The sequence below is a fragment of the Primulina eburnea genome, chromosome 7, assembly GCF_022965805.1.
Source record: "Primulina eburnea isolate SZY01 chromosome 7, ASM2296580v1, whole genome shotgun sequence".
Classification (NCBI taxonomy): Eukaryota; Viridiplantae; Streptophyta; class Magnoliopsida; order Lamiales; family Gesneriaceae; genus Primulina; species Primulina eburnea.
Genome location: NC_133107.1, coordinates 10,866,652 through 10,938,740, shown reverse-complemented (window position 1 = coordinate 10,938,740; position 72,089 = coordinate 10,866,652). Strand labels below are relative to the sequence as shown.

General features: G+C 34.9%; 2 protein-coding genes and 1 non-coding gene across 4 annotated transcripts; all 3 read left to right on the top strand.

The window, feature by feature from the left end:
• Nucleotides 1-8,766: 8,766 nt before the first annotated feature.
• Nucleotides 8,767-13,332, top strand: LOC140837226 (cysteine--tRNA ligase 2, cytoplasmic). Of its 2 annotated transcripts, none has more exons than XM_073203305.1 (10): nucleotides 8,767-8,983; nucleotides 9,255-9,429; nucleotides 10,173-10,236; nucleotides 10,317-10,478; nucleotides 10,952-11,122; nucleotides 11,208-11,489; nucleotides 11,582-11,707; nucleotides 12,168-12,386; nucleotides 12,489-12,605; nucleotides 12,705-13,332. In XM_073203305.1, exons 2-10 carry the CDS (start codon nucleotides 9,257-9,259, stop codon nucleotides 13,047-13,049), a joined length of 1,659 nt encoding a protein of 552 aa, XP_073059406.1. In that variant the 5' UTR covers nucleotides 8,767-8,983; nucleotides 9,255-9,256; the 3' UTR covers nucleotides 13,050-13,332. The 2 variants fall into 2 exon arrangements, with proteins under 2 accessions (XP_073059406.1, XP_073059405.1); XM_073203304.1 differs by having other exon boundaries at nucleotides 8,767-9,009.
• A 9,143-nt stretch (nucleotides 13,333-22,475) lies between these two features.
• LOC140837224 (receptor-like protein EIX2) lies at nucleotides 22,476-25,483 on the top strand. Its single transcript, XM_073203303.1, is given in 2 exon segments — nucleotides 22,476-24,118; nucleotides 24,120-25,483. Coding segments are annotated over 2 exon segments (2,820 nt in total). The 5' UTR covers nucleotides 22,476-22,618; the 3' UTR covers nucleotides 25,440-25,483.
• Nucleotides 25,484-51,248: 25,765 nt separating this feature from the next.
• LOC140837593 (small nucleolar RNA snoR114) lies at nucleotides 51,249-51,335 on the top strand. The gene has a single exon (XR_012119421.1). It is a non-coding gene; the product is annotated as a small nucleolar RNA snoR114 (small nucleolar RNA).
• Nucleotides 51,336-72,089: the final 20,754 nt, after the last annotated feature.

Sequence of the window (72,089 nt, the reverse complement as noted above, 5' to 3'; positions counted from 1 at the left end):
CTATTTTCTTAATGGGGGAGAGAGATAGTGAAAGTGATAACGCGATATCTGGGGACCATGACCCATATTTATAGATAATATTTATCAATATCTTCTGATATTTTTGTTTTAGCCCATCATAAAAACAGAAATTACATTTATGTCTCTACACATTAAAGGCCCATAGTCCATTAGATACATTAAAGCCCAATAACCCGAAACATTAATTGATCAATTTATTTTGGGCTTAACTTAATAGACAACCCACAACACATAATTATTCACATATAAGCACATATAGCCCTTATTCTTAAGAACACTAAAGCCTCGCTATTAAGTTTTTTCAGTACAGAGGATGATCAGCTCACACTTTGCTCTCATGTCCTTGACCCAAACTCACACCATGAATCTAAAAGTGGTTCTTGTAAATGCAATAATTTGTCTCGCTGGTTCACGGTATGACATGTAGAAGGTTGTTTTGCACAACACTTATTTTCTATGTTTGTAACCATATTTATTTTCATTATGTCATGATCGAGCCCAGGTAAAATGTGACTATACCGTTGACTACAGTAGTAATTATTTCATATCCATACTAACTTCACGGAAAAAAATTAACTTAGGTTGCAACGTAAATCAATTGTATCAACATATTTACCGACTCAATCATAATTTTCTAATACTGTAATGCATGTGGAATAAGAGACATCACATTTTAAATAAACTTCATGTTTGCGGGAGAGGGAATCTTTTATCAAGCCATGTTGTGACGATTTTCATGATAATTGACTCTCTTTTATAATTTAAGGATTTACGTTAAGGTATTTTAGCCAAGCCAATTTCACGCTTTAGTCTAAAATTCATAATTCACTATAGAATAAAGGTAAAAATTAGCCTAAAATCTCAGTCATACTTATATTTGGCAAAAAATAGTGTGAGACGTTCTACACGGGTTATATTTTGTGAGACTGATCTCTATTTGAGTCATCCATAAAAAAATATTACTTTTTTTGCTAAGAGCGTTATTTTTTATTGTGAATATCAGTAGGGTTGACCAGTCTCACAGATAAAAATTCGTGAAACCGTCTCACAAAAGACATACTCCTTATATTTTATGAATCGGTCCCCACGTCAGATTTTCATATCAAAAGCTCCATCATGTCAAAAATTTTACATTCTAGCTACCCATTGCAATTAAAATGTACATTAAGCCTTTATTGTAATTTTTTTTGTATTAACCCTTTAATCAGGTAAGAACCCTTCCCCTTTTTTCTTTCCACCACGCCATCAATGTTTTTCTTCTCCCTCCATCGAATCTAATAAAATTTAATAAAATTCTATTTATTACTTGAACAAAAAATAAAAATAATCAAGTGTTCTTGACTAATAAGCAAGATGAAATTATGAATATAAACTTCAATATGAATTTAACAAAGTTGATAACAAAATGAATTCGAACATCTATATTCGTTCTCTTATAGGATTCTCATTTAATATTTGCATAATTTTAATTTGATTTTTTTTATTAATTGATCCAAACTCATATTTGAATTTTTAGACACTATAAACGTTATTCTAATTATAGTATTTGATATAGTCTAAATAATTCATTTATTGTGATTACGATACTTCACTCATCATATATTAAATTTTGATATTGGTACTTGCGAGCTAAAATCATCCAATAATCCTAAAGCAAAAATATTGTTGATTCAACAATGTCAATTTTTTTTTTGCCATTTATTATTCTCTTTGTAAATCTATTGTTCTATATCACTAATGACTAAGGGTGGGCATTCAGTTAACACCTAAAAAACAGATCGGATAAAAAATTTCGGATTAAATGGTTCGGTTTTTCCTATTTGTTTTTTTAAAAAAAATTCTGTTTTTTGTTCGGTTTTTCGAAAAACGGAACTCATCGAAACTATTTAATTAAATGCTAAAAACTATATTTTTATGGAATATGGGCCATATATTTGGCCTTTAATAATTTATTCATATTTTATGAATTATGAATATACCTTCGAGCCTTGGATATTTTTTTCTCATATTTTTTATATTTAGTAATAACAAGTTATCTTGTTCAATTCTCGAAATGACTTTTTGATATTTGAACAATTTATATTTTATTGTCATTGAGTCTATATTTTGTGATATATCATATTAATATTAGTTCTTAACAAAATTTTAGTATTGATTTTTTTTTATATATTTTTTTTCATTTCAGATGTAAAATTATAAATGTTTTAATCTAGTGTTATTTTTTGCCTCTAAAAATAATATTCGCAGGTGAAGTGAATCAGTTCAATTAGTCACCTTCAACCTATTTGATTCAATTGAGAGATAAACCTAATAAAATGTATATAACCGACAAAAAAAATCGAACTGTATTACAAAAAATCGATACCAACCGTACTAAAACAGTTCGATTTCGGACTAAATATTTTCAAAATAAAAAAAAAAGAACATTAGTAGAGCAAAACTAGACTGAACCGACGCCACACCTAGTATTGACCATTTGCGTACTTATAGAATTGAAATATTTATCTAAACATGATAATTTTTGTTATTTTGAAATGAATGTTATTTTCATATTTTTATTCAGTTTTATTCAATAACGACTATGCCTCAAGAACTACTCTCATTTTTTTAAGCGTGAGTACGTAAATTAAAATCAGAAGAAATTTTTAAAAAATAAATTAGTAGAAGAAAATGTAATATTATACGAAAATATATATTTTTGTTGAAAAATATATTTAAAATGTGTGTATTGAATATTTGAATGTTGAAAATAAGAGTTGTAAATATTGAAAATTAGTGTGTGATGATGTAGGTAATGATGTATTTTATTTTTGGATTATTTATAAAGATTTCCTATAAATAGATCTCTTATTTGTGAAGAAAATCACAATTGAGTAGAGAGAAAAATATTATAAAGTGTGTAGTTTGGTAAATTTTGAGAGTTTGAGATTTTTACTTTTTACCATAAATTTTTACTTTTTCACAACACGTTATCAGCACGAAACTCTAAAAGTCCTTCATACTTTTCCAAGCTCCGAACAGAAGAAAAAGGTAACAAAAGTAATAATTTTTATTTTACTGTTATTTATTTATTGTGTATATATTTAATATATAATATAATGTTATTATTAATAATAAAAATAAATTTTTCAAAAACTTGTTATAAATCCTGGGAGGATGTTAAGACGACATCCCACACTCCCGGTAAGGGATACGACAAGTATAAAAGCCTGTAAGATTTTTTAAACAAAATAAATTATGACACTTCATTATAATAATGTGATATGATATACATAATTATTTAAACATGTCTAATATTATATACATCATATTATTACCATAAAATTATACAAATACATACATTTATTTTTTTGTACACCAACGATCATAAACGGCAACAAATGGCTAGTTTTTGCCCTATAAATATCATCTCACAAACACATTCAATCACTCCAACTTTCTCTTCTTCTCTAAAAATTAAATATCATCAAATTTTTCGAAGAAAAAAGAAGATGGCTTTCTCAAGGTTATTTTTAATTATTTTGGTTATCATACTCACGAGTCTTGTATTTATCGGAGAATATCCTCCTCGTGTGTTTTCTTTATTTTTACAAATGCTTGTAGTTGTTGTTTATCCATTACTTTGTATTGCAATATTCATTAACTAATAAAATGTATCGTAATTTTTTTTAGTACCACCATGTCAAATTTAAAAAAGCTCGAATTTGTTGCGCTCGACATCACGGGAAAGAATTATATACCATGGACTCTAGATGTAGAAATGCATCTTGAGTCATTGGGTCTAAGCGAGACCATTAAAGAAAATGGTATATCTTCGTCACAAGAAAAAGCAAAAGCTATAATATTTTTACGTCGACATCTCGATGAAGGATTAAAATGTGAATATCTCATCGAAAAAGATCCCATGACTTTGTGGAAAGGATTGAAAGAAAGATTTGAACATATAAGGGAAGTTATACTTCCGACCGCCCGTGATGAATGGAATATGTTAAGATTCCAAGATTTTAAGAAAGTCAGTGATTATAATTCAGCGATGTATCGAATAATCTCGCAGCTAAAATTTTGTGGACATGAGGTCACAGAATCTGAGATGCTTGAAAAAACATTTTCCACGTTTCATGCATCAAATATTACTCTACATCAACAATATAGAGTACGTGGATTCGCGAGATATTCTGAACTCATCGCCTGTCATCTTGTGGCGGAAAAGAACAACGAGCTATTAATGAGAAATCATCAGTCCCGACCCACTGGATCAACAGCATTTCCAGAAGTAAATGCTGTAAGTAAAAATGAATTTAAACCTCGAAACCAAAATCAAATTCAAAGACAAGATTTTGGTCGAGGTCGAGGTCGTGGACGTGGACGTGGACGTGGAATTGGCCGTGGTCGTGGTCGAGGCCGTGGTTTTGAAAACAATAGAGATAGTTATTTTTATAACTCATCTCAAAAGAGCGTCCCAAACCATCCACTGAAAAGGCATCATGAGAATACAAGTGTTAATGAGAATCACTCAAAAAGATATGAAAGTTCTTGTTTCAGATGTGGTACTCCAGGACATTGGTCCCGTATTTGTCGAGCCCCTAAGCATCTTTGCAAACTTTATAAAGAATCATTAAAGGGGAAAGAAAAGGAGACCAACTTCACTGAACGCAGTGACCGTTTGAGTGATTCAACTCATTTTGATGCTGGTGATTTTATGAATGATTTCTCTGAAAATGATCAACATGTTGGTGGGATAGAAATGAACAATTTTGATGCTACAGCTTTTCTCAATGATTTTTCTGAAAATGAACAATATAGTGGTAGAATATAAATGTACAATAATTTGTTTTTCATGTATTCATATAATAATGTTTTATTGTACAATTATGATATGTGTTATATTTATATATGTATTTTCAGTAATTTTATTTCATTGCATATTTTTTTGAAGTTCAAATATAGAAAATGCTATGAGCAAAGCTGAAGTTTGTATACCCGATAGTGGTACAACGCACACTATCCTCCGAGATAAAAGATATTTCTTGGCACTAATTAAACCAACAAAAACAACGGTGAATACAATATCAGGTCCTGTAGACTTGATTAAAGGATGTGGTAAAGCACAATTTTTGTTACCTAATGGTACAAAATTTTTGATCAATGATGCTTTATATTCACCACAATCGAAAAGAAATTTGTTGAGTTTTAATGATATATATTCCCATGGGTTTGATACTCAAACAATGAATGAAGGGAATGAGAAATATATGTGTCTTATCACATATAAATCAGGAAAGAAATATGTGATTGAAAAACTACCAATGCTCCTTACTGGATTGTATTATACACATATAAGTCTCATTGAATCAAACATGGTAGTTGATAATTTTTCAATATTAATAAATTGGCATGACCGATTGGGACATCCTGGTTCAACAATGATGCGAAGAATCATAGAAAATACACATGGTCATCCACTGAAAGACCAGAAGATCTTTCAGAATAATAAGTTTCAATGTAAAGCATGTTCTCTTGAAAAACTTATTATAAGAGCATCACCAGTCAAAATCCAAACTGAATCACCAATGTTTCTTGAACGTATTTAGGGTGATATTTGTGGACCAATCCATCCACCATGTGGACCATTCAGATACTTTATGGTATTGATTGATGCCTCCAGCAGATGGTCAGATGTATGTTTATTGTCAACTCGAAATGTTGCATTTGCAAGATTACTTGCTCAAATAATAAAATTGAGGAATCAATTTCCCGATTATACAATCAAGAAAATTAGACTTGATAATGCTGTTGAATTTACTTCCCAGACTTTCAATGATTATTGTATGTCTATGGGAATCATTGTTGAGCATCCTGTTGCTCATGTACATACACAGAATGGATTGGCTGAATCATTGATTAAACGTCTGCAAATGATTCTATTTCTATATGGGGACATGCAATTTTACATGCTGCTTCATTAATTCGCATCAGACCAAGTGCATATCATAAATACTCCCCATTGCAGCTTGCATTTGGTAAAGAACCAGACATTTCTCATTTGATAATTTTTGGATGTATGGTGTATGTGCCTATTGCACCACCGCAACGAAAGAAAATGGGACCTCAAAGAAAGGTTGGAATTTATATCGGTTATGATAGTCCATCAATCATTCGATATCTTGAACCTCAGACAGGCGACGTGTTCACAGCACGTTTTGCTGATTGTCATTTTAATGAGGAAATATTCCCAATGTTAGGGGGAGAACAGAAACGTACCGAAAAGGAAATTACATGGTATGTATCATCATTGTTACATCTGGATCCAAGAACACAGCAATGTGAAAAAGATGTACAGCAAATTGTGCACTTGCAAAAAATAGCAAATCAAAGTGGAAGGCCAGTCGGTTCCAAGGATAAAAATCCTCGAAAAAGAAAATTCATAGAGAAACACGATGATCAAAAAATAGAGAATGATATTCCTGAAGAAACACATGATGATCACAAAATAGAGAATGGTGTTCCTGAAGAAACACATGATGATGAAAATGTTCTGTCAGAACCACAAACTGACGAAAATCATGAAATCTCTATCAATTATATTAATACTGGAAAAATATGGAACCGAAAAGATATAGAAGAAATCGACGATATATTTTCTTATAATGTGGCAATCGACATCATAAATAATAATGAAGATCATGAACCAAAATCTTTTGGTGAATGTAAAAATCGGTAAGATTGGATAAAATGGAAAGAAGCCATCCAGGTTGAATTGGATTCGCTAAATAAACGTAATGTTTTTGGACATATAGTCCTTACACCAGAATGTGTAAAACCGGTTGGATACAAATGGGTTTTTATTCGAAAGCGAAATGAGAAAAATGAAATAGTAAGATATAAAGCTCGACTTGTTGCACAAGGTTTTTCTCAAAGACCTGGAATTGATTATGAAGAAACGTATTCTCCCGTGATGGATGTCATTACGTTTCGGTATTTGATTAGCTTGGCAGTATCTGAAAATTTAGAAATGCGTCTTATGGATGTTGTTACAGCTTACTTATATGGATCACTTGATAGTAATATATATATGAAAATCCCTGAAGGATTTAAGATGCCTGAAGCACAAAGTTCAAAACCCAGAGAATGTTATTCTGTGAAATTACAAAGATCATTATATGGGTTAAAGCAATACGGTCGAATGTGGTACAATCGACTAAGTGACACTTGATGAAAAAGGGATATGTAAATAATTCAATATGCCCTTGTGTTTTATTAAGAAAACAACATCCGGATGCGTAATTGTTGCTATATATGTTGATGATTTAAACATTATTGGAACGAATAAGGAAATTCAAGAAGTTGTGTCATACTTGAAGTAAGAATTTGAAATGAAGGATCTTGGAAAAACCAAGTATTGTCTGGGTTTACAAATTGAACAAAAAGAATGTGGAATGTTTGTTCACCAGAAAAATTATACAGAAAAGATCCTTAAACGTTTTAATATGGATAAATCAAATCCTTTAAGTACTCCAATGGTTGTTAGATCATTAAACATAGAAAAGAATCTATTCCGACCATGTGAAGAAGATGAAGATATTCTTGGTCCAGAAGTACCATATCTAAGTGCTATCGATGCCCTTATGTATCTTACAAATTGTACAAGGCCTGATATATCTTTTGCCGTAAATTTGTTGGCAAGATTTAGCACATATCCAACAAAGAGATACTGGAACGGAATTAAACATATATTCCGTTATCTACGAGGAACGACAGACTTGGGACTTTTGTATTCAAAAGATGCTAATCCAAGTATAATTGGTTATGCCGATGCTGGATACTTATCTGATCCACACAAGGCACGTTCCCAAACTGGATATGTTTTTACTCATGGAGGCACTGCAATTTCTTGGCGTTCACAGAAACAAACGCTCGTAACAACTTCATCAAATCATGCCGAGATTATTGCACTACATGAAGCAAGTCGTGAATGTGTGTGGTTAAAATCAATGACCCAACATATTCAAATCTCATGCGGATTATCATTCGACGAGAAGCCTGTGATACTATATGAAGATAATGCTGCATGTGTTGCTCAAATGAAAGAGGGATACATAAAAAGCGACAGAACTAAACATATTCCTCCTAAGTTCTTCGCATTCACCAAGGAGCTAGAGAAGAATAAATGTATTGATGTTCGTCACATTCAATCAAGTGAAAACTCATCAGATCTCTTCACAAAGGCACTTCCTACGACAATATTCAGAAAGCACATATATAATATTGGGATGCGCAATCTACGAAATTTGTGAAGAATTGTTCATGTCAACATCAGGGGGAGTTTACGTGACTGCACTCTTTTCCCTTACTATGGTTTTTATCCCAATGGGTTTTTCCTAGTAAGGTTTTTAACGAGGCAGTATAAAAACACGTAATGAAGACAAGCATTATGATCATCATCACAAGGGGGAGTATTGAAAAATATATTTAAAATGTGTGTATTGAATATTTGAATGTTGAATATTTGAATATTGAAAATAAGAGTTGTAAATATTGAAAATTAGTGTGTGATGATGTAGGTAATGATGTATTTTATTTTTGGATTATTTATAAAAATTTCTTATAAATAGATCTCTCATTTGTGAAAAAAATCACAATTAAGTAGAGAGAAAAATATTATAAAATATGTAATTTGATAATTTTTGAGAGTTTGAAATTTTTACTTTTTCACCACAATTTTTACTTTGTTTACATTTTGGGGGCAATTCTCACTTCCGATTCGTATACACCACGCGATTAGGGTTTTGTTTATGAGGTTTTCATAAATTCGTAAAGTGGCTGACCCAATTTCACATGGTCGATTTCCTTCTCCCCTAATTGTCGGCTGACCAAAATCGAAGCCCTCAATCGACGAAACTGGAAGAGACAATTGCATTCCGATCGAAGACTCGTAGCTAAGCCAACCTCTCCGATTCTCTGTGTGACGAAGATTTTCTCCACCGGAAGGTATTTTTTTTTTCGAAAAATATTTGGATATGCTCGATGTTAAGTAGTCATACAGGGGGAAAAGTTTACGATTTTGTTAAAGCCGGCTGTGGTTTTGATTACAGATTCTAGTAAAGGTAGCCTAGTTGTGGATTTGATTACAGATTCTGATATATATTATATCTCAGTTCTCATCTCTTTAAATTCTTTCGACTTGGTTTATGATATCTTGCCTTAACTTCCTTTTCGTCTACAATTGTGTGCAGAAATGGCCAAAAAAAGCCCAACGTTCCAATTGTACAATACAATGTCAAAACAGAAGGAGGTTTTCAAGCCTAGAATTGAGGGCAAAGTTGGGATGTACGTCTGTGGTGTCACCTCTTACGATCTCAGCCATATTGGTCATGCGCGTGCTTATGTTGCGTTCGATGTACTCTACAGGTTAATTACAACTTTTTTTTATTTTGTTTTTAGGCGTAAATTTAAATTTATGGGAATGTGATTTTTTTTTTGTTGTGGTGTGATGAGAGATTTCATATATGTATTTATGCAGTTGTCCGATTTCTTGTATGACTAGATGGGTGAGAATTATAAATCTTTTTTTTTTATTGCTTTAACTTTACATTGGTACTTTTATACGGGTGATTGTTTTTGTTTCTGTGTTGAAGTTTTTATAGTGGTAATTTGTTTCTGATTAACAAAAGGAAGCTTCTGAGGCAGAATGTGGTGCTACTTAATGAAAAAGATCAGTTTATCCACAAGATGTAGAGTGTGAATGGTTAGACGTCCAAATTGGCTTAAGATGGAGATGGATTTTGGTTTCCTGAGATATACTTTCCTATAAATGCATGCTGAGTTAGCTCCATTTTGGTGGGTCATGGTTAAATGTGCATTATACACTTAGAATCATGATTATTTGTTCTAACACTCCAAAATGCTACATTTGCGTTGTTCGTTATGGAAAATAGTGCTAAATGATTCTTGGGAAGACAGTCCCTTGCATTGTATGGATCCATTCTTGCCTTTTATTATGTTATTTTTCTGAAAAGGATATGGGTTTTGGGAGGAGAATTTTCCACGACTGATGTATTTTGTGTGAAATCTGTGTGCTAATATCATCTTGTGCCTGTTATTCCATCCTGGTAATGAGTCTCGACCGTATTCATTGAATTTTAATGCTGTAGGTATCTGAAATATTTGGGCTATGATGTTACATATGTACGCAATTTCACCGATGTCGATGACAAGGTATGCAATTTTTCTTACTAGACATGTACATCTGTGTTGGATTCATTCATGTTACTGTTCACGTGGTAAATATTTTGCAGATTATACGTAGAGCAAATGAGGTTGGGGAGGATCCAAAGGCGTTGAGTGGTCGTTTTTGCGATGAGTTTCTTAATGACATGGCGGATCTTCATTGCCTTGTTCCCACCAATCAACCACGGGTTACCGAACATATGCAGCAAATCAAGGACATGATTGCTCAGGTTCATTGCTTACCCTTTTGTTTGTATTTAATTTTTCATAGAAGATTCAATAGCTATCATGGCCATTTTCAAATCTCAGTGTAAGACTGAGCTTCAGCATTTCTTGAACATTCAGGCACAAGTTGGTACAAAACTATAGTTTACTTGTATTTTTGCTTTGGTTTTATAATCTCCTGTCAGTTCCCTCATTGGAGTAAAAAAATTTGTTTTTCCCTCAACTTTCCCATGTTGGGAATCGTCCTAAAATTTGTTTTTAACTGAAAAGATCACATTTAGGCATATTAACTGCTTTTTTAATGTGATTCTATCATTCTATGACACATTTGTGAGAATTTTATGGTTACCCACTTTTGTTTAATCATGGTAACGAGTACAATTGTTTTTGTGACCCTCTTGCTGCGTATGGAGAATTTTTTTTTAATGATATCACATGCATTCCTTTACACATATAAATTCTGGTCTCAATTTTGCAGATTATCAGCAATGATTGTGCATATTCTGTTGATGGTGATGTTTACTTCTCTGTCGATAATTTCCCAAATTATGGTCTTCTATCCGGACGAAAGCTAGAAGATAACAGGGCCGGGGAGCGAGTTGCTGTTGATGAGAGAAAGCGGAATCCTGCTGATTTTGCTTTATGGAAGGTGAAAACTTCTTCAGCCATTGGACTGACATAATTATCTGCCCCTTGTACTCTTGAATGAAGAAGTCCAACCTTTTTTTGGTCAGGCTGCAAAACCTGGTGAGCCATTTTGGGACAGCCCCTGGGGTCCTGGGAGACCTGGATGGCACATTGAATGCAGTGCCATGAGTGCTCAATACTTGACACACACATTTGACATTCATGGTGGTGGGATGGATTTGATCTTCCCTCATCATGAAAATGAGATTGCTCAAAGTTGTGCTGCTTCCTCTGAGAGCAAAGTTAATTATTGGGTACATAATGGTTTTGTGACAGCTAATGATGAGAAAATGTCTAAATCACTTGGAAACTTCTTCACCATTCGTGAGGTAAAAGATACTACGAGTTTTATTTTCCATTCGATACCTTTGGATATGCTCATAAGCTCACGGCTATTTTTAATTAATATATTCTTTTGTAGGTTACCAATCTATACCATCCTCTTGCACTGCGATATTTCTTGTTGGGAACTCATTATCGTTCCCCTGTTAATTATTCAATTTTTCAGATAGAAATTGCATCCGAAGCTATTTTCTATTTGTATCAGGTGAACAATTCTCTCTTCCATAGAATGTTCATTAAATCATGTTTGCTCTTTGGGCAATTGAGTATTAAATGGGTGCCACAGGGCTCGAGTCTGTCTTTGTGTTGGTTTTTTGTTGTGGTCCATATCACTAGATCTACGCAGCTGAAGAGCTGGTGTTATTTGGTTACTTCAGTTCTTTGAATTGTTATTTATTCGTCCTTTTGGATTTGCAGAACCAATAATTGTTTTTTAGATGATTTTCTGCTACATATTAATTCTCCGTCTATAAATATATTGGTGCTCGCGATGTTGTCCAACCTTCCAATGTTCTTGGTTAATGCATTTTTTTGTATGCACACCAAGTTTTATGGTTGATCTTCCCATGATTGTAAATTGATGCCGTAGCATGCAGATATACATTGCATGCAAGATTATGTTATTGTTTCTGTTAAGTAATGGGTTTTTTTTTAAATCTCTACAGACTTTGCTAGACTGCAAAAATGCTTTACTGTCTCTGAGTGATGATACCCAAGCGGATGTTAAAACATCCCGTATTAGTGCTGCTGCCCTAGAAGGCATTAATAAGCTGCATACGGAGTTTGAGACCAAAATGTCAGATGATCTGCATACACCGACCATATTAAATTCCTCTCTTCAAGAAGCTTTGAGATACATGAATAGCTCAGTAAACATGCTCAAGGCAGGGATTTGTAATCGATAATGCACTGTATTTTGTTCATGAGTATGCTTCTATCTATATGCTTGATGTAAAAGTTCTCTTTGTTCCTTTAATATATTCCAGAAGAAGCAGTCAAAGAAACAACAATTATCAACAATGAAGTCCTTGGTCGATTTGGAGGAAAAGGTTAAAATAGTCTTGGATGTTCTTGGATTACTCTCCAATTCGAGTTACACCGAGGTGCTAATGAAATCTACTCCCCCTTACATTTTTTATATCATGATTTACACACTTGATCACTCTTACCTTTTCATCTCCCACATTGTGCACCATATATAGGTTCTGCAGCAACTTAAAGATAAAGCTTTGAAAAGGGCCTTGCTGACTGAAGAAGACGTCATGCATTCAATTGAAGAAAGGATGATAGCCCGGGAAAACAAAGAGTTCTCGAAAAGCGATCAGATTAGACACGACTTAGCTGCCAAGGGAATTGCACTGATGGACATAGGGAAGGAAACAGTTTGGAGGCCATGTGTTCCCATGCAACAAGATCAGTCAGATGTGTCTGCTCAATCAGAAGAGGCCATCCTCCCTGTTCGACCAACGAACCCTCGTCCTGCAGAAAATGCTCCAACAAACCCTCCAGCGGAAAATGCTCATTCAGTTTCACCGGCTGAGAAGTAGCAGGAGGCGGCGTGTATCCAACCCATTAACTATGTAAGTTACGGATCAAATCATTTATTTATAGTACCTGTAACTTTTGATTTTTTAAGTTCTCGAGCTGTTGACCCCTTTGTGTCGGGTTTTACACACCAATATTTTCTTGTCGAGAAGTGGCTAAAACTGCCTCTAATTTAGATGAATTTTGTTGTCAGTAGAGTGCCCAAAGCTTGTACAAGGATGCTGTTGGGAACAAATTAATTTTATTACTACGAGGATGTTATTACCAAAAGTTATAATTGCCAAACCGCAAAAAGCTCGTGGGGTGCATAAACTTTTAAATGGAAGTCTTTTATTTTTATATATTTTTTCAATATTTACAATTGTAGATGTATTTAAAATTAATGTAGCTTATAAGTTTTCATACTCTTAAAACCTTTTCCCATCGAATTGCAACAATTTATTTTCTTAGATAATTTCACTAACACTTCAAAATTTAATTGAACACTGAAGTGCTCAAGGGACGAGTCATACATATCACGAATTCTTACCTGTACACAACACACAGATACATACAAATATATACTTTCATTTTTTGTTTCTTAAATTGTCTGTATATCAATATTTTCTCTCAAAATTATCATTATAAATTATTTTCAATATTATCGCTCAAATTGCACTAAGCCCATCACTAATTTCTATCCATTATTATTAAATTAAACATAAAATTAAGTATTTAATAAAATTTTTAAAAAAATATAAATTATGATTATAATTTTACTCACACAACTTTTTTGCATACCCTTTAAATATAATAATAAAAATAATGTCCTCTTGATTATCATTAATTAATTTTGTTGATGCTGATTTTATGTTTGTCATTAATTTTAGTTTTGTTGACGTAGATGTCCTTATCTTTAATTTGTGTCCTCTTAATTAGTTTACCATTAATTAATCTGTTGATCGTGTAAACTTTTTATTTATTGCTTCGCCGAATTGAATGTTAAATAGATTATTTTTCTCTTTACTTTATTATTTATGATTTATGGTTAATCCTCTTGGGGTGCATGTTATTTTGTGCATATTAACCAACTCTTTTGTGTCCTATGGTTTTATTGCCTGCCTTTTTCGTAGGCTATTTGGTTCTGTCTGGTTTATTTCATCCTACTCATGTGGACATTGCCCCTATGATAGGATGGATGACCAAAATTTGCCCATGCATATATAGGACATTTTTTTTTTAAATTGTATGTGTGGCAATATCTTACCCGTTGAAATGAAATGAGTGTAGTGCCCACATAGGTAGGATCTCATCTACCGTTATGCCTACTCAGAGTTGTATTTTTTCCCTTGTTCGTTTCGACGATTATGGGTTTCCAACTTGTTCTCATTCTTCTTCTTTGATGTTGTTTGCATGTCTATTGTAAAATGTCAATGCCTTCCGAACATTCATTATCACTACATTTATCTATCTAAGATTGTATATTGTTGACATTACTTGCTAGTAAAATTTTTAATTTATGTTTTCCTTCTTTTTGTTCATTAATCTTCATGGTTTAAATAAATATGATTAGGTGTTTTTTTTATAAATTTTTTCCTTTTCAAATTTGAGAATTAAAAATTCATGTTTTTTAGATGTTATGGTCGGTCCTTTACAGTCGGAGATAGATGGCACAAAGTATTCCCAAATTAAAGACAGAGAAATTCATTGTGAATTTCAACAGAATGTATTCGATCATATGGATTTTTCTTATTCCTAGGAAAGAAACAAGAAAGTTTGTTGGAAGAATTTTCTTACCTATTTTTACAATCGATATAGTGCAATCGTTTATGAACAAACTTGTCGTTACTTTATGATGATTATCAGCTAATTTTTGTAGTTTACTGTTTTATTTTATTGGTATTTGTAGAACATTATGAACTAAAAATAGGGTGGTAAATACAAAGATGATAAATATGAAGATATGGATTTGCAATGTAAATTTATTTCTTTTCTTATATTTATAAATTTAACTTGTATTAATTTTTTTTAGATCAAGTATTATGATAGTGAATATCTTGTGACAAGAGATTATGTTCGGATCATATTAGACTTTGAAGGGACGAATAAACTCTTTTAAAGTATTTTGCAAAACTTCAGCTGTTTTTAACAGTGTTTTTTAGGCGGCTAAGACAAAATTCTTAAATGGCTAGGTTTACTGAACCACTGAAATTAAATAAGTGTGAAAACGTTCTGATGTGACTAGTGATAGAATATATATCTGATGCCAATAACTAGATAAAAAAACAGCTAGATAAGCAAATAGATAGTATAAAGTGTGTAAGGTAAATAATACAAATATATATGAATGTTCGGAGATGAAAACTATGTCACACGTTCTTTCATATAGGAAGGAATTCTCTAAAAGACTTTTGTTTTACAATACTTTGTAACACTTAAGTTGAAATTTTTAGTATACATTCAACAAATTCTGGATGTTTAAGAACCTTCGATTCACCAAAAGACAACAATACAATCCAACGGTTAGATTGAACGGCTTGAGTTGGTTGGGTAGCAAAAGATGATCCTTGAAGATCTTATAGATTCCGATATGCGTGTGCTAAGTTGAGCAAGCAGTTTGATGTATGATCGCTTGATCGTGCTCGAAGATCTTGAAATATTGCAGACTTGAAAGATGTAAGCTTGTAATCATTAAGTTGAGATCTATTTCTTTTGTCTTGAGTCTGCATATTTGTAGATGAAAAACTCCTAAGTTGGAAAATGTTTTTCAATAATCATCAGTAATCACTTCGAATTATAGCACATTATAATAAATGTCATTTAATGCACTTTAGGTTTTTTGGTTTTAGCCCTTATAGCTTCTGATAAATTGATTGACTTTGGACATTTTGATATATATTCGGTCAATCGAGAGTTGGTAGGATACTGTGCAAAAATTCTTAAACTGAAACGTCTTGAGTTCAATGTATCCACCTCGATTTGCTCATATTTGACAGTTTCAGTGCTGCTGAAGTTTAATGGTTACACTCGTGTACTTTATTTAAGATTTGATATGGACGGGAGTCAAATAATATCTTGCAGCCAGAGTTTCAATGTTTGGCGAGTTGAACTCTTGGTATTTTGTTTGAGTGACTTGGCTTGATCTAGCGGTTGAAAAACCTGTGAAATAAAATAGAATCGGCTGGATCTTGAAATAATTTGACGTTGTTTATTTTTCAATCATCAAAACTTAGGGTAAAAAAAATATTCTAATAATTGCTCTCTTTTTGGTGATAAAAAGTCAAGCTACAATACTAAATACAAATGTTACATATAAACATTTAAATATCAGAGATATTTTGAAACAAATGTTTTAATTAAGTAAATAAAATATAATTGATAGACGTGCAACAAATTTAAAAGAAAAACAAACTTATTACACCTATTGAAGAAATTAAATAATTTTATCTTCGGAAACTTAGACTCGAACCGCCACTGTTGCTTCTACATGCTTTCTTCCTTCTTGCATCTTCTTCTTGTCTTCTCCTTTATTGTTATCTCTTAGCCTCCTCAAACCTTGCTGATAGCATTGATTGAAATGTTTAGAAAGTGAGAGTTCAATAAACACTTCCTAAAATTTCTTTCTTAAAAAATAATTCAGTCTAGTTAGAAAGTTAACTTGGTTTACTTGATTGTCAATGTTAGTTGGCTAACAAAATATATGTGAATAGAAGCCAAACTGACGGATTAGAATATTTCAAATAATGGCTTGACTATGTGAACTGAAAGTAAAATGTACGCAAGTTTGTTTCTGGATGTTCGGAGAGCCAAACTCTTATGTCACCCCTTCTTCCTTTGGAGAAAGCTCACACTAGAAGACTTTGATCTTTACAAGCAATTTGTAAAAACCGGTTCAGTTTGAACTTAACATTACCAAAACTAAAACTCGTAATCTACTAAAATGAACGAAGAAACATTATACAAACTGTTCTCGAACACAATGAATTAAAGAATTCTCCTAGCACTTAATAATCCTTAATGATCATACACAACTTTGTAAAGTGTGCTTGAAAGTATGATCAGTTTTGCTAGTAAGCTTGAAAGCTTGAATGAGATGACCGTCTGCATAATCTCTTGTCCTGTAAGTTAGTAATCTCTGTTAAACTTATTTGCATATCTATTTATAGACTTCAAACTGCAACGAACAAACTTCAAAGAAGATCCGTTCCAAATAAGGCTAGTCATTGTTGCGGATAATTCAGATTTTTAACACATCTCATATTTATCTCGAATCTTAATAATTTCATATAACATATTCATTTATCGATTTAACCAACATAAAGCTCAATCATCCTTAGATTAAATTTGTAAATAGAATCATGTCTTAAAATCATATTAAGGCATCAAGAAAAAACTTAAAGTTCAACGATACCCCTCAGGGAGGCCCGGGTCATGGGTTCTGAATGATCCCGGGTCATGGACTAGGTCATGAAAGGCTTTGGGCCGATCCGATACTAGACAAACAAATGACTGTCTGAGACATCATCTACCCGAGCTACCAGAGGCCTGGGCTTTCAGACGAGTTCCTGGGTGATGGCCTTCTACCCGAGTTTCCTCGATAATAGCAACGCACTCGAGTGCACAAGCATGTGATAACTTATCTTGGTAATCATTACCGTCAAAATCATATGGATTTGACAGAGCGAAAGGGATAGTTTGGTGTGTCAGAGAAGTTGGTATCAGAAAAAAAGGTATAGGCAACCATTTTGCCATAATTAGTAAGTGGACACTAAAAACAAGGTCATCATTGACTTTCTTACTATAAATATCAGGTTTGCTTAACATTTAAAAATTTATTCACACATATATTGCCCACATCATTTTAACATAAAATTCTCTAAAATTTTAGACACCAGGGGCACATTATTCTCTTTGCTACATTGGTTTCTTCATTCAACTACTGACTTCAGCATCGGAGTGGCCATGCCGGACACTTCTCCTGCGCCCATTCACGTGGTTATCTTTGTGCTTGCAGGTCAGCACTATCTTTTCCAGGGAGAAAGGTTTTTGGTTTGGACACATCTCGTTGTGCGTTCATCCCTCATCAGTTTTACACCTGATCCAGTAAATTGCTCGACCTAGCTCACCCGATTAAGGCGTAGATATGGATCCAACCAGAAGAGCAAACCGAGAAAAATCTCAGGTTCCTGGAAGCGACTCACCTCTCTCTGGTCAAGGTGGCCCTCCACTCACTGGTCTTCAGCCTACTGTTATCTTGTCACCCGAAGAATTGGCTCGGATTATATCCGACACCGTCGAGAAGGCCATGGAAAAGAAGGCCCCTTCCCATCATTCACCCAGCCAAAGCGTGAGCAGGAGCGGGAGCAAGGGGGCAAAGAAGAGGATGGAAGAGCGAAGGAATGACAGTCGAGTGCTGGTTCCGAATCTCCCACTGTAGCGGAAGAACTGAAAAAGTTAAGGAAGAAAATGAAGGTCTTGGAGGGACAAGTTGGGGCCCAGGGCAGCACTCGGATGATGGCTAAGGGATGCTCTTTTTCTGATGTCATCGTCCGAGAGTCTCTGGCAGGGCACTTCAAATCCACAAAGATAAAAGACTCTGACGGGAGTTCTGACCCGGAAGAACACCTCGCCCGGTTAGAGAATATGGCTACGTTGCACTGTTACGGAGACAAGATCAAATGCAAGGTGTTTCTGACTACTCTGGTTGATTCGGCCCAGAGAGGGTTTGAAGGACTGCCCCCTCAGAGTATTCGGTCTTTCAAGGACTTCCAGAAATTTAATTAATAAGGAAAGTGAGAGATTGTTAGAGCAGGTGCCCAACAAGCTGACTTGTATCTTGAACATTATTAACTCTTGTGTAAGAACAATATCTATTTTGATAATATTTTTTGATATTATCTAATTATGACATTTACTATATATGTATATCCATGAAAAATTCATAGATAAAAACCTTGAATATATTATGCTATGAGATCGTACATATGATGACAATCATGAAATTCATTAATAAGTTACTTTATATTCTAAATGGATTCCTTGTCGATTTTGTTGCCTTAAAAAGGATAAAGACTGATCGAGCTTGAGACTAGCACCTTTGATTTGGAGTACTACGTTTCATTGTTAGAAACATATAGATGTCAAAACATACAAATGAGTGATCATATGATGAATCACTAAACAACCTTCATTCAAACTTTCCAATTGGTTATCACTTATCAAGTGGATAAGTCTGGGGTTATGGTTGTACATTATTAGTCCATTGGCATAGGACAACATGGAGGCTCTATGTACTAGCATTACATTTTGATTCATTTGCCGACTTCAAAAGGGTCATCAGGTGGAACTGTTGAGTATAGTTATAACATACATAGGAACCGATGCATTGTAGTTTGGGATTTACCGCTCACCTACGAGTATGGATATTTTATATCACTACAAGAAAATAGGCATTCGACGACATATCAAAGACAATGATTTTTTATTAAAACCGTTGTGTTTTTTCTTTTAACAACAGTTTCATCAAAAACCGTTGTCGTAGCCTAAAAAAACTCACTCATAGACAACAGAGACAACTGTTTTATAAACTGTTGTCTATTAGCGTGTTTTTTAGACAAACAACAATGATTTTCTATAAACCGTTGTCTATTAGTGTGTCTTTTTTTTTGGACAAAGGACAATAGCGTATTTTTTGGACAAACAACAACGGTCATCTTAAACTGTTGCAATATTTAGCGACGATTTTGCTTAACCGTCGCTATATTTAGCGAATATAGCGACGGTTTTATCAAAACCATCGCTTTTTTAAATTAAAACCACCGCTATATTTAGCGACAATTTTAATAAAACCGTCAGCAATTTTTGAATTAGCGACGGTTTAAAATACTTTTCCTTGAAGCACAACTTATACTTTGGCAAGAAATTTCTACACTGTTAACTAATCAGACCATACACTACAAGAAAAATGCTATGAGTTGAAGGGATTGTATTGTATGCTAATCATAAATTATTAGTTCTTGAAGGCATTATCAATGATAACAAGATAATCATGGAGCGATGATACTAGACGTTCTTAAAATGATCTGATGGGTGAAATCAAACTTGAGTTCTGACGTTCTTAATCAACGAGTTGATGAAAATAATATAAGGCCAATTAGGGTAAGCTTGAATAAGGACAAATGTTGTCCTGGATCACGTGAAGTTGTGAAATCACAGCTAGTTGTATACCTGAACCATTGAAAGCGACACAAGTGTTAAACTATGTGTCCCCAATGAGAGTTGTAAAATTCAAGGAGTTGAATTTGATGGATATAAAAAAAAATTCTTATAAATGAGTTTATAATATATTTCATAGTTAGAAGTTTGTGTAAATTAGTATAACTACTAATTTTCTGAAGAGAGTGCAACTGTCTAATTTGGTGAAGGAGTTCCAAAATAGTCAGCTGCAAATTTTTGAAAAGTGGAAACTTGTGATAACAAGTTTTGTATTCTCGTCACATCGGCTTTGTATGATCGTCGTTTGAAAATATAATGAATACATAATTCTAAAATGTTTAATTAGTGAATATGAAAATCTACTCAAATGTTGATTAATAGATTTTATCAAGTCAAATTGCTCAAAAAATATTGTATAAGAATCTAGAATCAATTAATTAAATAATGATGATTTAATTATATCATGTGTTGTCAAAAGTTGAAAATACAACATAGAAGTTTTGACAATGGGAAATCACCTAGTCCTAGTTGAAGGAGGATTCTAGAATACTTGTGATACATATGTTTTCAATAGTTGATATAACTTATTAATTAAGGGTGTTAATTCGGGTGATTTGCGTGTGTTCCAGTCGGGTTGAAGTAAGGGTATTACCAAAAAAATTCAACCCGTATAAGACCAGAACCCAAATCAACCCGACCAACCCATCGACTAGATTTTATTTTTAACATTATTATTTTTTTATTTAACAAAATAATAAAATAAATATAAAAATTCAAAACATATAAATGTAAAATCATAATAAAAATATTTTAATTTAAACACGATAATAAATTTTATATAAACATGATATATATGTTTCATGTGTTTAAATATTTAAATTGAGTACTCCAATTTTCTAAATGATTAATCAGTCCAAAATTAATAATTGTTTAGAAAATTCAAATATTGCAAAAATATATATTACAGGTCTAAAATTTATGATATTAATATACAATAAAAAAATCTTTCAACATAAAAGAAACAACTTAATTATTTCAAGTTCCACTTCTCGATCTTTTTACATTTTGCACTGGTCAAACCTCGAAACTATATATGAAATAAAAATTAAATAAAATTGGCAGCTTTTTATAAACATTGGTTTACAAATTTCAACTTACTTACTTTTCAACATATGTATCAATAACAATATTATAATTATTAATAATATATGACAGTATTATTTGATCTAACATCATAATTTATGGGAAAAAATTAATTTTTTGGGTCAAATTTCTAGTCAATTGGGTCGGCCCAAACCCAATCCGACCTGACATATTTTTTCGATTCAGATTTCAAGTCCAATCCGATCAGACCCGAACAAAAAAACCTCCAACCCTAACCTGAAATTTTTTCGTGTTGACTCAAGTCGGGTGGGAGGGTCGGGTTCGTTTTTGACACCTCTAAAATAAATCAACACAATATATAGTCTTGATTCCCGCTCTCTTCTCCCTCCTTTCATAGACCAAACATGACCAACTCTTGCTCTTGGAGAACAACACAGGGCCAAGCTCTTCCACAAGTACCGTTGTTGCACTTTCGTGGTTCCGCCAAATTTTGACGACCAATTTTCAAAGTAATTTTTTTTTCTAGTTTTCTAAAGCGAATTATAAGAGAAATCCAGTGTCTTTGATCATGAACCTAATTCGGATAATCGAAGGAAGACGTTTGATCAAATAGATCGTTTGCAGGGATTTCCAAGAAGAAGAATATCCGCTTAAAATCCATAATAATTTGTTGTCAAGCGTTTACAACGCAAAGGTAAATCATCTAAACATCCTATTGTTGAGATATGAATCATACGACACCTATGAACAATTTTGATTGTTAAAACTAAAATTTTAAAACTTCTGTTGTGTCTTGGGTGAATGAACCAATACTCCAAAAATTTTCCAAAAAAGTTAGAGCTATTCTTTTACTTTATTTTTGAAAGACTGAAGCAAGTTAAACCAAGTAAAATTCATAATTCAGAGTGTGAGTAATATTTGTTGACCACTGGAGGATTGTGTTTGAGCCATTTCAAGTAAAGTGAACGTGTAAAACATAGGTACATCCACTAATTAAAGCTAGCTTGTGGAACTTTTCATATTCTTGCACTAACAATTATCAAAAGAAATATGTGTATCATGCTGGATTGGTATGATTAAAGAAAGAAAATCTACAAAATTTATTCAATCTTTAAAATAAAGTGTGGCATTATTGACGTAAAGTAAACCCTAACAAAACGAAATGAAAATCAACTCCTTCAAGGTCCCAACGAGGAAATTGTTCCCATGAGCCATTATATAATTCTCACCTCGCCATTAGTATCTATCACGTATATAATAATCCGGCTGAAAAATGAACTCATCCGGAATAAAATTACTCTTTACTTGTTTGCACGTGCTACTTCTTCTGATTCTATTCACCTTTCCTGTGATTGTAACCATTAATCCAGTGCGATGCTTGGAGAAGGAGAGATTTGCGCTACTCAAGATCAAAGCGGACCTCAAAGATAACGGCGGATCGACCTTCAAATGGGGAATCAAGGAAAATAAAAAGGATTGCTGCAGATGGGATGGTGTCCAATGTGATAATAAGACTAATCATGTCGTAAGTTTGGACATATCTACCACTTTCGTAAGTTCTAAGCTCAGCCCTTTCTTGCTGGATTTAGTAGACCTCAACTATCTTACCCTCGATGGGATTGATTTTAATGGCAGCCAAATTCTTGAATTCATGGTTTCTCTTGGTAAACTACAATATCTCAGTATACACGATTCTAATATCGGTGGTGTAATCCCGCATCATCTGGGGAATCTATCCATGTTGCGGTATCTTGATCTTAGTGGCAATTCGTTATTAAATATTACAGACCTTGATTGGCTTTCTAGTATGCAGTCGTTGGAATATCTTGACCTTAGCTATATCGATCTCAGTAGGGTTGCAACATGGCTCCAGGTAATTGGCAATCTTCCCAGCCTAAATCATTTAAACTTGATGTCATGTAGCCTTTCATCCACTCTTCCTGCCTCAGTTAATTTGATCAATACTTCTACTTCTCTTTCTTTCATAGATCTTTCTTCGAATTCTCTAACCACCACTTCAATATTAAGCCAGTTTCTTAAAGTCAGCCGAAGCTTTACTTACATTGATTTCTCAGGTAATTATATCAAGGGAAAGATCCCGGATGCTCTAGGTAATATGACGTTATTATCACATGTCGATCTCTCAGGTAACAGCCTTGAAGGTGGTGTTCCTACTGCTTTGTGGAATTCCACCATGGTAGAATATCTTAATCTGGGTGAAAATTTATTTTACGGCTCATTACCTGATGTGTTAAAACTTCACAATCTTGAGGTTCTACGTCTCCATGAAAATGGATTTGTTGGCAGCGTGCCTGATCTGACATGGTGTACATCTTTACAAACTGTGGATTTTCATGACAACATGTTCAATGGAACTTTGACTAAAAGCATCGGATCTCTTTCCAAGCTCGAGATTTTGGATCTTAGTTCAAACCACTTAGAAGGGATGATCGATGAAGTTCATTTTTTTAATCTTTCTCTATTGCGAAACTTAGACTTTTCTTTCCACTCAAAGTTAAGGGTAAAGATCAACTCTCACTGGAATCCTCCATTTAAACTTGAAATGATAGGTCTGGCCTATTGCAACTTGGGGCCAAAATTCCCAAGGTGGCTTCAAAAGGCTTACTCGGGGTTTGTAAGTGTTGACATTTCCAATGCCCAAATTTCTGACACTATAACGAATATTGAATGGAATAGTTCCATTTGTTTTCAGGACTTGAACATGTCATACAACCAGATTTCTGGAATTCTTCCTAATTTTTCGTGTCCTAAGTTTATCAAGCTTAGACTTGAGTTATAACGAGTTTAGTGGTTCGCTACCTCTTTTAAGTCAAGATTTGGAATTTCTGAATTTAGGAAGGAATAAATTTTCTGGGACATTGATCAATACTTGTGCTTCAAGTGGGCTGCTAATGCTTGACCTAGCGGACAACCAACTATCAGGAAACCTCCCAAATTGTTTGATGAACTGCACAAACATTGAGTTTATTAATTTGGCAAACAACTTGTTGTTTGGGGAAATTCCGAAATCGCTTGGCTACTTAAATCATCTTTCTTCTTTGTATCTAAGGAACAATTATTTCACGGGAAAGATTCCGACAACATTGAGAGACTGTAGTTGGCTATTTGTGTTGGATCTTGGGGAAAACAATTTCTCAGGTAGTATACCACCATGGATGGGAACAAGTTTCAAATATTTGACTGTTATGAGCCTAACATCCAATGAGTTTTATGGTCGCTTGCCTACAACCTTGTGTCATTTACAAAGTCTTCAACTTTTGGACCTTTCTGTAAATAAGATTTCCGGAAAAATACCAAAATGCATAGGCAATTTCAGTTCCATGACTTCAAAGCCTGTACCCGACCTATCTCCCGACAATATTTCAAATAGTTTTCCCATTTTAGAGTACAAACCAGGCTTCGATGATAAAATAGAAATAATATGGAAAGACAAGAAGGTAGAGTATGATAAGAATCTTGGATTTCTGAAAGCCATTGATCTTTCGAGCAACAAGTTCATTGGACAAATACCTCTTGAAATTACAAGTCTTGACGGTCTTTTTGCCTTGAATATTTCAAGAAACAACCTGGTTGGATCAATCCCAGAAAACATTTTCCGATTGGAATTGCTAAACTCCCTTGATTTGTCAGAAAACAACCTTTCAGGTCACATTCCCGACAGCCTTTCGCAACTGAGTCACCTCGGAGTCCTGAACCTGTCATTCAACAACTTGTCCGGTAGAATTCCCTGGAACACTCACATGCAAACTTTCAACTCCTTTTCATACGTAGGAAATCCAGAATTGTGTGGTCCTCCCCTTTCAAAGTCTTGTCCAGAGGATCAGAGGTCGAACTCTACTGACGATGTCGACGCAGCGGACAATAGCGAGCTCGTAACCACAGGGTTTTACATCAGTATGGTACTCGGGTTCATTTTTGGCTTTTGGGGAGTCCTTGGAACTTTAGTTTGGAATAAATCTTGTAGGCATATATGGTTTAAGAAGCTGATAGATGTGAATGATTGGTTTTCTGTAAAGATAGCGGTGAATCGGAACCGTGCGCGAAGATATTTTGAAACAAGCATAGCTACATAAGAGTTGTATGTATTATGTCGTGTAATTTCGTTACCAGTGATAAATAATAAGGCAAAAACTTGTGTGAGACGGTCTTACGGGTCATATTTGTGAGTCGGATCTCTTATTTGGGTCACCCATGAAAAAGTATTATTTTTTATGCTAAGAGTATTACTTTTTATTGTGAATATGGGTAGGGTTGACCCGTCTCACGGATTATGACCCGTGAGACGGTCTCACATGAGACTTACTCAAATAATAAACATGCTTGTGATCAAGGTTTCGGTAATCGGGGGGAAATATCAGACCGTTAGAATGAACCGTGAGTTGCAAAAAAAATGTAAATAATATTTTCCAGTAGATAAAATAAAATATAGTATGTTTTTCAAATTTTTTTACTATAAAATTTTAAAAAATATTTGTAAAGTCATAGAATTTTTTTTAAAAAAAAATTCTTACGTATATAAAAAATAAAAGTTTAGTAGGAAAAATATAATATTTTTATATTCATTTGTAGTTTTTCTGATTTCCAACCAATTATTAAATTTAAAAAAAAAAGAAGACATTTTACACGTTGATCGTACATCTTAAAACCTGCAACATGCAAGCAGAAAAAAAGGTGACGAGTTCATGCAAAATGATAATGATTGATGTTAAACGTTAATTACGTCTCTTCATTTTCTAGTCAACAGGTTTATAAATCACACATTCAAAAATCATACAATTAAAAAAACAAACAAATTAACTTCGTGTATCAAATTCTATTCAACAGGTTTATAAATCATAATCCATATTTTTTTAACAATATAAAAAATATCAATACAAAAAATAAATTGACGGAAACTTCTTACAGCTTGAATTAAATAAAACTTGAAAAGAAACATAATTAAAATGCACTTCTTGATTTATCTATATTACCAGCTCCAAAACTGGTATTTTTCATCTTTCTCGGTTTGTTCTTCAGACTTATCTGGAGAGTTAGAGTAAGGCTGAATGATACGAACGTCACTCAGCAATTGGGAGTCATTCGAGCACATACATAACAAATACACACGATCTTCAAAAAGCAGCATATTTTGCACAACATATATCATATAACATTCATGAGCATATAAAAATCATTTATCGAGCAGCTAAAGCACGAGTATCAATTTACTTTCAAAAGCTTTTAAACATGCAACTTAATCATGTGAACCATGTAAACATGCATGTGCTAAAATCATTTAAAATATTTAAAGTTAGAGACTTGAGGAATGATGATTGAGCTTTTTGGTATTGGCCGTAGCACAACCCTTTGCAGGAACGTTGCTCTGATACCAACTGAAACGCCTACTACTCGTTTTTATTTAAAATATATTAGTTTTTTTTCTAAGTCATTCGGCCAAACCAAATACATATATATAGAAATATTTTGCACCATTTAAAAATAAACTCACCAATTAATTATTTGTAAATAGGAAAAACACATTTCAAAACATGAAAACGTAAATCGTCAATCAAACCTAAATTTAGCAATTTCAAAATAAAACATAAACATCTTAATATCTCAAAAACCTCTCAAAAGCATCATAAGCCATAAACTTCTTAAAGTAAATGTAAGTCATAAACATAATTGGAGAAAACGAACGACGGTCTTCGGGTTGTGTGCATCTTCAGTCCAGCTAGTTCAACCATCAAGTCCTCCATCAAAATCATGTTCACGTGCATCGATCACACCTAGTGAGTCTAATGACTCAGCAAACCTTAACCATGATAACAAGTAGTAAATATAAATTCACAGGCATCAGTGAAAATATTTTTAATAAAATAGCTTTCAGGAACATGCATAAACTTTAAACATTATCTTTTCATCATAAATATTTTCATTCATCATATACGTATATGTTCCCTTTTTATTGAATTCAGATCCTTAATTGTGACTTTCGTATCAGCTGTAGGTCGATGGATCCATTTACGTATAACCGTGGTAACGACGACGGGGACATCAGCGACACTCTCACCCGTCAAATGAGCCTTGGCCTTATATATCATCGTATTAGTCACAATCAATTCAGTTCCTTTAACCTTTCATTATTTCATTACTTATAAACATTCATGCATATATAAATCATTTTTCTTTTAAACCAAGCATGCATCACGTCTTTTAGCATTAATGTTTCATCATAAAAGTTCATAAATATTTTAACATTCATTATAGTATTCAGGACACTGCCAGGACGTCTAACATTTTTTGGATGTAAAATGATCGTTTTGCCTTTAAAACCCTAACTTTCTCAATTTATCTTTGGACTTCAAAACGGCGACCCAAATCCATCCAAACTTAACATAACACCTTAAAATACGCCCATAAATATTTCTTAGACGTAATCTTAAGTTCCTTGACTAATTTTCTGATTCGTATTAAAACTTAGACGTACATCCCGGTTTGAACCCGAATCGACTCAAAACCTAATTACCAGAGACGGATGCATTGGTGGGCTGTACTGGGCTGTAGCCCAGCCCACCTTTTTTTTTTAAATACATAAGTTTAAATCTCAGCCCATCACCAATGTCCCAGTCAGTGCAGTCCATTTCATTCTAGTCCAGCCCAGCCCATTTACGTGGGTGAGACTAAATTCAGCTCATAACATCTTATCCGGCCCACCTTAATTCTACAAAATTTCTCTCCCAACTCCTTTAGCGAGAGAATAGAAGGCGCAATAGGCTCACCAAGGAATGGAATTGCTCATCCGACAGGACAACAATCCAGGTAAGAATCGGCTATACATGTTTGATTTTGTTTTTGATGGCTTCTCTGTGCGTGATTTGTGGTTCTTGGTTGCCTTCTTCTCTATTGTAGTGTTGTTCTTGAATTGAGTTTTATAGGGAGTGACAAGAGTAGGATACTCTGAATTTCGAAATCGTAGCTGGGCTACTGTGATTTTGCTATTTGTATTTTGTATATCATAAAGTGGATTGAAGCAAAATTTATCGGTGTTTGTGTAACAATTGTTGTTCTTTAAATATTGATTTCTTGGTGTTTAATTAACAATTGTTGAATGCGAGAAGCACAGATTGATTTGTGGTTATATTGCTTAACGCCATGGTTAAATAAGCCATCACAATATTTAAGAGTGAAATTACTTGAAGAAAAAAATGTCCCTTCACACCCATTTCCAGAAAGACGGGTGATTCAATAATTTTTATAGAAGACAGAGAATGAATCTTGATATGCATTTGAAGCATGTATAATTATGTTATTTAATGATGAGTAGACAAAGGAACACTTTAACATGAGAAAAATATGAAGCAACCAAATGAGTCATCGGTGAAACTTCTTTATCTTAGTACAGCTTTAGATCCTAAAAATTCATTTGACTCATTTAACAGTGATGATATTTGCAAGCTTGCAACGAAGTTTTATCCTGGAGGTTTCAGAGATCAAGAAATTGTTGCTTTGGAGTATGAATTGATACGATACGATGCAGAATTTAAATGTTTCTACACTTGTTGAGTTGTGTCAGCAATTGACTGAGAGTGGACGGTCAAATGTTTACGTTATGTTGACTAGATTGATTCATCTTGTTTTGACATTACCTATGTCTACCAGCACTACTGAGCGAGCTTTTTCAGCAATGAAGCATGTGAAGACGGCAGTTCGCAATAAAATGGAGGATAACTTTCTTGCCGATTGTTTGACACTCTATATTGAATGAGATTTAGCAAAACATATTGATGTAAATTCTATTATTGATGAATTTTATGTTTCAAAATCTCGTAGGGCAAAATTTCGTTGAACGATATAATGTAATTTTTTTTAATAATACATAACTTATTATATTGAGTTCAAGCCTCCCCAACTTTCATTCCTGGATCTGTCCCTGCTAATTACCAAACTTGAACCATAGCTTATTAACACTTAACCACACCATATGCAACCCAAATCAAACCCACTAAACCACCTAACATTCCTATAACAGCTACTAAAGTTTGCCCCTATTTTTTTCGAAACCCTAGCCTAACTTGTCATGCATCCCCTTCGGCCCTATCCCTCAACCAACATGACCAGCCCCTATTAACCCTTCCTCGGACCATGTCTGAACCCTAGTGAACCTGCTGGACATAGCTTAACATGCCTAGAAGTCGCAGCCCTCAAAGCCGATGGCCCCTAGCCATGCGTATCGAAGCCTTACGTCCCAACCCCTTGCCTTCGACCATCTCTCGTGCAGCCACCCTAAGGACCATCATACAACCCCCATAGGTCTCTTGGAAACTCCCTAACAGTAGCTAAGTGTCATGCCTCGCTAAGGACCCCTAGCTGAAACCCTAACTAGCTCCCAGACAATCAATTTTTCGTTCAGCTTTGCTACCCTCCATGTCCAACCCTTATGCAGCCTTGTCTAGGCCCTTAAACTTCTTGAATTAATCCCTTATAAGAGCCCTACCATGGCAACCAACTTTGTGCAACATAACCATAAGTTTCAATGCATAAAAATCAAAGTTTTTGTATGCACAAGCCATAAAACAAAAATACATGGAGGGATTCATATTTTTCATGTACATATGATTAAACATACATAATATGATTTGAAAGAAGAATGAAGGGAAGATTAAGGCGTATCTTTTGCGTTTATTAAGCACGAAAAATGAATTGTGATACGAAGAACATTGGCGGAGAGACGCAAGATGAAGCCTTTCTGAATTTTCCTTCAAAAATCACGTACGAAGCCTTGGTTGTGTGGTGTGTGATCGTGTAGGCTGATAGAGAAAGCATCCTTGTGTTTCCTTTGGTGTGTATGTGTGTTTGGGAATTGGATTAGGGTTTTAGGGCTTGTTTATATATAAAATACATGGTATAAGCTTAGGCCCATTAATCATAGTATATTAGGCCCATTTGATAATAATTAAAATATTTTGTTAAGGAAAGTTTGTGAAAATATTAGCCGAATTCTCTAAAAGTCTCAATTTTCGTCAAAAATTTATTGTCGGTTTAAAATACGACTCGGTGCATCAAGACACTTCAAAAACCCTCATTTTTTGAAATTAATACACAAAATATACCATATATTAAATAATTAAAAATAATTATTTAATAAAAAATTTCTCTTTATGGTCTCCAGTCTCCGTTCCTCGTTCACGTCTCGAATAACCTTTAAAAACATTGTTTTATGCGTTCTAGTAGAAACTACCTTTTAAACATGTAAACATGCAACCACATTTAATTCATGCAATTAAAATCATCTAATTAGTCATTTTCTATTTTTTTTCCTAGATTTGCATGCAGTTGGATTACGTTATAGGATTTTGGACCTTACAATAAATGTAAACTAAAATTGTCATAAACATTGGCTTCCTCTACTTTCTATAGTATACTGATATAAGTCCCTAATTTATACTACTCTAAGGTGGCGATGCCATATAACGATTACAATATCATAGTGTAAGGGTCATAAACTTATCATATATTGGGATTCCCACCCATATATAGTTAAATCATCAAAGTGTCAAAACATAAGGCATTGTATACAAGAAAGGAAAGAAGAAAATTAATGCTCGACCAAAACTTTCAAAAACGCAACCACAAACGAAATTTATAGCTTTATAACAAGTCCACTTACCATTAGTATTGCCAGAATAATTCGAAATCACATAAGAGTCGTGCAAATGGAACTTTGAAAACGAATCCACACTGTGCCTGGAACATCAGGTGTATTGCAGAATCTTTTTCGACTTATTGAACCATTGGATCTAGCTTAAACTTGCACAGTACATCCACAAGTAATCAAATAATTTGTGAACCAATGGATATCGAGTTTGGAATTTTTTTTGACTTTATGTGTGCAGGAAAATCAAAAAAAAATTTTGAGAATGGGAACTGTTGCATGGAGAAGTTGTCAACACAGTGAAAACAACACATTTGTGTACACATCACATTCACCTTATCGTGTTTCTGTTATGTTTCATTCATTTTTTTAGGCATAATTAGGTCATGCATATACATAGGATTTTGAATATTTTTCCCAGAAATTATAAGTTTTTAAACAGATTTTAGAGGGTGAAAAACTTTATTTGTTAGAATCAAATATTAATTATTTCTAATAGTTAAGTGGTGATAAACAGACGAGGAGTTTAAATCTGGATATTTTTTTGGAAATAAATTGTGACCTCTACTAATTTTAAATACTGCTAGAATTTTATTTTTATTTTTTTGTAAGAAGCTCTCGAAAATTACTTTTATGCATCCATGCAAGCCTACTGGAAAATATACCTTTGATAATAAACGTAATCAAATGACGATTAAAATACCGCAATTTAAAAATTTCCCAACTCGGCCATCAATCAGGGGTGTAACACTAAAAAGTAAAAATCCTGAAAATCATCAACCATTTTACCCCTGGACCTCAAATTCTGAACCGAAGCTTACCAAATTCCTTAAAACATCTCAAAACATATTTATAAGCGTTTCTTAGACATAAACTCGAGCCCGATTCAAAACTTACACGATTTATTTAAAATTTGGACTGAGGTCCCAGTTTTAACTCAAACTAACCCGAAACTTAATCAATATTTTTTACAACATAAACCGTGACCTTAATCTACACGACCATTCCCTAAACCTCTCTTTTCAAACTGCATATGACCCACGAATTCATGACCAAAGGCTGCTGTAATTTTATTGCACCAACAAACCTTCAAACCTAATTTCTTAAACTTGCATATGATCGACCCTAGGATCTACCGGCTTGGACCAACATTGAACTATACCACCCTAGGACCATGACCAGCCCGAGGATCACTCCAGGACCAGCCAAATCACACCCTTAGCTCTCGGACATGAGCAACAACCCACAACACTCTACCTCCGACTCATCCGAGAACAAGCTAGCCCCACGCCCTTCGAACCACTTAAGGACCACGACTTAGCCACTCACGGCCGTCTCCCAACCCTGTCATGGACTCAAGAGGGTTGGCCCCTTGGGTGTAATCAAGTCATGCACTACTGTACTCGATAGAACTCTCGATCCACTCGAATCCAGCCTTAACCGAAAGCATTCTCACCAAGCAACCCTTCAACTCGACTAAGCCGTGACTCCAGCCGACATGATCGGCCCCATAGCAACAAAATCCAGCAGCCCCTTGCACATGTACATAAAAAACGTGAATTAATATGCAAAAGAATGCATATTTCATGATAAACTTCGCACAAATGATAGTACATGATAAATCCGTTAAATTTTCATGCAAACACACGCACACCAGCATAAAAATGGCGTGAATGATGAGGAAATAAGATACATGGCGTGCCTTATCAATTAAATGATCTAAAGCTTGAAAATACGTGTGTGGGACGTGAAACGAAGAGGCGGGGGAGAAGCTTCCTTGAAAATATGAAGAGGCCGAAGCTTGCTGCTAGTTATGGCTAAATTTTACGTGGGGAGGCTGCTGCCAAGAGGGAAGGGACGGCTGTTGAAGGGTAAGAGTGTTTAGGATTAATAAAACTAGGTAAGAGTGGCCAAAATCATTCAAACAAAGACTGATCTAGTTTATTATAAAACTATTGTTGTTGATTATGGACTAATGCTAGAATTGGCTATCCGTTCTGGAAAAAAGGGAAAGAAGATTGGTGTGCTGTCATTGTGCCACCAAACTTAAATTCCTACTCTTTAAATAAAATTAGTGTAATGGTGAGCAGGGTTGAATCCACAGGGAACGGGGGGTGATTTCTTTCGAGTAAAAGTACAAATAAAAGGGGGGATTTTTGGATATGAATTTAATAAAATATTAAAACTAAAATTATAAAGCAATAAAAAATAATAAATCTAATCGAGAATTGAATTACCAAACTGATTCAAGGGAATTTTTACTATTCAATTGTGTCACTGTTCATCGGCTAACATATTATTTATTTATGCAGCTACAAGTAATTTACCTTAGAATTATAGGGATAGCCGCTAAAATCCTTGTGTTTTCCTAATTTAATTGACCAAACCCATCATCCAGTCAAAACTTATCAATAATTAACTGGGCACGACAGCGCTCCATATTAATTAAAAATAGCATTTTCGTTTTGTGAAAATAGTTAATCCTAAATCTAATAACGAGATAGCTGCAATTGATAGATTGAGTTTCGTTGATTTATTTAGATTAAATATGCTATGATAGCACAACACCCTAATCTATTGGTACTCATGTATCAATCGTTAATGACAATTACGGATCACTGAATTCATGGTTAGCAGTAGAAAATCATACATCAAATTAAATTGTCAGATTAATTGACATATAGCATTCATATAATTAAATCATAAATCAACAAATACTTGAACAAAACAAGAATATTAAATTAAAGTGCAAAAACCTCACAGTGATAAATTGAAATAGTAAAAATATCCCCTGAATAGAAATAAAACTTAGCCTAGAGTTGTGGAGAAAATCCTAGCGCCTTTCTTATTCTTCTTTCACGTGAGTTTTTCGGAGACGAGGTAGGAAAATTGTTGATTGTGCCGCCTCCTTTCTCACGTGAGAATGATGAGTAGTGGTCAAGAAAATAAAAGAAGAGAGTGTCTTGTACGTGAGGTAGGGTAGAAAGGAAATTGGGTCCAACAAGTTTAAAAGCCCAATACTAAAAAATAAAACCTAATCATAGGCAGTAGAATAGTAGTCACAAGGCGTGGCCACGCCTTATTCCAGGACCTCTTCTGGTTCGGCCAATCTCTTTCAAACATATATCTTGGAAACTTCAAATGTGATAAACATCGTCTTTTTAACTCAAATTTGCTCTAAGACCGTAAAAGTTCCTCCTACAATAAAATTACACAAAAATGTATCAATTAAACATATCAGAGGTTGGAATAATGGGAAATATGAAAATAAAAATACTAACTATTACGAGCCTATCAAAATCTCCCACACCTAAATGATTCTTGTCCTCAAGCATAAAATAGATCAACTTATTTTCTCACTTTTCGTCCTCCTTCCGCTTCCTCTACTTATCCAAATAGTTTTTCATGCAACAAGACATTTTAATTTCAGAGCATCTCACAAAATAACATCATGAACAATCACTACAATCAGAATGTGTAGAAATTAGAATGCATGGGATTTGACAACTCCTCACGAGATTCGCTCATTCCGCTCATTAGTGTCTAGGATATATATCAACAAACTCTCATGTCAAATGCATTGAAATTTTTTTACCATAGGCTTGCAAATATATCACATCCTTTCACTAAATGAATGAATTAAAATACACAAACAAAAAGGGCTATAAATGGGTTGTAACGTGGCTAGAGGTAAGGTAGGATAAAGGAAACAATGAGCTAAAGAATTGGAGAAACCATATCAAACTTTTCTCACCAAAAATAAAAATGTATCCAAAAACTCATATATCTCATTAACAATCAAGAGCATTTTTTTTTTTTTTTTGCTCTTCTTTTCTTTCTCACTTCGTCTACTTCTTTTCTTTCTCTTTCTTTTTTTTCGCTTTTATTTTGTAGACGGTGACTATAAGAATTTGAGATTGACTAATTCCCAACAATTCACACTATTTTGGACTGAGTGATGCTATTTGTGAAAAGTTTACATGATTCTCCAATTCAAGATTCAAAAAGGGGGATAACCAACAAAAAAGATTTATCACGGCTTGTAATGTGGTTATTTTTATTCAAAGAAAAAGGCTGAGGCTCAAACTTGGTTCACTAGAGATCTATAAATCAGGGTAAGCTAAACGAACGGCTCAGATGATGCGAAAGAAAATGGTTTGAACCTAATGCCTTAATCATTTTGTCTATGCACCTAATCCACCACAAAGTGTTGACAAAGACATGTATAACAATGTAAGTTCTAGAAAAATTAACAATGCAATGGCAACACACAATCAAAGAAAATGGAGCATGATATCATAATTGCTCATAGGCTCAAAGCTCACCAAAGAAAAAAATATAGCAATTGTGTTAAATCCCGCACACTTGTCCTCTCTAACAATCATCAAGAGCAACTTATTGATAATGCAAAAGTGAGAATGCAAAAAATTTGCACGCGAAGAAAACATCATTTTTAATTCATAGGAGGCAATCAGGATTTAGAAGAAAGAGATAACAAATGAACTAGGTGCTTGGAACTAACAACGTCACTATTTTTTTTAAACCCAAAATGCTGAAAATTAAATCAAAATACTAAAAATCAAATAAAATAAAAATTCAAAAATCCCACAGTCAAGTCAAACTTCTCACAATCAATTCAAACTCCCACACCTAAACTTGACATTGTCCTCAATGACAAAAAATAGATGCTCGACTAAAACGATAAAATAGTAGGAAAAGTTAGAAAACTCCCCTGAAATTTGTTGGGAATCGTAGAACAATGCTTTCTATTGTTGTGGCGGGAGAAATTGTTGATCGATGATGGAAGCTGCTGAAAGAAGATGTGAAAGGGTGAGAACAAATAGGATTAAATAAAAGAAACGCAAAATTTTTTTTTTCTGAAGATGTTTTCTAACAAGGCGTGGTCACGCCTTGTGAGAAAACATCTACTGTGTTTAGGGCAATTTTTTTTTTTTTGGTGCAGAAGTAATATTCTTATAAGGCGTGGCACGCGTTGTTAAAAGACATCTTCTGCACAAAGGTAATAAAAATTGTACTATGTGAAAAAATAAAAATAAAAGAAATTAAAAACAATAAGAACAAGAAATTTGGGTTGCCTCCTAAAAGCGCTTGATTTTTAGTCGTCAGCTTGACCCTCAAAAGCACTCATTCAAAGGGCGGCTGACGCTCAAAGTACGTGTCATATGACACCATAAATGGGTCTTGGTTCCATATGCCCTCAAGTTTGGCTTGATGTATACAATGTAAGCTCGTCTCCTCAACAAAACGTGACTTTAAATAATAGGCATGAGATGAGAGTATCATCGTCGGCTCTTGAAGAACAAAATCTGTTGAAATCGGCAATGGAGAAATGTTAGAGTAGGTGCCCGTCGAGCCAAGTGTTGGCCGAGTGTTCACAATGAAACTCTATGAATAAGCAATCTTTATTTTAATAATATTTGAAATTATTATTTTGGCAAATCTTTATCTGTATACCCATGCTAGCTGCATAGATAAAGCCCTTGAATATACAAATAGTAGAAAGAATATGAGATGCTCATATGATGAGTATCATGAAACTCATATTTGTAATACTGTATATTCTAAACGGTTCCTAGTCGATTCAGCCGCCACTAAGAAGGATATAGGCCGCTCGAGTTAGAGACTAGTATCTGCGATGTGAGTACCATGTTTCATTGGTAGGAGACATTGTGATGTCCGAACATGCAGATAGGTGCTCCTTGTAGAGTGCACTGAACAACCCTCCATAAAAGGACTTTCCAAGTGGTTCTCACTTATCGAGTGGAAAAGTCCTGGTTTATGGTTGTACAGAATTAGTCCTTATGACCCGGGACAACATTGAGACTCTATGTGCTAGAATTACACTTTGACTTGTTTACCGACTCTCATGGGGTCATCAGGTGGCAAGGTTGGGTGTTCTGTCGAAACACATAGGAGTCGATGCATTGTAGTCGGGGATTCACCGCTTACCTTCGGGTATGGATATCCTATGTGTTATCATGTGTATGTAGTTTGAAATCTCTGGCCAGAGTATGGTTGTAATTATGAAAGGTGTTTCATAGATTACACCATTGATGCAACTACAACATGACACATAGTATCGATTCATTGACAACTCTCGATAAACCAATGGTTGTCGAATCGATCGGGATATATGAGTTGAAGGGACCGTACTGTACGCTAACCATAATTGAATGGTTCTTGCAGGCACTATCATTTGATACCTAGGGAATCATGTAAGCGATGCTGCTAGGCGTTTAACATGATTGGTTGGGTACTATCAGACTTGAGTTCTGACGTTCTTGTTATCAAGGTGTTGATAAGTAAGAATGGAGCAATTGGGGTATGCTCGCATAAGGACATGTTTAGTCCGAATCACATGGAGATGTGAACCCACGGCTAGTCGTATCAATGAACCATTGAGGGCCACACAAGTACTAGCTTTCTAGATCCCGTTGAGAAGTAAAAATAGTTCAATGTGTTGAACGGCTTATAAAGGAGTTTATAAGCGTAAGGAAAATTTGAAGTATGACTTCTATAAAGGAGAAAATAGTTCAAAGTGTTGAACGGCTTATAAATGTGTTTATAAGTGTAAAGAAAAATAGAAGTATGACTTCTATGAGAGAAATGTAAATTTTGATTTATGGAAGTGTTCCTAAATTAAAATTTGGCCAAGTGAATAATGTAATTGAAAATTGTGATTTTCATAAACATTATTATGGACTAAATAAATTAATTCAAGTGTTGAATTAATTAAACACTAGTGGACCTAGTAGAGTCCAAATAATTAAATTAATTCAAGTGTTGAATTAATTAAATTATATTGAGTCTTGTAGAGCTCAATTAAAATAATTATTTAACTAGTGGGACTTGAGTAAATTCAAGTAATGTTTAATTAGTCTCAAATGTGTTTGAGATTATTAAATTTAGTCCAAAGTTTTTAATTTGATTAAAAACTATATAATATACATGCTTGGGAGGTGAAGAGGTGGAGATTACTTTTGAATAAAAAATTGCATGGCATGCAACTTTTTCACTTTTGCTTTTTGCAACACCTAGACAAGAAAATTAACTCATTCTCCCTCTCCCCACATGTGTGATGGCCGAAACTTCTCTCATTTTTCTCTCCCATTTTTCTCTCCTTTTGTTCTTCAATTTGTTGAGGAAATCTTGCACTTCTCTTTGAAAAATCCTCATATTTTTCTAGTGCAAAATATGAGGGGATCTACCTAGTTGGTGGTGGGCTTAATAGTTGAGCAAGGAGTGCTCATTGGAAAGCTTGAAGATAGTTTCTACCTTTCAAGAGCTTTGTTGTTTGACAACAAAGTTGGAGCCATAATCAATCTCTTGAGATTGATAGGTATATTTCTTTAAAACACCCTATGTATGACATTTTTGTGTTTTATTGTATTTGTTGCACAAGATTTAGGGGTGGCCGAAATTTTTGTATGAAAAATAAAATTTTTGAGCTTCCGTTGCGCTTCCGGTCACCGTAACCGGTCCGCTTTCAAGTGGTATCCGAGCTATGGTTACGTTTTTGTGTAGCAAATACAATATATATTATGTTGAGATCGATTTCTAACCGCATGAGTGTGTTTTTGCAACAAATCGAGGGCCGTTTTTGGGGAAAATTCGGGCAGCAAGTTGCTGCCCGTGTCGGGTAGCTCGGGCAGCCCGAGGGGCTGCCCGTTTCGGGCAGCTAGGGCAGCCCGAGGGGCTGCCCGAACAGCCCCATCATTTTAAATAAAAAAAAAATTTTGGTAAGTTGGCCGGAATCCGGCGACGGAGCTCCGGCGACGGCGATGACGACTAGGGTTTCCAAAAGTGTTTTGGATTATCAAAGTGTCATGGGCCTTGAGTTGTTGGGCCATTGGATGGCTAACATGTTTGTGAATTTTAAATGGGCCGAAAATGTTTTTGGTGAAAAATAAGTTTTTGAGCCCTTAAGTTTAAAATTACAAAAGTTGCAAATTTTTCTCATGAAATAAATAATTTAAGTTGGACTTTAATTATTTATAGTAAATGGTGATTTACAAGAAATTCGGTTATAAATAAATTAATTTGAAAGTAGACAAAGGTGTTTGTATACTTTGTTAATTTAGTTTATAATCGTGGCGGTTAGTGATTGGATCAAGATATATAATATTGGATCAATTAATTATAGTGATAATTAATTGATGGTGTATGATATGTGATATTATGCATGAAGGATGATCAAAAGCCCAAGCCCAATTTGCTAGGTGTATGCTAGGATATTTGTGTTGAATGATTGTAATAATTATCAATTTATCAAGTGGGCTTGGTTTATGGCCCGTTCCCACCCCATGAGATGTATCCCTATGTGCCATGGATATTTATTTGTAAATATTAGAATAGGGGAAGATCAAGATTGGAAGATGGTGGCCTTGGTGATTTTGAAGATCGAAGACATGTAATATTGGATGCTAATGTAATAGTATAGTTGCATTGCATCCCGTGCATTTACCCTAGGATTGGACCTAGGTCCGTGTTTAGCTCACACGGACCATTAGTATTGGGGCGATTGATCATCCTTGTTTGTTTACTGTTTATAATATATGCATGATATGTTATAAATAATGAGTATGTGCGTTATTATTATGATAATAACAAAGTTGCATGAATCCGGCAAACATACGATCAAACATGGCGAGCTTTTAAAATAAAATTAATGATGAGACCTTTCAAAATTAAAAACCCTCATTTTGAATAAGATTCAAAATTAATATCAAGCCCGAAAAGGGGAATTATAAATTTGTTTATAATTTCCTTGTCTTCCATCGACAATGGGTGCATGATGAACGCTACCCGTACTCGGGGCTCGGCTCATATTATTGGGGGGGCCCTGGGTGCCGGAAAGCTGTGACATCCATTGACATGGTGATGTGAACTACGTGGAACTCCCATGATTTCGGCTCATATTATTGAGGGAACTCATGGCGACCGTCCATTAAGGTTCAACATCGATGGGTAAGGCTTGACACGTGAAGATGAACGACGTCATATTATTGGGTCCTAATCAAACGTGAGACAAAAGTTTACGTTAAGGGTTGCATTGTGATGCAATTGGAAACTACCTTTTAGGAATTGTGATTGGCTGATATTATTCGGGATCACAATTCGCTAATTGGACCTTACGTACCTACTGAGGAAAGGAGTTTCCCGTTTTCACTAGAGGGTAGTGAAAGATGTCAAAACAGTGGGAGTAAATATTTATAAAGTTAAAGTCCATACTTTATATCTTACCAAATATTTAAAATAGTCATCAACATTTATCTGTTTTTACTTTTCAGTACAAATCGACAATGTCTTCGATGCGCAATTCGATATCTATAATACTCGACAAACACATATTAACTGGACCTAATTACCTCACTTGGCTAAGAAATTTGAAAATAGTCTTAAATTCGGAAAGGGTAACATATACACTAACTCAGTCGCCCCCTGTTGAGGCTCCGACTGACTGCAATCCTGAGGAATTGCAGGCTTACAAGGAATGGTGTGACCATGACTTGATAGCCAGGTGTTATATGCTGACTTCTATGAACGATGAGCTACAGAGGCGTTTTGAGGGTGCAAAGAGTGCTGCTGACATTCATTTGCATCTCAAAGAGCTCTTTGGAGAGCAAACGCGTCCTCTTAGGCATGCTACCGTCAAGGAGCTGATCACTTTGCGCATGCGAGAGGGGACCTCGGTCCATGAGCATGGCCTAAAGGTGATCGGGCTCGTGGACAAGCTCGTTGGCATGGATCTGATCCTGCCTTCGGAGTTGACCACCGACATGTTGCTGTTATCGCTGCCTAGCTCATTTGATCCTTTTGTGGTGAACTTCAACATGAACAAGATGGAACCGACCCTTGAGGAGTTGGTGAACATGCTTGTTACGTTTGAATCCACCATCAAGAAAGAGAAGTTGGTTCTTTATGTGGGTTCTTCATCTGGTACGAAGATTGATCCACATGGGAAGGGAAAGAAGAGTTCTTTCCAACGTCCCAAAAAGAACGTGCCCTTGTTGAGGCAATCTCCGAATCCTGTTGAGACAGCCAGACCAGTTAAGGCTGACAAGACTGATGATGTGTGTCATCACTGCAAGAAGCCTGGACATTGGAAGCGTAATTGCAAAGAATATCTTGCCCAGAAGTGTTCTGGAAACGGTATGTTCTAAATTTAAGTAAACATTTTAATTAACTCTACTTCTTGGGTATTAGATACCGGTTGTGACTCACATCTCTGTAATGGGTTACAGGTGATGGGAAGAAGTAGGAAGCCTAAGGAAGGTGTGACCTTCTTGAGGATGGGCAATGGAGCAAGAGTTGCTGCCAAGGCTATTAAGGATGTTTACTTATTGTTGAACAATGACTTTAAGTTAATTTTAAGAGATGTTTTGTTTGTACCTGTTTGGTGTAAAACATTGTTTCCATTTCTATTGTGATAAAAATGGATATTCTTGTTTATTTAGCAAAGGTGTTTGCAACATTTACAAGAATGAATGTTTAATTGGTACTTGAGAACTTGAAAACGATCTCTATAACTTAAAAGTAAAAGATATTCTACTAAATGTCCATTCAAAGGCAGATACCATATGAGATATGGATGGGTAAGCCTCCCAAATATTCTTATCTTAGAATATGGGGAGTCCTGCTTATGTGAAGCAGGTAAGTGGGAGATAAATTGGATTATTGATCCATTTTATGTTACTTTGTGGGATATCCAATTAAGTTGGATATCATTTCTATCATCCCCAAGAAACAAAAGTGTTTGTTTCTAGGAATGCAACCTTTTTGGAAAGGGATTTTCTATTGGATAGAAAAAGGCAGATGATAGAACTCGAAGAGGTTCGAGAGAAACCCACAATTATAGAACCCACACCCGATGAGCCAAGAGAGGAGATACAAGCTCCTAGCAGATACGAGAAAGTCTCGAGACCACCTATGAGGTATGGTCAGCTTCTTGAAGAAGGCCATGATGAGCCTAACCATGGATGTGATCCATGGACCTTCAAGGAAGCGTTATCTGATGCCAATTCATCCAAGTGACTTGAAGAAATGGAATCTGAGTTGAATTCCATGCATTCGAACCAAGTGTAGGATCTTGTGGATCCACCTGTGGGAACTGTTCCTACAGGGACTTGGGGAGGATGGGAAGGTGTTGACCTTCAAGGCGCGATTGGTGGCAAAAGGATGTACTCAAAGACAAGGAGTTGACTTTGAGGAAACCTTTTCCCAATCGCAATGTCCAAGTCCATAAGGATTTTATTAGCCATAGCTGCATAGTATGACTATGAGATATGGCAGATGGATGTCAAGACAAACTTTCTTAAATGGGGATTTTAAGAAAGTTATTTACATGTCTAAACCTGAAGGGTTTACATCTATCGGAAGTGAGCATATGGTATGTAAACTTCAGAGATCTATTTATGATCTAAAGCAGGCATCAAGGAGTTGGAACCTCAGATTCGACAGTACAATCAAATAGTTTGATTTACTAAGAATCCTGAGGAACCCTATGTGTATAAGAAGGTCAGTGGGAGTGTTGTGACATTCCTGGTGCTTTATGTTGATGACATTCTACTCATTGGGAATGATGTAGGAATGTTGCAATCAACTAAGATAAGGTTAGCGAGTAAGTTCTCGATGCAGGACTTGGGTGAAGCATCTTTTGTATTGGGATACAGATCTATTGAGATAGATCGAAAAGATGGCTTGGTCTCACCCGGTCCACATACATTGATACCATCGTGAAGCAGTTCTCGATGGATGAGTCCATGAGAGGACATCTACCAGTGTGTCATGGCGTGTCCCTATCCAAGTCTGTCTCCCAAGACAGATGCAGAGATAATGGCGATGACACGCATTCCGTATGCTTCGGAAATTGGTAATATCATGTATGGGATGATATCTACACGTCCTGACGTGGCGTTTGCACTATATGTGGTGAAATGATATCATTCGAACCCTGGTCTTCCACACCTGAAAGCTGTGAAAGACATCCTCAAGTAGTTGAGAAGGACCAATAAAGTGTTCTTGGTCTATGGGGTGGAGAACTAAAATTGGAAGGCTATACCGACTCTAGCTTCCAAAGCGATATCGATGACTCGAAGTCAACCTCTGGTTTTGTATTCATGCTCAATGGTGCTGCAGTCTCTTGGAAGAGTTCCAAGCAAGACAATATTACGGATTCCAGCACAGAGGCCGAATACATTGCTGCATCAGATGCAGCAAGGGAGGCTGTTTGGATAAGGAATTTCGTCCAAAAGTTGGGCGTCATTCCTAATGGAGTTGCTCCTATCCCGGTGTTGTGTGACAACACGGGAGCTATAGCTCAAGCAAAGGAGCCTAGGTCTCATCAGAAATCCAAACTAGTATTGATAAAGTACCACATCCTCGGAGAGATTGTGGAAAGTAGAGAAGTGTCTTTTGACACAGTCGGCTCCGCAGATAATGTTGTTGATCCACTAGCTAAGCCTTTACCTGGACCATTATTCGACAAGCATCGCGAATCAATGGGTTTTAAGCATATGGGTAGTTGGCTCTAGTGCAAGTGGGAGATTGTTAGAGTAGGTGCCCGTCGAGCCAAGTGTTGGCCGAGTGTTCACAATGAAACTCTATGAATAAGCAATCTTTATTTTAATAATATTTGAAATTATTATTTTGGCAAATCTTTATCTGTATACCCATGCTAGCTGCATAGATAAAGCCCTTGAATATACAAATAGTAGAAAGAATATGAGATGCTCATATGATGAGTATCATGAAACTCATATTTGTAATACTGTATATTCTAAACGGTTCCTAGTCGATTCAGCCGCCACTAAGAAGGATATAGGCCGCTCGAGTTAGAGACTAGTATCTGCGATGTGAGTACCATGTTTCATTGGTAGGGGACATTGTGATGTCCGAACATGCAGATAGGTGCTCCTTGTAGAGTGCACTGAACAACCCTCCATAAAAGGACTTTCCAAGTGGTTCTCACTTATCGAGTGGAAAAGTCCTGGTTTATGGTTGTACAGAATTAGTCCTTATGACCCGGGACAACATTGAGACTCTATGTGCTAGAATTACACTTTGACTTGTTTACCGACTCTCATGGGGTCATCAGGTGGCAAGGTTGGGTGTTCTGTCGAAACACATAGGAGTCGATGCATTGTAGTCGGGGATTCACCGCTTACCTTCGGGTATGGATATCCTATGTGTTATCATGTGTATGTAGTTTGAAATCTCTGGCCAGAGTATGGTTGTAATTATGAAAGGTGTTTCATAGATTACACCATTGATGCAACTACAACATGACACATAGTATCGATTCATTGACAACTCTCGATAAACCAATGGTTGTCGAATCGATCGGGATATATGAGTTGAAGGGACCGTACTGTACGCTAACCATAATTGAATGGTTCTTGCAGGCACTATCATTTGATACCTAGGGAATCATGTAAGCGATGCTGCTAGGCGTTTAACATGATTGGTTGGGTACTATCAGACTTGAGTTCTGACGTTCTTGTTATCAAGGTGTTGATAAGTAAGAATGGAGCAATTGGGGTATGCTCGCATAAGGACATGTTTAGTCCGAATCACATGGAGATGTGAACCCACGGCTAGTCGTATCAATGAACCATTGAGGGCCACACAAGTACTAGCTTTCTAGATCCCGTTGAGAAGTAAAAATAGTTCAATGTGTTGAACGGCTTATAAAGGAGTTTATAAGCGTAAGGAAAATTTGAAGTATGACTTCTATAAAGGAGAAAATAGTTCAAAGTGTTGAACGGCTTATAAATGTGTTTATAAGTGTAAAGAAAAATAGAAGTATGACTTCTATGAGAGAAATGTAAATTTTGATTTATGGAAGTGTTCCTAAATTAAAATTTGGCCAAGTGAATAATGTAATTGAAAATTGTGATTTTCATAAACATTATTATGGACTAAATAAATTAATTCAAGTGTTGAATTAATTAAACACTAGTGGACCTAGTAGAGTCCAAATAATTAAATTAATTCAAGTGTTGAATTAATTAAATTATATTGAGTCTTGTAGAGCTCAATTAAAATAATTATTTAACTAGTGGGACTTGAGTAAATTCAAGTAATGTTTAATTAGTCTCAAATGTGTTTGAGATTATTAAATTTAGTCCAAAGTTTTTAATTTGATTAAAAACTATATAATATACATGCTTGGGAGGTGAAGAGGTGGAGATTACTTTTGAATAAAAAATTGCATGGCATGCAACTTTTTCACTTTTGCTTTTTGCAACACCTAGACAAGAAAATTAACTCATTCTCCCTCTCCCCACATGTGTGATGGCCGAAACTTCTCTCATTTTTCTCTCCCATTTTTCTCTCCTTTTGTTCTTCAATTTGTTGAGGAAATCTTGCACTTCTCTTTGAAAAATCCTCATATTTTTCTAGTGCAAAATATGAGGGGATCTACCTAGTTGGTGGTGGGCTTAATAGTTGAGCAAGGAGTGCTCATTGGAAAGCTTGAAGATAGTTTCTACCTTTCAAGAGCTTTGTTGTTTGACAACAAAGTTGGAGCCATAATCAATCTCTTGAGATTGATAGGTATATTTCTTTAAAACACCCTATGTATGACATTTTTGTGTTTTATTGTATTTGTTGCACAAGATTTAGGGGTGGCCGAAATTTTTGTATGAAAAATAAAATTTTTGAGCTTCCGTTGCGCTTCCGGTCACCGTAACCGGTCCGCTTTCAAGAAAGACAAAGATCTCCTAGATGTATGTATGATAATATTATCGACGAGCTCATATCGATAGTCTCAGGATCTTGTTCATCTCTCAACTCCATTGGTGTCTCATCTTCGTGTGATACTTCTTTCAAAACTTCTTCAGACAGAGGTTCAACAGTTTTCCCATTCAATGCCACACACTTGTTTACCATATCATTCAATCGACTTATGATTATTTCAAGACTATATCCATCATCTTCTTGATGCTCGAAAGGTTGGTCTGTAAAATCAGATTGGCTAATTTCTGGAGGGTATTGGTGGCTCCAACTCTGCAGCGAAGGATTCCAATATTGATGGTAGTCAAAGTCGGACATATCATTTAGCAAATATATCACATCATCTTCAGGTCGACTAAATAATGGACTACCAGTTGTCAGTGCTCCATTAAATACCCATCTTCGTGTAACTGCATCCAAACTTTTAAGGAAAAGTCGAATAAGAACATAGTTAGAAAAATCATGATTCCTGAATGTTGTTATTAAATTATTGAATCTCTCCCATGCTGCGTAGAATGACTCTCCGTTTTGTTGGGCAAAAGTTGTGAATAATTGTTGATGAAACATTTCGAAGTATTTCACCACAAAAAAAAATTCTAAAATTCTTCTTCTCTTAATGAATCACCTGTAAGAGAAGAACAAAGCATAAAACAAAAAACAAAACAAAACTCGAAAAAAACTAACCTTGCACTGTTCCCCGGCAACGGCGCCAAAATTTGGTGTGCTGTCATTGTGCCACCAAACTTAAATTCCTACTCTTTAAATAAAATTAGTGTAATGGTGAGCAGGGTCGAATCCACATGGAACGGGGGGTGATTTCTTTCGAGTAAAAGTACAAATAAAAGGGGGGATTTTTGGATATGAATTTAATAAAATATTAAAACTAAAATTAGAAAGCAATAAAAAATAATAAATCTAATCGAGAATTAAATTACCAAACTGATTCAAGGGAATTTTTACTATTCAATTGTGTCACTGTTCATCGGATAACATATTATTTATTTATGCAGTTACAAGTAATTAACCTTAGAATTATAGGGATAGCCGCTAAAATCCTTGTGTTTTCCTAATTTAATTGACAAAACCCAGCATCCAGTCAAAACTTATCAATAATTAACTGGACACGATAGCGTTCCATATTAATTAAAAATAACATTTTCGTTTTGTTAAAACAGTTAGTCCTAAATCTAACAACCGAGATAGCTGCAATTGATAGATTGAGTTTCGTTGATTTATTTAGATTAAATATGCTATGATAGCACAACACGCCTAATCTATTGCTACTCATGTACCAATCGTTCATGACAATTACGGATCACTGAATTCATGCTTAGCAGTAGAAAATCATACATCAAATTAAATTGTCAGATTAATTGACATATAACATTCATATAATTAAATCATAAATCAACAAATACTTGAACAAAACAAGAATATTAAATTAAAGTGCAAAAACCTCACAATGATAAATTGAAATAGTAAAAATATCCCCTGAATAGAAATAAAACTTAGCCTAGAGTTGTGGAGAAAATCCTAGCGCCTTTCTTATTATTCTTTCACGTGAGTTTTTCGGAGACGAGATAGGAAAATTGTTTATTGTGCCACCTCCTTTCTCACGTGAGAGAAGAGAGTGTCTTGTACGTGAGGTAGGGTAGAAAGAAAATTGGGTCCAACAAGTTTAAAAGCCCAATACTAAAAAATAAAACATAATCATAGGCAGTAGAAGAGTAGTCACAAGGCGTGGCCACGCTTTATTCCAGGACCTCTTCTAGTTTGGCCAATCTCTTTCAAACATATATCTTGGAAACTTCAAATGTGATAAACATCGTCTTTTTAACTCAAATTTGCTCCAAGACCGTAAAAGTTCCTCTTACAATAAAATTACACAAAAATATATCAATTAAATATATCGGAGGTTGAAATAATGGGAAATATGAAAATAAAAATACTAACTATTACGAGCCTATCAAAGATCAAACTGTTAGTGCACAAACTAATGAAGCTAGAACATCGGGAATAAAATATGATGGTGTTGAAGAAGAAGAAGAAGCTGTAGAAGCTACACACTAAATGTTTTTGGTGATCTGATTCCATTTGTTCTATAGGTTGCCTATTATTTTCATGTTTATGATGTTCTAGGTCTTAATTAGTTGTTATTAATGCTCTGCTCTTATCATATAAACTGATCAATGTTTTCTCTATGTGTGGACAACATTCATGCTAACATGATCAAATTCAGGAGGAGCTAATTGGAGTTAACATGGAAAGGCGTGTTTGTGCATGTTTTGTCTAGAAAGACAGAAATGAGGAGATTGAAAAGAAAAAAAATAATTATTGGGTTCCAAAATATATTTTATTCCTTAAAATTATCTTTTCCTTATTGATAAGATTTTTTAAAATAATTGATTAATAGTTTTTCATTTCTAGACTTTTACAAAAATTGACTATAGATTTAATTTTATATGCTTAAAAGTGTTTATTTCCTTATAAACTCTATCTTACCATGGTTTTTATATATCTAATCAAGGAAACAAGTGTAGGAAAAAACATGTCTATAAATACAAGGATCATATGCTACACGAATCATATATAGACGTGGAGATATATAGAAAAAAATCAAGTCACAAAACATCGTCGTTTGAAGATCATCGTTATTTTAACGTGTTATCGTGGTTGTTGGAGACATTTGAATACAATATTTCTAAAAGTGTTGATTGAAAATTTTGTTTTATTGCTCCAGTTTTCGGCACATTGTTTTTCATTCTTTTGTTTCACTTTAAGTTGGTTATTTGTTTTAGAATGCAATTTGATTCTTTAACTTGTTAAGAAAGATAGTTTGTTATAGAATCATCTGTATTGGTTTTGTAAACTCAAGTTGTTTTCTAGTGATTATTTTGCCCTGAGATATCTTGCAAGTATCTATAATTATGCATAATTTTCTCTCAGTTATTTTTATTTAAATTATTTATTTGTGTAATATATTATTCCACTTCTTTTTGCTACTAGGTATTACAACATATGAGACAACATTGATATCTGATACACACAACGTTTTTACCTTTTATGTTAAATAAAAACTTAGACAAATCATAAGATTAATATCCATTGACAATTATTAAATTAAATCAAAGTTTCGATGTACACTCTTAGTGGAGTGTATTGATCAATTAAGACTTTTGATGACTTTTTTAAAAGATAGACTTCTATGGATTTGATAGATTTTTATTGACTTTTACAGAATATCACAGATTTATAAACATATTTATGTGATTCATGTAGACTTTTTTGCAAGATTTTTATGGACTTTTGTGAATTTTTTTATATAACTTTATACATTTCATATTTAATTATAACATATTAATTTTTATTAACTTCTTTGAACCAATAAATAATTGGCATGTATAACATATTCAGTTTGAAATAGTTTTCAATATTTATATTGATAAATAAACTTACTAATTTAAAAGTTAAATCTTTTAATTTTTACATGTGTATATATGTGGGTTTGTATGAATGTAAATTTTTAAAAATACATCAATTGATTAATATGTAACCTTGTTTTTGAATTGATAATATACATGTGAAAAGAATAATATTTATTATTATGTGGATACAATTTTATATAAAAATACCATAGCTTACATATTAATCGAAATTACTAAAAAGAATTTTAAAAATTATGATTGTTGCGAGACTATTCAATTATTAAGAATTAAGCGGCATTTTTTTTGGATCATCTTTTGTTATTATTGAATATTATTTATCATTAAAAATCAATTCTAGAATTCAAAATTTCATATGCTATTAATAAAAAATTATTAAATGAACAATCAGCAAAAAATAAAAAAATTGAAAGGAAATATGAAAATATATATAGATACACATTTCAAAAATTTGAGAGAGTGATAGAGACGGATGAGACGAGAGAAGACAAGAAGAGATGTGATGTGAAACAACAGAGATATAAATAAACAGCTTATGTATGAGTTAGAACTTTTAAAAATCGATCCAAATCTTTGGTTGAACCTAATACAATTTTTGAAAATTTATAGTTGTATATTAGGCTTTAATGTTTGTATGTTAATGAATTTCATGAATTTATTAAAAGTCTATTGAAAATTTGAATATCTCTAGATTTTTATAGAGTTTTTAAAAGTCAATGTTGAATACCACTTGACTTTTTAAAACTTTATGAAAGTCTATTTTGAATACCATTAGACTTCTATAGAGTATGCAAAAGTCTTAATTGAATACCTCTAGATTTTTAAAACATACAAAAATCATTAAAAATCTAGAAATTTTCTACATTGAATACACCCCTTAGTCTATTATTTATGTTTAATAATTTTTTATGATCATCAAAATTATTTATCTTATTTACCTTTTATCCGTATCTTTATTTAGGGGAAGTTATTGAAAAATCCCCAATCAAAAAATTTCTTTGGCTTCACTCCCTACCCACAAAATTGTGGTACTATGTCATACAAAATGTGGTACATTTCATGTGGAAATGTGATACACTTCATGTGGAAATGTGGTACTAAAAAAGACCTAGGGACTGAACACAAAAAAAATGGCGGCTGGGGACTGAACCCAAATTTCCCGCTTTATTGGGTATCTAAATTTACCCGACGCCACCTCGTCCTTGTTTCCTGTTGCCTTCCTTCAGAATCTCTACATAAAAGCACCCATAATCCTCCGTTAATTATTATTTAGATTTGTCGACCAAATTTATCACACAGACAACGCCCATTCTCAATTCAAAACTTGGCAACATGCACCCTCAGGGAAGTACGAACGTGGAAAGCCATTAGAGTTACCGTCATATCTGCCGAAGGTCTGCTCGAGAATCGACGAAAACCCTTGAGGAAAAACGCGTTTGTCCGTGAAATCCGACCCTCGGAAGCCCGTATAAACGGGTGTGGACTCGGAATACTGGTGTTACCCTTCGTGGAACCAGAAGCTGGAGATGGAGCTTCCCGCGCATGCCCCTTTCATCACGGTGCACTCGGGCAGCTAGGTCATAGGATCCGCGGATATTCCGGTAATGGATTTCGCGGGTGGGTGCCTGCCGGAGAATTATTTGAGTTTCTTGAGTTACAGGCTGAGGGACGCCAACGGTACATGAGATCCTATCTATGTGAGCACTAGTATCACATCATTTCAACGGGTAAAATTTTACCACACATACAATTTCCAAAAAAAAAATGGGTCTTATATATGTATGGACAAATCTTAACCATCCATCCTGGGACAACACGCGAATGCGGAGAAGAATGGGGAAGATTGTATATGACATTCCTTTATTAATATATTAAATTAAAATGTAATATAAAATCTTGAAATCTCATTCTTTAAATAACCTTTTCAGATACAAATTTTAAAGTATATATCTAAATTTTTATTACCGAGAGTTACAGTGGTCTAGTGGTAGAATAGTACCCTGCCACGGTACAGACCCGGGTTCGATTCCCGGCTGGTGCAATCGGACTTGCGATGATGATAGCTGCGTCGAAAGCTGATGGTTGGGTCCGTCGCAACGTTCTGCTAACGGATGAAATCTGGCGCTGCTGAGCTCCCCTTATTTTGTTTCTTTTTCTGTGTTGTATTATTTGTTTTTTCCCTTTATATTATAATACTTACAATTAGGATGATTTTGCTTTAAATCTCCCAAACCAAACTTAATTTTTGTCAAAAAAAATATGTGTTTGCAAAGTCTTATCTACAAAAAATGTTTTTGCACTCCCTATATCTAATATTTTAGTATCAACTGTTTTAGATCTGATACAAAAGATATGGTTTTGAATATAAAATTAGAACAACTTTATTAATATCAACATTTGTTACACATGTTTGAATACTCAAAATCACATATTGGTATCAAATCTATAACAGCTGGTACTCAAATATCATACATACTACCATATTTTCAATGTTCTGTACGAATTTTCATCCGAAAAAATGTCATTAATATTAACACTTGTTATATATATTTGAGTACTTGAAAATCATATATTAGTATCATAAATAAAACATTCGGTATTCAAATATCATATATTAATATTATATTTTTAATGTTTTGTACCAATTTTCATTCGAGAAAAAACACATTAATTGGGGAAGTGTATAAATAATTATTTTTTTTTTGGATCAAGGAGTGAAATCACATGATTCTTCTCACATAGACTGAATGCAAACTTAGTGAGGTGTATTCAATTCAGAGTTTTGATAAATTTTAATGACTTTTTTAAATGATAGACTTTTATGGATATGATAAATTTTTATTGACTTTTATGGAATCTCACAGATTTATAAACAGATTTATGTGGATTTATGTAGACTTTTTTGCAAGATTTTTATAGACTTTTATAGATTTTTTTTTTAATAAAATTTTAAAAATTTTGTACTTAACTATAACATGTGATTTTTTATTAATTTCTTTGAACCAATAATTAATTGACATATATAACATATTCAATTTGAAATTTTTAATATTTATATTAATAAATAAATTTACTTATTTAAAAGTAAATCGTTTAATCCTTACATGTATATATATGTGGGTTTATATGCATGTTTGTAAATTTTTTAAAATATATCAATTGATTAACATGTAATCTTATTTTTAAATTGATAATATAAATGTAAAAATAATATTATTTATTATTGTGTGAATATAATTTTGTATAAAAATATCATAGCTTACATATTAATTTAAAATACGAAAATGAATTTAAAAAATCATTGTTGTTACGAAACTATTCAATTATTAAGAATTAAACAACATTAAATAATACTAGAATTTATATATATATATAACTCACGAAAATAACTCCACTGAAAATAATTAATTAAAGCTTCAATTTGGGGAAAATACTAAATGAAAAGTTAGTTTGATACCATATCCAAATAAATTTTAAAGTCTAAGAAAATTACTCAAACGTCCATAAAATCAAATATTAAAACTCCTCAAAATAAAAATTTAAATTTCATTAAATCCTTTAAAATAACATGGAAACTAGAGGTATTTGGGTGTGCACTATCCAGTCCAGTCCGATCAAGAGTCGAAGTCTCCACCCTCATCATTTTCTTCACCTACAACTATTCAAACCTAGCGAGTCTAATAACTCAACACATCCAAATTGTGATAGTAAATAATACATATACAAACATATGCATTTAAAATGAATATTTTTAATAAAATAAATCAGACTTAAAAATATCTAGCATACACATTTTCATAAGTCATTCAAAATACTCAATATTATATATCGTTTCCTCATCCTTTATCATAAATCAATTTCGGTGAAGTTTGATAATTGAAAGTGACTACCCTTTTTTTCTTCATCATATGTTCGATTGATCAATCTGTAAACAATGGTACCTGGCGGCGGGGCATCAGCAATTCTCGTCACTGGGCCATGGCCTAAAATAAAGTAAGTTCATTGCCCCTTTTTACGACGGATCGCTCACATATCCTCTGTGTCACTTCGCATCCTTCAAATTTGTTTTCCTTCCCTTATTCCATTTAGAAACAACTTATATTTTTATAAAATAAGCATGCAATCGGAAATCTAGTAACTTTAGCATGTATCGTAAAAATTAGCATATTCATTTCAAATAACATTTAACATGTGTTATGATTACTTGAGACACTACCATGACTTCCGAACTTCCTTGTGTAAAATGACAATTTTCCCTTGAAACTCTAACTTACCCTTTTAATTTTTTCCTACGTTCTTTGACCCGAGCCTATCTCGAACCATCATAAAAGCTTTTTTTTTTATCTCCACCAACTTTCTCAATCATAAACTCGAGCCCCTCGAATCATTTTCACAATTCGATTTAACCGCTAAACCGTAATCTCGTTTGTAGCCTGAATTGACTCGAAATTTAATAATTTTTTCCCAAACTAGAACCACGACTTACTAGCCCCTGGTGCACCCTCGTGAACCGCAGTTCAGCCCACATGAAATTACAGTCCACCCTCAGCCCTCGCTACATCGCTCGTTTTCCCCACTATCGACGTCGCGGCTCTCTTCCACGAGCCATCTTCGACAAGCCCCCAATATAATATCCCGAAAATTTAAAGGTCCACGTAAAACATATGCGTACAAGATATTAAATTCTCTTGTACTTTTAATTAAATGTTTTAATTGCATAATTAATTATGTAGTATATATTGACATGTTTACAATATAATTTTCTACATGGTTGCATTAAAATGAATTTTTAAAGGTTATTCGAGTTGCGATCGAGGAACGGAGACCAAGGACTGAAAAATAAAAAATATTTTTATTAAAATTTTTTTTAATTATCTAAAATATGATTGATACTTTTTTAAAATTTTTGAAATAATGAGTTTTGAGGTGTTTTTATACGCCGGGACGTAATTTTTATCAGTGTTGGTTTTTCAAAAAAAATGCGAACATTTTGGCAACCAGACTAATAAATTCACAAACTTTATTAAACAAATTTTTTTAATTAAACACTAATGGGCTAAATGGGCCTAACTAATATTGTTAATGAGCCTAAGTTAACAATTAGATTATGATTAGGATTTTAATTAATTATAAATAATCCTAAACCTACCCCTTAACCCATATTATGTCACGCCCCACACCCCTTTTCAATTAAAATTCTTTCTTCCAAAGCTTACACACGCACACACAAAGAATTGGAGAGGAAAAGCATCAAAAGTTGCTAGAGTTTTTCTAGCCGTCGTCGTCTTTCTTCAATCGTCAATGGATATTCGTGCGTAAATTACGTAAAGAAACGCCATATTCTTTCCTTCAAATATCTATCACACCATATTAATTGGTTAAGAATATTTGAATGAAAACATGACACACAAGTTTTTATTTTCGTAGCTATGCACATGCATGTGATTAACTTGTGATTTTTGCTTTCAAATTCATGTTTTTATGTTGTTTAAGGGGCTGCCATGGATAGGATATTACTATGGAATGGTTTATAGCCAAAACATGATAAAATAATATAGGAAATAAGCTGGAAACCGGGGGCCACGAGAGAAACATGAGTTTGGGGATTGGTTTGTGCATGATGCTAAGTGCCTCGTTTCTTTTTCATGGAGTCACGGGACTGGCCAGGGCTGATTGGGGGCTTGGACAGGGTCAGGTTCGAAGGCTAGATAGGGTCTTAGGGCGACTATGGTCGAGGGAGGCGGGAGAGGAAGAGCCCTTACGTGAAGGGACTCTTCACGCGTAAGATTCAGGGTGGCCGAGAGTTCGAGGGGCCATGGCTCGGTCTGGGGGCGAGCTAGGTGGTCCATCACGATCCTAATGTGATGGGTATGGGTCGGGCCAGGGGTTGATGCAAATGGTTGCGCTGTGGCTCGAAGGAACATGAGGATGCGCAGGGCAGCAAGGGTGACGCGCGAGGCTCCTGTCTGGTGCAGGGCCTCGTGCGCGCGGTCTGGGGCTGGGCTAGGTCTGGGTAGGGTCTGGGCGTGATCCAGGGATGGTTAGGGTTAGGTGGGGTGGTGGCTCGGCTGGAAGAGTTCAAGTGAGCTGGGAGTCTAGGGGCATGAGTATCTAGCCATGTGCAGGTTTGTGCTTCTGTCGAAGAGCGTTTGAGCGAGCTAGGGACTGGTTCTAGGGGATGGGATTAGTCAGGAGGGGGCCTAGGTGGATTGGCTCGAGTTTGGCTCGAGGTGGCTCAACCATGGCTCGAGTAAAATGGGAGATGGCTCTGGTGGTTCGATAAGGTGTCAAATTTCAAAAATTAAAAGATAAAAATTGGAACCATGGGTCCATGGGTGTGGTTCATGGCTCCCAAGGGTTGAATAAATAATAAAAATGTTATGTTAACATTTGGGATTAAAATAATGAGTTTTGGATTTATCCGGGATTTAATCGCATCATGAAATGTTAATCAATGAATTAATTGAAAAACCTAGTTTTAGGCCTTATAAAATTATGAAAATTATATTTCTGCTCAAATAATTATTAAAAGTTTAAGTTTTTAATATGGGAATTTTATATTGAAGTTTGGTTTAATTCGAAATTAAAACGCATTAATATGTTACATTTAAAAATTAAATTAAAAATCCTCGATTTAAGCTAAATAAAAATATGAGAAAATTCATGTAAGCGTAAATAATTATTTGGGATGGTCTAGAGTTAACGAAATTAATAAAATGTCAAAATGTGAAATTTTACGTCTAGGGTAAAACGGTAATTTTACACCCGAAAATTAGTAAACATCATGGCAGTGTCCTGAATGCTGTTTTATATGCCAATATGAATATTTTCAATGATTATGGATGTTTATGAATTTTTATAATGTTAATATGTTTATTTTTAATGTTTATGGATTTTTAATATGTTAAAATGTTATTTTAAATGTTTATGGTTTAATATATCAAAATGTTATTTTAAATGTAATGATTAATATGTTAAAATATTGGTTCAAAATTTTTATGGATGTTTTTATGATTTAGACAAGTTTTAAACAAAGATAAAATATCTTAGAAATAAAAACCATATTAAAAACAAATCATCTAACATATAGATATAAATCAAGCAAGATCTTATGATCTGAAAATAAATCAAGTAATATCTTATAATCTAGAAAGACAAAATCTTATTTTGACATTATCAATTTAGCAAAAAATAATAAAGGAATAAAATATTTCTTTCAATATCTCATTTTTTGCCTTTCTGGACAAAACATCCAAAAATGATAATCTTGGTCATTTCAGCATTCCGTTAAGCTCTCCTGCGTTAGAGTTTATCTCCCCCTGAGTTAAAGTTCATCTCCCACAAAATTAAAAATATTAGAGCATTGGTGATGTTGACAATGCTATCAACACCATCGTTAGAACATTTGAAAACATAAGAAGACATACGAAGGAAAAATTCATTACACACACAAACATATATAAGAGCAACACAAAAACAGCATTACAGACAGAACATAATTATTCATCATGTATCTTCTTCTATAGTTGTAAGCTCATCAGTCTCAACTCCTCTAGATGCTTCATCATCATCATCATCATCATCATCATCATCATCCATTCTCTTTGTCATTTCTCCCCCTTTTTTGGGCAGAATTAGGCCAACTTCCAATAGTAGCCTATTGGATATGTTGCAAAGCAAAGTTAATTTGTGCCAGTAGATGAGAGGCAGAGAGCATGACGTAGCCTTCAGGAGTGGAAGTGGATGTGGATGCCATGTTGCCAACACCAATGGCAACACCAGTCACTGACCAAGGTAGGTCCAGTTTTCTGTTATCCTTGAAATAGGCAGAAGCGATCTTTAGGGTTTTGCTCGCATCAGAAAGGTCTCATCATCTTCTTTGAGGAACCCCTATGACTCCAGTATCCCAAATATCAGGGATGGAAAAGGTAGACATGTGAACTTCAATCCACTTTCAGTAAATTGAAGAACAGATCATTCTTGGAACTGATGTGTACTTACGTTGACTTCAAGGCGGTGTAATACTTTGAATGTATTAAACCGGTCAGAGAATGTCTTTGAGCAATAAATGGTTATCTCTAAAGATCCGGTTCTGAGGAGGATCATATCAGCGGTCTGGAATAAGCGGTTGAGACTCTTTTGAGTTTTAGACGTTGGCGGTTTGAACTGATATGTGTCACACATATGAACCGCAACTGTTTTCGAGTTGCCTTGTTTTTGTCATACACCAAAATTCTTGAGAATAATATTTCTTAACAAAACATGTGAGAGTATTGGTGTTGTTGACAGTGTTGTCAACACCATCATTAAAACACTTGAAAACATAAGAAGACATACGAAGGAAAACATATGAATAGAAATTTAATTTTTAAATTTTCTCGCGAGTCATACTACTACTTTTTCATCGTCAAAATTGTAATGGATAAATTTCAATTAAAATTCTGTGAAACATACTTGTGTACCCTCCTCGATCTAGTTCCCACCATGGTTGTTTTCTGTTCGAACCATTAGTCAAAAATAGAAATGTTTCCCGAAAATTATTTTTAAGTTTCCACTGCACAACATAAATAAAAATTGAAACCAAGGATTTTTGTTATCAGTTCTAATTGTAGCTTAATAAGAAATCGAAACCATCACCGTTACCATAGATTAGTAATACATATTATGGTCTCAGTCTGACAAAAATAGTTTAATGTATATGGTTAAAACAACTTGAACTTGAACCCTAATTTTTTTCCCAATAAAAATTAAATATTCATCGTAAAAATTTAAAGAAAAACATCGTTTTTTTCCAATCATATGACACATGTCAATTGAATTTTACTTTTATTTTATGTTTCCCCAATGACTAGAATCATAATCAGAGAGTCTATAACATAATCTCTCATAGTGAATATACAAATGATATGATACTGAGTATAGTTTTCTAGTTGTCCCAAAATTAATGCTAGTTACCAACGACTAGATAAGCTGATGATAATTCTCACCATGATTATATGTTTAGGGGGCCGGCTCACCACCAACTATGAAAGTTTTAAGTTGGGCATTTGATCTTTTGTAAAGGCCCATTATTTAGTTTTTCGAAAAAAAATTACGGAGAATGAAACGCGGACCACATCAATCTCATCAACATGTTCTTGATTTTTTTTCTTTCCATTTGTAGCCACATACGCAACTTGACTTCCCCAATTGAAGCACAACTGTCGCACACTCCACGTATGCATGGGTTAATGATAGTCTTTTTCTGAGGAGTAATCCATCGTGCACGGGATCGAAGATGAAATTTTCATTGTCCAATGATGAAGAGCTCACCATGAGAAATATTTAGGAAATGTTAATTGAGTTATATTGAATAACGTGTACGAAAATTTGTGTGAAAGAAATTGGAGATCTTGTTTCAAATTAAGAGATGCTGGGATTTATTTATAGCAAAGGGGGTTGCATTTTGTAAAATATAGCCATTAGAATTTTTTTATTTATTTTTATATTATTATTATTAATTTTTTCGATTTTTTTTACATATTTTCAATTTTTGATTTAAAGTATTTTTTAAATTTATTACAATTATCAACGGCAGAAATATGGCGTCCAATTTTTAAAAGAAAAATAGATGGGCACTTTATCGCACGGATAGGAGGGTCTCCACATGGGGACCCGTTTTATCGGTTAAGTCGATGTTACCTAAGAGGGCACTGCCTCCACATGATTTAGATGGACAAAATTCACACACCTATATGATTTTAAAAAAATTAGTGGACCCCGTACATGTGTGGTTAAATTTGGACCCTTGATTCTATCATGTGGGTAGTGTCCCTACATGTAGGATGGAATCAACCTGTTTTATCTCACACACAAAAATCCACATGTGATATACTCGACCATTGGAGGGCAAAGATTATAGCGAGAGACGAAGCACTCGCTTAATCGCATGGATTCATTGCTCATTGTACAAACCCAAATGAGATTTTTTTCACCCTTTTTCGAGTTTTGGTTTTTTTTTTTTTTTTTTCAAAACATGAATTGTTCATTAATAATTAATGGAAATAGTACCTAAAATATATTGGTCTGATTGTAGGCGAAGATAGGTATTTGTCTAAATATGATTAAGGGTCAAAATGAACCAAATTGAGCATGATATTAAGAAAAGCTTAAGACTCAAATTAGAGCTCCACTTTGATTCGAAAATCGAATAATTAAACTATTTATTTTGGATCTCTTTGAAATTTTACTCGAATTTGAGTTCGGCATATTCAAACGTGTTTTTGAATTATTCTAACTGTTACTTGAAACAAAGACTTGAAAAACTCGAGAATCGAGATACATTAATTTCATTTATAAGTGTATTATATAAATAAAATATTAAATTTTTTGAGTAGATTGTATATTGTTAAATAAAATAATTTTGGCTTGAATTCGCATCAAAATACATTCGAATATATTTGAGTCTAGATCGAATTCAATAATTTTAAGTATGAATCAAATAGTTGTCTTGAAAAAATTGTAAACCGGCTCAATTTTATTGCACCAATAAATATGTAATAACATTTTCTCATCACCTATTATTTGAAAACAAAATCATTTAGTCCATATTGTTTGGGATTAAATCCGTTTTAGTTCATCTTCCATTAGTTTTCAGTGATATATTAACACTAGACGTATAAATCGAGCCGAATATAATGAATTATTTTAATTCAATCTCGATTCGAAGTTCGAAAATAAACTTTTGGCTCAAAATATGTTCAAATTAAAGCTCGAGTTTGAGTTTAAAAAAATATTATAGCTAGCGAATTATCGAATAAAATAGTTTTGACAAAAGTTCAGTTTGAAAAAAGTTCCAACATGTTCAAGTTCGGCTTGAATTTGATAAGCTCGAATACAAATCAAATATTTTTTGAACTGATTTGAAAAGCTCGTAAATCGGCTCGGTTTGTCTACACTCGTTAACACTTCCAAACAAATATGTCTAAGATTTAAAAGTTGGATTTTTTTGGCACGTCACAAACAAGAATGATATCTCAAGATAAAACTGAAAACTCTCATATCATATATAATGTAGAGTAAGTCTTTTATGCGATATGTATGTATGTATAAGACTGGTCGACCTGATCCATATATGCAACTAAAAGTAATGGTATTAACATATAAAATAAGTAATGGGTTAGGTTGAATATTTGTCTTACAAAATTGATTCGTGAGACGATCTAATAAGAGTTTTTATAATACACTAAAGAGAAGTCGAATGTCGAATATAATTTTTTTTTTATAAAATTGAACATTGATTTTAATATGTACACATATATATAATTTATATATTTGAGTAACGTCCCGTCTCCTATTTTGTAACACACACTTGCGTTATATTTTACGGAATTAAAATTGTAGGATAAAGAGATGTTACACTACATGTTTTACTAATTGTGCTTCATTATTATCTTTTACTAAATCTACGAGTTATAAAAATACCCCTTAATGATTTCTCTAATTTATTGAAATACTAATAGTATATAACATAAATAGAAAATTAAATTAAATTAATAAATTCAATCAATAAAACTATACTAATCAAGTATCTATAACAAAATTAAATTTTACAATATCAATATTAAACTAATTTTAATGTTTTACGTAAATAAAAAAATATATTTAATCTTATAACTTTTTGCTGAAACTAGTTTTAAATTTTTAATTACATAATGTAATTTTTATTTGGATTACAAACAAAAAAAAAAAATCATATATTATTGAAACCAGTGATATTAAATGAATCTCAAATTTTGTTTTAAATAATTTTGCTAGAATAAATAAAATTGAAAAATTATACGGAAGATTTGAGATATCATTACCATTTTAAGATTAATAAAGGAATACCTAACGGTGTTTTTGGTGTTAAAAATATTGAAAGTAAAAGTGGAGTGTAATTAATAAAACATGGAGAGCAATATCCCTACCCTATATTAAATTAAAATAAATTTTTAAACCATTTAATTTTAATATCACTGCCCTATATTAAAATAAAATAAATTTATAAACCATTTAATTCTAAATATAAACAAACTTTTTGTCTTAATCTACTTGTATAGTAGAAATTTGTCCTCAATCAAAGGGAACTTGAGCAAATAATATATAATATAAAAGTTAAAGTAGACCAAAAAGAAGTATTCACAATTCAAAAGAATAAAAAGTCTTTATAGAAAAAAAAAATCATGCATATGTCAAATTATTTCATTTAATGATTAACAATAATTAAATGAAAAGAAAAAAAAAAAGAGAATAAAGGGAAAATGGACAAGCCCCTAAAAGAAAGGTGTGTGCTTTGTTCTTTGTCGCCTGCATTTAGGTTTGTTGATTGATTTAGAATGGAACCCAACAATTTCAAAACTAGCATACGTGACCCAAATATATTAATATATTTAGCCGCTTAAAATTATATATTAAAAACATATTCTGGGCGAACTATTTTATTATTATTTTTAGTATAAAATAATATATTTTATAAGAATTATAAAAATTTGATAATATTTTAATAAGAATATTGTTTTACTTTTTTCTTTCAACATACTGATATCCAAATAAAGAAAAAAAATATATAGAAAAAACAGTTGTGAAAAAGTAAAAATTTATGATAAAAAGTAAAAATCTAAAACTCTCAAAATTTACCAAACTACACACTTTATAATATTTTTTTCTCTACTCAATTGTATCAAATCTTTACAAATGGAGACCTATTTATAGGATTTCTTTAGAAAACAATCCAAAAACAATTTCATCATTACCTACATCATCACACAAATTTTCAATATTTACAACTCTTATTTTCAACATTCAAATATTCAATATACACATTTTAAATATATTTTTCAACAAAAACATCATTTGAGTTGATCTACTTTGATATTTGGTATTGCAAGTTCTCAAAGTATAATATTAATGCAATAGTTTTTAAAATTTTAATTATTTTTAACCAAATGTTGATACGACGTCAAATAATAATAGACAAAAACTTGTGTGAGATGGTCTCACGGATTATATTTTGTGAGACGGATCTTTATTTGGATAATCCATGAAAAAATATTACTAATTTTTATGCTAAGAGTATTACTTTTTATTGTGAATATGGGTAGGGTTGACCCGTCTCACATATTGTGATCCGTGAGACGGTCTCACATGAGACCTACTCATAATAATAATGTTGTTATGCTATGTTAACACTCCAATAAAAATAGAAAGAAAGAAGAACTTATTCCTCCAAGATTAAATTCCGATAATTTAACGACCAAAAGCCAAAATATGGATATATTTTCAAGTTTCTCTTCTTCGCTAAACACAACCATGCAGTTCTGCATATTGGGACTTTTTAACTAGCAAAATTAAAAAAAATAAAAATTAAAACGTAAGGAAATTAAATTTTTGATCTTTTCTTTGGGTTTTCATTTATTTCATATCATTGATCAGTTCATAGTTCTCTGACTTACAATTTTTCTTTCAATTTTAATTTTTTCATAAAATACTTATGGATATCATGCACGGAAACCATACCTATCACCACATAAGCTATTTATGGTGAAACATTTTTAGTTGTTCTACGTCGGTTAAATAAATTACTAGAGAGTTGTATATATGGATTTGGACAATCCTCTCCTTTTGATCTAACTTTTGGGATTGAGTTAGGTCTAAGTCTCAATCTTAACATGGTATTAGAGCTCAAGTTTCATCATTATGCATTGAATTGCCCATAGTTGAGCCACTCGTTCTGTCCACAGTTGGTTATTTATAAATTTCACGCTTCAAATATTCATTCCTGGACGTGAGGAGTGTGTTAGTTGTCCCACATTGATTGGATAAATACCTGAAAATTGTATATATGGACTTGTACAATCCTTCTTCTTGAGCTAGCTTTTGAGGTTGAGTTAGGTTCAAATCTCAATCTTAACAAAAATCATAACTTTTCGATATTACATCATACCTCCAACTAAAAAAGAACCTAAGATCATAAATTATCCGATGACATGATTAAAAATAAACAACATGCAATTTTTTTAAAAAAAAATTCCTTGAAGAATTTTAAATTTTGTGCGTACCCTTGAATGCTGTGAAGTTACATAAATAGCCTCACTTGTTTTTGACACGCTACGCCTAATAAATAGTTACTTTGTCTTAGAAAAAAACAAATAAATCAAATCAGACACGAAGGCCTACCCTTTAACTAGTTGATTTTACTCTCGTGAACGAAATTAAATCTAATTTATTATATATGCTGCCTAAACGCTCAATGATTCCCGTGACATTTAGGGTTCGCTTGGTGTAGTAGCCCGAATTCCAAATTGGGTAATTAACGGATTAATGGTGATTAAGAAGGTTTAATGTGTAATTTTGACCGTGGTCATGATCGGACGGACCGAAGATGGTTCGGTAGCACCGAAGAGTTCGGACGATCCGAAGTGGGTTCGGTGGATCCGATCATGAGGTGTCAAGAGTTGATCGACACGTCAGTTTACATGCAAGTTCGGATGATCCGAAGTGTAGGTTCGGTGGATCCGATCATGAGGTGTCAAGAGCCGATGGACACGTAGGAGTTCGGACGTTCCGAAGTGGGTTCGGTGGATCCGAACATAGCCTATAAATAGTGCTCGGATTTCCTCATTTTGCATTGCAAATTCTTGAGTTGTGTCTCATATTTGAGAGGTTTGGAAGGTTTCTAGGGTTAGTTGTCGGTCGAGCGATAGCCAAGAGCTGCCAGGATTGGTAGCGTAGCGACGCTTGAGTTACGAGGCAATCGACATCAAAGGGCTGTCGACGGACGAAGGTAAACCCTAAACTTTTGGTAGTACTGGTTTTGCTAGTCGAGCATGGTAGTATTGTTCATTGGGTATGCTTTTGATGCGTAGGCTTGTTCTAGACCTGATTAGCGGTGTTGCGTAAGGCTAGGCTTGCTGTGATAGAGGTACGAAAGTACTATCCGAGATATCCTGGTCGAGTATACATCCTTATATGTGTTGCATGATTATGTGGTGCATTGATATATGTCATATGATGCATGCTATTATGTCACGTTTTATGATGCATGTTGCATTTCATGTTGAGCCGTATCTCCTTCGAGATAGCCTTTACTGTTGAGCTGTATCTCTTTCGAGATAAGCTATATCTTGTGGGGCCGCTCAGCCCTGTCTTGTCTTGTGGACGCATGGACACCGAGAGTACACAGTGGCCGACGGGTCCGGAGGGCTTCGGTGATCCGGGACATCTTAGGTCCACGTCTGTTCTTGTAGTGGATGCAGTGACCCAGAGGAGTACCGCGCGGCACTATCCACTTGGCGCCTCTAGACTGAGCATTTTGAGATCCTTTGTTACTCCTGTTTCTTGACTACCCTGGTATCATATCATAGCATGTGCATTTCATATAGGCTTGTATACTCATGCTTTTGTACTGGGCGTTCTTATCGCTCACGTCCTCGGTTTTGTTTATCTTGGACACCCCATTCCCTCGGGGCAGGCCTCAGGTTGGATGGCTCAGGAAGAGCAGGAGGAGGACAGTGAGTAGCTGGTTGGTTTAGTTTTCAGTACTATTCTATTTCGATATGGTTGTACCGAATATATTTTGAGTTGTTCTGTTTTCGATTGGGTTGTATAACTATTGTCGTTGGCCATAATTCCGCTGTTATCTCTGATTATTATTAATTAAGTTAATTGCATGCTTAGTTCTTGATTAGTAGGTGATTCTGGAACAGGTCACTACATTTATGGTATCAGAGCATGCTTACGATTTTGGGATATAGATTCTGTTTTGGGATTTTCGTTGACCATTTTACCATTTTTCCCCATTCTATCTTGTAGCGATGGCTGACCACTTTGGTGATGAGAGTAGTCAGGGAAGTGTAGGTCGTTGGGGTGACCAGGACGATCGTAGGCGTCATCGTGAACATCGTCATCGTCGGGATGGTCCTAGGCGTTTTGATTTGCACCGTTTCATTCAGATGGGGCCTAAGCCTTTAGTCGGCGGTGAGACTCCCGATGATGCTGAGGATTGGTTAGAGCGCATAGAGAGTTGTTTCCGTGCATTCCAGTGCACCGAGGAGCAGAGGATGGAGACTCTTAGTTTTCTTCTCGAGGGCCGTGCGCGCAAGTGGTGGCGATCGACTTCTGCGCCGATAGTCCAGTCTCAGGGTAGGGTGACCTGGGCCGAGTTCCGTGCAGCTTTCATGCAGCTGTATTTTCCTCCAGCTCTTCGCCAGGCAAAGACGATTGAGCTCCTGAATCTTAAGCAGGGGAGTATGTCTGTTGATGAATATCAGCAGAAGTTCTTCGAGTTGTTACCCTTTGCCCCTCATATCAGTGGCAGTTCTGAGGCCAAGTATGACCATTTCCTCCAGGGTCTTAACCAGGAGATTTTTGATCGAGTCACTGTCTGTGATAATCCTACTTCTTATGATGGGTTAGTGAACCGGTGTCGCCAGGCAGAGATCAGTCTCCAGCGTGGTAGGGCTATTCTTTCTTCTAGACCTCCGAGTACTTTGAGCCCTCGATCTCAGTCTTTCAAGAAATCTGGTTCTTCTTCTTCTGGATCTGGATCACGGTCTAGCGGTGTTTTCCGCTTTGGTAAGAAGAAGGTTTCTTGTGTGCATTGTGGGAAGAACCATCCATCGGAACAATGCCGATCAGCCGCGGGAGCTTGTTTTCAGTGCGGAGAGATGGGTCATATCAAGAAGAATTGTCCTCAGTTGCGAGGTGGAGCAGGATCTGGTTCCGGATCTCAGACGACTGTTCAGCAGAGGAGGCAGGGTCAGGCAGTGGGTAGTTCAAATCTTCGACCTCGTGCCCAAGGTCAGGTTTTTGCGCTGAACCAGGATCAGGCTGCAGATGAGACAGAGAGAGTCATAGCAGGTACTTTTCGTTTATGCGGTATTCCTGCTTTTGTTCTTATTGATACCGGAGCATCACATTCATTCATTTCTGCACGATTTGTTAAGCGTCATAAGTTACCATATGTTTCTCTAGACGTCATTCTTTCCGTTTCTACCCCGATGGGTCATTCGGTGTTAGCGAAGCGTCTAGTGATGGGTTGTCCCTTAGATTTTGAGGGTAACGAATTGACTGCGAATCTTATGATCCTGGAGATGGAAGATTTTGATTGTATTCTAGGTATAGACCTATTGACTACCTACCGAGCTACCGTGGATTGTTCCCAGAAGCTTGTTCAGTTTCGTACGACTGAGAGCTCTAGTTGGTTTTTCTATGGTGAGGGAGCGCGACCTCCGATGCCAGTGGTATCTGCTCTGAAAGCCTGTCGTGCTTTAGAGGCGGGCGGGGAAGGCTACCTCATCTATGCGATTGATTCCTCCACAGGTAGTGTTGGTATAGATGATATTCCAGTGGTTTGTGAATTTCCTGATGTTTTTCCAGATGAGATTCCTGGTTTTTCTCCGGTTAGAGAGGTGGAATTTGGCATTGAGTTAATGCCAGGGACTGCACCGATTTCTCGTGCCCCCTATCGTCTTGCTCCGTCAGAGATGAGAGAATTGAAGCAGCAATTGCAGGATCTTCTTGATAAAGGTTATATTCGCCCGAGTGTTTCACCTTGGGGAGCTCCAGTCTTGTTTGTCAAGAAGAAAGATGGATCTATGCGATTGTGCATTGATTATCGCCAGCTGAATCGTGTGACGATCAAAAACAAGTATCCATTACCTCGTATCGATGATTTGTTCGATCAGCTTCAGGGTACCTCTGTTTACTCCAAGATTGACTTGCGATCGGGTTATCATCAGATGAGAGTTAGAGATGATGATATTTCCAAGACTGCATTTCGTACTCGATATGGGCATTACGAGTTTCTAGTTATGCCATTTGGATTGACGAATGCGCCAGCAGTGTTCATGGATCTGATGAATCGAGTCTTTCGGGATTTTCTAGATCAGTTTGTTGTGGTTTTTATCGACGATATCTTGATTTATTCTCACAGTGTGGAAGAGCATATTCAGCACTTGAAGATTGTGTTGCAGATTCTTCGCGAGAAGCAATTGTATGCTAAGCTGAGTAAGTGCGAGTTCTGGATTGATCGTGTAGTATTCCTTGGTCATGTGATTTCCAAGGAAGGAATTTCTGTGGATCCTAGCAAGATTGAGGCAGTGCTGAATTGGTCACGTCCTACGACGGTGGCTGAGATCCGTAGTTTTCTAGGTCTGGCAGGGTATTATCGTCGCTTCATCGTGAATTTCTCTCAGGTAGCTAGACCATTGACGCAACTTACTCGGAAGGATGTTCCATTTGAGTGGTCATCTGAGTGCGAAGATAGTTTCAGAGAGCTTCGTCGACTTCTGACTTCTGCACCTGTTTTGGCGTTACCGTCAGGATCTGATGGTTTCAGTGTTTACACCGATGCTTCTTTTCAAGGCTTAGGGTGTGTGTTGACGCAGAATGGTCATGTGGTCGCTTATGCTTCCAGACAGTTGAAACCTCACGAGGAAAAGTATCCTATTCATGATCTAGAATTAGCTGCTATTGTGTTCGCGCTGAAGATCTGGCGTCATTACTTGTACGGGGTTAAGTTTGAAATTTTTACTGATCATAAGAGTCTGAAGTATCCGTTCACTCAGGCTGAGTTGAACATGAGACAACGTCGTTGGATGGATCTACTTAAAGATTATGACTGCGAGATCAAATACCATCCAGGTTCTGCGAATCTCACAGCCGATGCTCTTAGTCGCAAGGTGAGAGCCTCTGCACTTCAGACCAGTGCTATGATTAGTACTATCCAGGATTGTTGTTCATTGGGATTTAATTTCAAACATCGGAAAGGTATGGAGAGCATTCGTGTTGCTACCATTTTATCTGAGCCAGCTTTGTTCGCTCGGATTCGAGATGCACAGATGTCTGATCTCAAGACTCAGAGATTAGCCCGATTGGTTGGTGGAGATAGCAATTTCCATTATCAGTCTAATGGTCTTCTGTGTTTGTCTAATCGGGTTGTAGTACCAGAGGATGATACTTTGAGGGAAGAAATCTTGGCTCAGGCTCATCGAAGCAAGTTGAGTGTCCATCCGGGAAGCAACAAGATGTATAAAGATTTGAGGACACGATTTTGGTGGAAAGGGATGAAGCGCAGCGTTTATCAGTTTGTTTCCAAGTGTCTTGTTTGTCAGCAGGTTAAGGCAGAGCACCGTCGACCGGGAGGATTATTGCTGAACTTACCTATTCCCGAATGGAAGTGGGAGCATATCGCGATGGATTTCATTACTCACTTACCATTGTCTTCGAGGAATAGTGATGCTATTTGGGTAGTGGTGGATCGACTCACCAAGTCTGCTCATTTTCTGCCATATAACCGTGATTTCACTTTCGATCGTATGGCTCGATTGTACATTCAAGAGATTGTACGTTTGCATGGGGTGCCAGTTAGTATTGTCAGTGACAGAGATCCTCGTTTTACCTCACGATTTTGGGGTAGTTTCCAGGCGGTATTGGGTACGTCCCTAAGTTTAAGTACAGCTTATCATCCAGAGACCGACGGTCAGACGGAGAGGACTATCCGTACACTTGAGGATATGATGCGAGCTTGTGTGATGGATTTCGGAACCGCTTGGCAGGATCATTTGCCTTTGATTGAGTTCGCGTACAACAACAGCTATCATCGTAGTATTGGTATGGTACCATTTGAGGCGTTGTATGGGCGACGTTGTCGTACTCCATTATTTTGGGATGAAGTTGGGGAACGACATGTTGAGGGACCGGAGTTAGTCCAGCAGGCTATTGATAAGGTTGCAATAATCAAGAAACGGATTAAGATCGCTCAGGATCGACAGGCTAGTTATGCGAACACCAAGCGGCGACCTCTTTATTTTCAGCCAGGTGAGAAAGTGTTTCTCCGAGTTTCGCCTTTTCGCAGGATTTTGAGATTTGGTCTCAAGGGTAAGCTGTCTCCGAGATTTATTGGTCCATTTGAAATATTGGAAAGCGTGGGAGATTTGGCTTACAGACTTGCATTGCCGCCGTACCTATCAAGTATTCATGATGTATTCCACGTATCTTTGTTGAGACGATACGTAGCAGATGAGTATCACATTTTGCATCCCTCTGAAGTTCAACTAAATTCAGATTTGTCTTACGTGGAACGACCAGTGCGGATCCTCGATCGCAAAGACAAGGTGTTGCGGAATAAGATCATTCCTCTTGTCTTAGTTCAGTGGCAGCGCAGAGGCACTGAAGAAGCCACTTGGGAGCTAGAGAGTCGTATGCGTTCGGAGCATCCAGAGCTCTTTTGAGTTATGCTTTGTATATGTTTGTGTTTTCAGTTGTAATCGAAATATCAGTTGTATTCAACAACAATTGAGATGTAACAACGATGTTGTTATTTCGTTTTGTTCATCCTCTAAGCCTGATTTCGAGGACGAAATCTTTTAAGGGGGGGAGAATGTAGTAGCCCGAATTCCAAATTGGGTAATTAACGGATTAATGGTGATTAAGAAGGTTTAATGTGTAATTTTGACCGTGGTCATGATCGGACGGACCGAAGATGGTTCGGTAGCACCGAAGAGTTCGGACGATCCGAAGTGGGTTCGGTGGATCCGATCATGAGGTGTCAAGAGTTGATCGACACGTCAGTTTACATGCAAGTTCGGATGATCCGAAGTGTAGGTTCGGTGGATCCGATCATGAGGTGTCAAGAGCCGATGGACACGTAGGAGTTCGGACGTTCCGAAGTGGGTTCGGTGGATCCGAACATAGCCTATAAATAGTGCTCGGATTTCCTCATTTTGCATTGCAAATTCTTGAGTTGTGTCTCATATTTGAGAGGTTTGGAAGGTTTCTAGGGTTAGTTGTCGGTCGAGCGATAGCCAAGAGCTGCCAGGATTGGTAGCGTAGCGACGCTTGAGTTACGAGGCAATCGACATCAAAGGGCTGTCGACGGACGAAGGTAAACCCTAAACTTTTGGTAGTACTGGTTTTGCTAGTCGAGCATGGTAGTATTGTTCATTGGGTATGCTTTTGATGCGTAGGCTTGTTCTAGACCTGATTAGCGGTGTTGCGTAAGGCTAGGCTTGCTGTGATAGAGGTACGAAAGTACTATCCGAGATATCCTGGTCGAGTATACATCCTTATATGTGTTGCATGATTATGTGGTGCATTGATATATGTCATATGATGCATGCTATTATGTCACGTTTTATGATGCATGTTGCATTTCATGTTGAGCCGTATCTCCTTCGAGATAGCCTTTACTGTTGAGCTGTATCTCTTTCGAGATAAGCTATATCTTGTGGGGCCGCTCAGCCCTGTCTTGTCTTGTGGACGCATGGACGCCGAGAGTACACAGTGGCCGACGGGTCCGGAGGGCTTCGGTGATCCGGGACATCTTAGGTCCACGTCTGTTCTTGTAGTGGATGCAGTGACCCAGAGGAGTACCGCGCGGCACTATCCACTTGGCGCCTCTAGACTGAGCATTTTGAGATCCTTTGTTACTCCTGTTTCTTGACTACCCTGGTATCATATCATAGCATGTGCATTTCATATAGGCTTGTATACTCATGCTTTTGTACTGGGCGTTCTTATCGCTCACGTCCTCGGTTTTGTTTATCTTGGACACCCCATTCCCTCGGGGCAGGCCTCAGGTTGGATGGCTCAGGAAGAGCAGGAGGAGGACAGTGAGTAGCTGGTTGGTTTAGTTTTCAGTACTATTCTATTTCGATATGGTTGTACCGAATATATTTTGAGTTGTTCTGTTTTCGATTGGGTTGTATAACTATTGTCGTTGGCCATAATTCCGCTGTTATCTCTGATTATTATTAATTAAGTTAATTGCATGCTTAGTTCTTGATTAGTAGGTGATTCTGGAACAGGTCACTACACTTGGTATGAAGGATGTGATAATTGAATGATTAATAATTTGATTGATAAATGATTGATATGATAAGATATATAATTTTAATATCATGTATGGTGTGAAATTAATGAGATGGATAAAATCATGCTAAATGTATTATTGACCAAAATACCCTTCATATTATTATTTTATTTTTTTATTTTTTTTGAGAAATTATTATTATTTTATTTATTAAACCAATAATATTCTTTTCTCCCCCAAACCTAGAGGCCGTCTTCCGAAGAATAACAGATGAAATGAAAAGCCTCTCACTTCTCTTCGTCGGTGAAGATTGAAATCTGAGGCGAGATTCGTGAAACATCTGAATCGAAGAGGTAACAGAGAGCTTGACCATGTATTTCTGAGTATAATTTTTTTTCCTTACAGGTTAGGTCAGTGGATGAGAGCAAGAGCAACCTGTGAAATCAAGGAATTGTGAGTTCTTTTCGAGAAAATTATTCACGTAAACTTTTAATTCCTAGTGTAACAGAAACCATTTAACTAGTTTGCCGCTTCGTAGACATTTTTCCTGTGTATTACGCGTACTGTATTTTCGATTTGTATCCTATTTTTGTTCTTGTCTCATTAATTTTTCGGTCATCGATTTCTTTATTATTTGAATGCTATTATGAAAATATGTAAAAGATTTTTTTTGGAAGCTGAAAATACGTAAAGAATAAATTGCAAATTTGTTTTCTTAATTCAGGGGTATTTCGGACATTAAGCTGTAGTGGAATTGTGGGATAGGTTTTATCCTTCTTCTATGAGTGGATCTGTAGTCCAAGACATACAGTGAAAACTGTCCTCCAAATAATCAATGTTAAGTTTATAAATCAAAGCAAACAGCACATTATTAATTTATCCACCCTTAATCCTACTAACCAAACTGGCCCTTAGTATTTTATTATCATATAAAATTTGTTACAGATTTATTAAAATGGTTTTTTTTTAAAAAAATTATTAAATAAAATGAGTATATTTGCCAGCAGTTTACTCGAATAACCAAAATAGTCGTCCTAAAAATATTATATTTAACCCT

Excerpts from the sequence above, each read along its gene's own strand:
- LOC140837226 (XM_073203305.1), top strand. The coding sequence starts at position 9,257 with ATGGCCAAAAAAAGCCCAACGTTCCAATTGTACAATACAATGTCAAAA. Across the intron at positions 10,479-10,951 it reads TCAAGGACATGATTGCTCAG|ATTATCAGCAATGATTGTGC; the intron begins GTTCATTGCTTA and ends TCAATTTTGCAG. Across the intron at positions 12,387-12,488 it reads GCTCAGTAAACATGCTCAAG|AAGAAGCAGTCAAAGAAACA; the intron begins GCAGGGATTTGT and ends AATATATTCCAG.